This window comes from Ahaetulla prasina, chromosome 8 (genome assembly GCF_028640845.1).
Source record: "Ahaetulla prasina isolate Xishuangbanna chromosome 8, ASM2864084v1, whole genome shotgun sequence".
NCBI classification, from domain to species: domain Eukaryota; kingdom Metazoa; phylum Chordata; class Lepidosauria; order Squamata; family Colubridae; genus Ahaetulla; species Ahaetulla prasina.
Window position 1 is genome coordinate 76243892 of NC_080546.1, and position 72089 is coordinate 76315980.

Genomic DNA, 72089 nt, shown 5'->3' on the forward strand with positions numbered 1-72089 from the left:
ATTTTGAATAGTTCGGAGAACGGGTAAGTAAGACCTTTGACTGGCCCCACCCCCATTATTCTCTGCCTCCCAAGTCCCTTCCCCTACCACGCCCACCAAGCCACGCCCACCAAGCCACGCCCACCAAGCCACACCATGCCCACCAAGCCACACCATGCCCACCAAGCCTAAAATGACTAGATTTCAGTGATGGCAGAGCGGGACACTATTGACGGGGGGGGCTGTGCATGCACGCTGAGTCTTGCCACCTGCCTGAAGGACGAGGAGCGGCTGCTGCTTCTCCACTCTTCCAGGCAGGCTCAGCTCTCATCTCGGCTCTTCCAGGCAGACTCGCCTCTCCTCGGCTCTCCTCTCGGCTCTTCTCTTCCTCTCGGGTGAAGTCAAGGGACGTCTCTCCTCCCTCTCGCGCCCCCCTTCTCTGCCACTCCCCCTTCTCCGCCTCCTCCTCTTGCGTTGCTGCCTCCCATTTTCAGAATGGGAGTGAAACAAAAAAAAATCGGGACTTTTTGGAATTGCCGCGGGACGCGGGACAAATTATTAAAAAGCGGGACTGTCCCGCCAAAAGCGGGATGTCTGGTCACTATAACCAAGCCACGCCCACAGAACTAGTAGTAAAAAAAATTGAATCCCACCACTGTCTCTGAGCTTGGTTGCAAAGAAACAAAGAACCTCCAAAACCATCCCCGCCAATACTGACAGGGCAAGACACTAGAATATAAATGGACATCAAACTCCACTCCTTATTAGCACTGATGATGTTACCTAGTTGGGTAATGAAACATCTGCAAGAAAACCACCAAGCTCAGAGAACACCAAGGATCCCGCATTTCAGCCCTAAAGTACATATATTCTCCTTTGTCAGTTGAATCAAAGTCTTATTCTTTTCAATATTTCTCAACTTTATTGCTCCCTTCTGGGTTGCATTATCATTATCATCCTCTTAACTTTACTGCAGTCATTAACCAGAAGAAAAGAACTGGCATTCAAACATTCAAAATATCCAAAACTAAATTGGAAAATTCAGGGTGGTTAAGGAAAGTACTTTCTGACTAACATTTTGGCTAAAAGACCATCTCAAATCAGAATATGTTAAAAGGTTTATTCAGACGACACATGTACAACAAGACATAATTTAAATTTGCAATCTGGATAGTATGAACATGGAATAGCACTATAAAATACGAATGCTACACAAATACATATGTATATTCATATACATTCTCTCCACCCCTCTCTCTCACACACACCCTCAGACCACAGGTTGGTTTCAGCAGGTTCTGGCCAATTCTAGAGAACTGGTAGCAGAAATTTTGAGTAGTTCGGAGAACGGGTAATAAAAATCTGACTGGCCCCACCCCCATCTATTCTCTGCCTCCCAAGACCCAGCTGATTGGGAGGAAATGGGGATTTTGTAGTAACCTTCCCCTGGATTGGGAGGGAATAGAAATTTTACAGTATCCTTCCCCTGGATTGGGGAGGGAATGGAAATTTTACAGTATCCTTCCCCTGGAGTGGGGAGGAAATGGAAATTTTACAGTATCCTTTTCCTGGAGTGGGGTGGGAATGGAGATTTTACAGTATCCTTCCCCTGGAGTGGAGAGGGAATGGAGATTTTACAGTATCCTTCTCCAGGATTGGGAAGGGAAGGGAAATTTTATAGTATCCTTCCCCTGGAGTGGAGAGGGAATGGAGATTTTACAGTATCCTTCTCCAGGATTGGGAAGGGAAGGGAAATTTTACAGTATCCTTCCCCTGGATTGGGGAGGGAATGGAAATGTTATAGTATCCTTCCCCTGGAGTGGGGAGTGAATGGAAATTTTACGGTATCCTTCCTCTGGATTGGGGAGAGAATGGAAATGTTATAGTATCCTTCTCTGGACTGAGGAGGGAATGGAGATTTTACAGTATCCTTCCCCTGCCACGCCCACCAAGCCACGCCCACCAAGCCTGTAGAACTGGTAGTAAAAAATTTTGAAACCCACCACAGACACAGACATGTATTACTGATAAGTTAATAAATAAAATCATCTTGTCTCCCTGTCAAACCAGAGAAAAATGAAGTATATTAGCTGATACAGCATGTTCACTCAAAGCCCCTGGTTAATGCAGACCCTAAGCCAGGCGTCTCCAACCTTAGTAACTTTAAGGTTTGTGGACTTCAAGTCCCAAAGGTTTGTGGACTTCAATTCTCAGCCAGGAAAGCTGCTGAGGAACTCTGGGAGTTGAAGTCCACAAGCCTTAAAGTGACTAAGGTTGGAGTCCCCTGCCCTAAGCCATTTGTGCATATCCATATCCATATCCAGGCAGGTTGAAATGCTCTTTTTTTTTCTTTGTCTGGTTTTGCATTATGACAATTTCATATGTTGCAAGATCAAAATCTGAATCAGAGATATATTTTTCTGACTTTTCATACTCATGCTTGAGCCCATCTCCAGGGAACTTCTCTCTACTCGAATATGTGCTTTGGGCTTTTCTGTGAGTCATGTTTATCTGGTGCCTTCCTATTGGTTGATTGGTGTGTTGATGGCTGGTGATTGGCTGCTTTTAGGAGCCGAGCCAAGCCCTCGGCTCCTAAGTACTTGATAAGCTGTTAGTAAAACAGCACACATGTTAACTGACAAGGGGCCCATTTCCCAGGCTTCAACCATTTCCCTGGCTAACTTTGTGTTGTGGTCTGTCAGCAGCCTGTGGAGCTGGCAACCGAGTCAGACAGTGATGAGGCTGAGGAAGAACATGGGCCAGTCCTGGAGGCTGGGGAAGGCCCGGATGAGGGCTCTGTGTCGGAGGCAGAGATGGGGCCAGGGCCATCGGGGAGTGAGGTGAGGACTCCAGAGCCTCCAGAGGCTGACAGTAGTGAGGCAGAGGAACAGGAGGAGCCTGCTCCTAATGCATGCATGAGAAGAGCTGCCAGAAGGCAAGAGCAGCTCAAGCAAAGAGAACGACTCGGGAGTAGGGCCAAGAGATGATTGGCCCCTTTTATAAGGCTTAAAAGACCAGGAATGGCATTTGGGCTCTTTGCCGGAAAACGAAGTTGATAGCTTTGGCTTGTTGCATTTGCTTCATATCGGTGTCTTCTGAACTTTTGCCAAGAAAGGCCTTTGGCAGTTCGCCTAATTGGACCAAGGTTGTGATAGGACTGAGGAATTGTGTTGGGAGGAATTTGCTTTAATTTAGTTGGACTACGCTGAAAATGAGTTAATTCTCAGCTGTTCTAATAAAGTTTGTTTGTTTTTACACTGACTGAGTTTCCTACTACCTACTTGGGCCTGGGTCACCACACTTTGAACCTGCATGGCCAACAATCTTAGTAGCTGCAAAATTGAATGTGTGTCCTTGTTCATTGCAAAGTGAGGCTACCAATGAGTTCGGATCTTCTCATCTGACAGTTCGCTTGTGTTCTTGAAATCTGGTGGTTAGCTTCCTCCCTGTCTGTCTTACATAGTCACAGGGGCAATCTATGCAGGGGATCCAGTATCTCCCACCTCCAAGCAATGCATTTACAATACATAATTTGTCCTCCTATGTTTTTTTTTTTTTTTGTTTACATTTATACCCCGCCCTTCTCCGAAGACTCAGGGTGGCTTACAATGTATAAGGCAATAGTCTCATTCTATTTGTATATTTTTTTACAAAGTCAACTTATTGCCCCCCCAACAATCTGGGTCCTCATTTTACCTACCTTATAAAGGGTGGAAGGCTGAGTCAACCTTGGGCCGGGCTCGAACCTGCAGTAATTGCAGGCTTTGTGTTCTAATAACAGGCTTCTCTATTGCCTGAGCTATCCCTGCCCTACATTTTTAATGTAGGGCAGGGTGTGCCATGTTGTTTCTTGGTGTACCTTCTTTCTTCCTGTCTCTCCTTTGTATTTTGCACAGGCATCTTGTAATAAATGCTTGTGGGTACCTATTCTGCTTGAATTATTGATGTAGATACCTTTTCTCCAGTTGTTTAGCTTGCTGGTCCTACAGTGGGTTCTCATCTGCCATATAGTTTTCTGACGCAGCTCTTTTTGTCTGACAGTGGATGATTACTGTTGAAAGAAACAATGTGTGGATTGTTGGTGGCCTTGAGATAAACTGTCATTTTTAGGCTTTCATCCTCCTGCCTGTTGACAAGCACATAATAAAAATGTTCATTGTCTAGCCGTTTCTTCCTCCATTGTGAATTATATGTCTGGGAAGATGGAGTTCAGTAGGCCATGAGAGTCTTTCAGTGCATTTCTTTTGATGATGACAAACGTGTTGTCCACATAGTGGCACCAAAATGTGTGCAGTTTTGAAATGCACAGTGTTTTAGTTCAGGGGTCACCAACCTTTCAGACCTCAGGGACCACTAAATTCATAATTTTAAATCCCGCAGATCACTAATATGATCTGCCTAATGACTGGCCTGATGGGTGTGGCTAGGTGGTCATGTGACTGGGTGGATATGGCCAACTCCTTGCCTCCCTGCCTGGGCTCCTTAGGGCCCCAACAGGAAGCCGTTGCTGGAGCTAAGCAGCCACCATGAGAAAGAGTTGGCAAAACAGCTCAGTTCAAATTGGATCTGATGGAGAAGAAGGCTCAGCAGAAGCACCTCACTGAGGACTACGAGCATAGGATTTCCAAGCAGAGAGAAGACCTGCGGGAGTGCAAGGCCAGGTACCAGCACCTGGAGGCTGAGCGGGCTGAGGAGGTCAGCCAGTTCCAGGCCATGATGCAGTCCCACTGGAACAAGGCCCTCTGGATCTTTGTCACCAGTGGCACTTCCTTCCAGACTTTGCCCAAAACCCCTCACCAGCAGGCCGAAGCAGACCCCAAGTCAGAATTTCTGCCCCAAAAGAGATCAAAGGGGGAGACTCTCTGCAGCAACACAAGCGTTCATTGCATGTATCCATCCCAAGAGCCGTAGTTTGAGGACCCCTGATTTAGTGCAATATTAGAAATGCAAATAATTTTTCTGTGGATCACCAAAATTTTCTTGCCGACCACCAGTGGTCCATGGACCACGAGTTGGTACCACTGTTCTAGTTCACGCAGGACAGTTTCTACAATGGTTCCTGATATTGGGGAATCCCATGGGCGTCACTTTCATTTGCTCCTATGTTTGTTTCAGGTCTTATTTGAGGAACCTGAAGAAGAACTTGGCCACCTACTCTTCAGCTGATGAATAGTTTGAAATAATGCTTCATTTCACTATACAGGTAGTCATTTCCTGCAATTCTGGGTGAAATGCTTCCAGGTTGGGCAAGACTGAAGGTGCCCACCTTAGAGCCATCTTGGGAGGTACAGAAGAAATATTGTAGGCAATGCCAACAGGGTTTCATCAGCACTACTTATTATGAGGAGAAGGTTGCTAAACAAGATCAGAGCACCAAAGAATAACAGCAGTTGTAACGTTCCAAAGTGGATTTTTTTTCATTTTGTCCGTTTGTCCATTGAATGAGGACTAATTATATTTTCTCTATATTTGTAAGAATATTTGAGTACACCTGGAAGTCTTATCTTACCATGCCATACGGATACTTATTCTTCTAAAACAGGAGTCAAGTACACTCATGGAACCTGGATTAATCACCCAAAAGAGTTGAGGAAAAGTTAAAATGGAAGTATAGTTCATTTAACATTATATCAATTGAAAAATTCCTCTGCCTTAAAAGAACAACTCTTTAAAAGCAAAATAATCAAAGTCATCTCTTGTCACTTTAGCAAGTTTTATATCTGGATGCTGATAATTTTTCAGAAGCACTGCCAGACTCCTTTGGAGATCAATGCCAATGAAATATTTTGTTTATGTTATAACCTCTATTTCCCCTAGAATTTGAGAGCTTTAATGCCAATAGTGCTTACATCAAATTCTATTGATCAGGTTGCAAATTAAATGGCAAACAAAAGCAAGTGTACTGTTTTGTCAAAACAGTTTCTGTGGGGAGCCAAATTCTTTATTAAACAAGAAGTAAAAGGATGGTTTCATTTACAGGATGTCTTTCAACCCAAGAAATAATTTTAACCAGATAGATCTACCTGATGAGAGTTACAAAGGCTAATAAAAGTGAAATACCGTATTGAATTTTTCCCCCCTGTTGTGAAGAATGAAGGAGACCCTCTCTTTGTTGTGATAAGGAAGAAGCACATTTAAATGATTGACCATATTACAAAAGCCAAGCGCTAAAAGTTTAGATAAGATTGTTGAAATTTGGCCATTCTGTGGAGACTGAAATCCACTAGAGGGAAATAGACAAAGTGCCCCACTTCTTCCTAGAAGAGAAGAGAAGAGAACATTTTGATAACCTGGCTATTCTTCAATGGTGTGAAGACGAGAGTTGAAATCTGCAAAGGACTGAGGATTGCAGTGGTTTGAGGGCCATAAGGGCAAGGACATATACTGTATTTTTTGGAATATAAGATGCACTTTTTTCCCCTCCTAAAAGAGGGTGAAAATTTGGGTGCGTCTTATACAGCGAATGTAGCCAAAAATGTGAGGCACGGAGCTGGCGATGGTCTGTGGCAATCCCTGCAGCCTGGAACAGCTGATTGCGGGTATTCCGGGAGGCTGATCCCCCCACCAATCAGCTGCTTGTGCTGAACCAGGCTGCAATATGTGCTGAAGCTGACCTGTCTGTTTGTTAGTTGCTGCAAGGACTGTCAGAATTTTCAGCAGCAATCACATCCAGAAAGCACACACAAGTAACTGATTCAGCAGGATTCAATGACTTCTCTTTATATAATATATAACACATAACGTAAAATAGACATTATACCAAAAGCAGGTTTTCCAATGTGGCAGCAAATACAAGCAAATCACAAGCAGAGGAGAGGAGTTTCTGTTCCAGTTTTCAGCAGAAGACTAGTTTAACTAGTTCAGCACAGACTCAGAGCTGCTGCAGAGCTGCTGCAGAGCTGCTGCAGAGCTGCTGCAGAGATGCAGAGCTAAGCCACGGCCAGGCTCCCTGCTATCTCCTTCCTTGTTGCTCACCACAGCAAATACTGTTTCAGTTTCCAAACAGCCCTCAACTCTCTCACATACTGACAGGATGCTAGCCAGACAAATGGATGCTGGTAGGCAGAGGCAATTTTTTTTTCTTATTTTCCTCCCCAAAAACTAAGGTGCATCTTATACTCCAAAAAAATAAGAGTACATGGGTTCACCTAGGATTTTCTTATTTTATTAGGCTAACTTGGATCAGATTGCTGATAGCTTGATCTTTTACTTGTTTGGGTTTTTTAAAAAAATTATTTTTGGAAGGGGCAGTAGGGCAAGGAAATTTTAGAGCACGTATTGCAGCTTTTGTATTTCTTCTGCCATCAAACAGCAGAGTAATATGCCAAGATTTTGCCTCTGCAGCCTGAAATTCAACAATGGGTTTGGATGAAGTTTGGGTATCTAGGAAAGGGATTTGATGCACTGGGCATAGGTTGTACTGGCATCAGATTACCCCAAAATATGTCTTGCTGGAGGAATATTTGGCAGGTGACTTTGGCTATTAATGACCTTATAGGAAGTTGATAGAATTTATTCATGTTTTATCATATTATGTGGGTTGGGAAATGGCTCTACAATTCTTGAGTTGACATCTCCTATAGCTCCTTGATAACCATAGTTCAATTTGCCAAGTTGCCCTATATCAAATAACAAAATCAAAATAAGACTATTTAAAGCTCTGTCTAATAAGATTGTTAATCATACCTTCTGTGATGACCCAGGGCGCAACACAAAGGCAACACAGCCAGAGAACCAATATGAGTCCCTTTATTATCACCAACTGTGCCTCCAATGTCTCTTTCAACTCTCCGCCCTGGAGAGAGCTCTTCCATCAACCTGTAATAGTCTTTTGCTGGCAATACTTCAATCCCAACATTGAAAGCAGAAAACTTCTAACAAAAAATCCAAATGCAAGATAAGGTAATTAATCTGGCAGGGCAAGCAAAATAAGGAATTCCACAGGTAAAGTAGCACAGCAATAAATCAAGCCAGTTTGGAGGATGCTAGGATTCAAAGAAACACCAGATAAACTCAGTGTTTGTTCCTGACAAACGCCCCTCCCATTTGCTTTTTCTTTTAAACTCCAGCAGCTGCTGTGCCTTGTAAAGAGGATTGGGTCCCTTTCCTCCCTCGTAAGCCACATAACTCACATTGCTCTCTTCTCTGTTCCTCCCTGCGCTGCCCAGGATGAGGAGAGGTGTGGGCCTTAGTCTTCATCTGAACCACTTTTCCCTTGTTCTACCTCTCCTCTGCTCTGCCCAGCCTGACTTTGCTCTTCCCCAGTTTTTCCCCACAGCCAATGGATCCAGAGTGACATGGAACATGACAGCTGGTGAATCTGGTGAAGCAGGCAGAAGCCCTTGGAAGCAGACGGTTTCATTATTAATAGAAATGCATGAGTTCCATTTGTATTATTGCCATAAACATTATCATATTACACATTGATCAGCAGAATACATACAGTCTAGGGCCGTGATGGCGAACCTGAGCATGTGTGCCCGAGGTGGCACGGCAGAGCCATCTTTCCAGGCATGCGAGCTGTCACCCAACTCACCTGCAGCTGCGCATGCACGCACGCCCCAGCTGGTGTATAGTCCTCCAGTGCGCATGCACGCAATTCAGGGGATCCAGCTGCTCATCGTAGCTCTCCTGCGCATGCATGCACATTTGTGCGTGCATGCGAGAGTACATTCGTGCAGTGCGCACATGCATTGTGCATGCAACAAACGTGCGCATGCGTGGATGATGCAATTGTGCTTGCAACGCATGGGGGGAGCCGCATGAAACCTTCAAGCATGTGCAGATGGTGTGATTGTGCACGCAGCACATGGGGACGACATTTTTATTTATTTATTTATTTATTTATTTATTTATTTGCATTTATATCCCGCCTTCTCCGAAGACTCAGGCGGCTTACACTATGTTAAGCAATAGTCTTCATCTGAACCACTTTTCCTTGTTCTACCTCTCCTCTGCTCTGCCCAGCCTGACTTTGCTCTTCCCAGTTTTTCCCACAGCCAATGGATCCAGAGTGACATGGAACATGACAGCTGGTGAATCTGGTGAAGCAGGCAGAAGCCCTTGGAAGCAGACGGTTTCATTATTAATAGAAATGCATGAGTTCCATTTGTATATTGTATACAAAGTCAACTTATTGCCCCCAACAATCTGGGTCCTCATTTTACCTACCTTATAAAGGATGGAAGGCTGAGTCAACCTTGGGCCTGGTGGGACTTGAACCTGCAGTAATTGCAAGCAGCTGTGTTAATAATAGACTGTCTTAGCAGTCTGCGCCACCAGAGGCCTCTCTTCTCTGTTCCTCCCTGCACTGCCTAGGATGAGGAGAGGTGTGGGCCTTGGTCTTCATCTGAACCACTTTTCCCTTGTTCTACCTCTCCACTGCTCTGCCCAGCCTGACTTTGCTCTTCCCCAGTTTTTCCCCACAGCCAATGGATCCACTCTCTGACTCTCTGTCAGCCTTTCCTCTTGCCCTTCGGATTTAGACTCTGAAAGGGGCATGACACCTTCAGACAGTTGACTATCCATGATTGAAAGTATGGCACATGCACTATATGAGTGATGTTTCTTCAATCATAGGCATTTTAGATACTAACACTAGTATGTAGTGGTGCTGAAGTCTGCCTTTCAGTTTTGCAAAACATTTTATTTTCTTTTTTTTTTTTTTTTTTTATTCAAAAAGTTTTACAAAATTTTTCCCCTTTCCCCCTCCTCCCCTCCCTTCGCAACCCCTCCCCGACTTCCGGAACGAGCACAAGGTATAGTTAAAATAAAACAAACATATGCTAAAAAGTTTTCGTCCCAACAATTATACCCTACAATCATCAATTCCTAACTTCCCCAAAAATCAAAATAATACATCATAATCATTCAAAACAGTCTGATAACTCTTAGTCTGATATCTCGTTGAATATAGTCAATCCATTTTTCCATTCCTTTAAGTATCTTTCTTGCGTATTGTCTTTCAAAAGGCTGATATCTTAGCCATCTCAGCCAAATTGGCAACTTTCAATATCCATTCTTGTATTGTTGGTACTTCTTTTTCTTCCAATATTGTCCTATTAGTAATCTTGCTGCAGTTATTAGATTTAAAATCAATTTAGTCTCAATTACTGTACAATCCGTAATAATTCCCAACAAGAAAAATTGCGGCAGGAACTTTATCTTCTTTTTCAGAACATTTTGTAAAATCCACCAAATTTTTATCCAAAAGGCCTTTATGTCCTTACAAGTCCACCAAATGTGAAAATATGTAGCGTCATCACAATTACATCTCCAACATTTTGCTTGCATTTCTGGATACATATAATTTTTTAGGATCTAGATGCCATCTATAAAACATTTTATAAAAATTTTCCCTCAGATTCTGTGCCTGCGTGAATTTAACATTTCTAACCCAAATTTTTCCCCACGTTTCCAATAATATTGGCTCCTGAAAATTTTGTGCCCACTTTATCATACAGTCCTTTACCAAGTCCCTTTCAGAATCTATTTCAAGTAACACATTATACAATCTCTTTATATGCTCCTGAGACTGATTTCTAATTTGCTTTACCAAATTTTCCCTCGTTCTGCTCTATACCAATTTTCTGATCTCCTTCCATCTAGCATGTAATTGCTCATATTGAAACCAAGTATAATTTTTCCCTTCCTCTCTTAATACTTGCAGAGATTTTAACTGCAAATTACCTCTTTCAGTATACAAAAGATCTTTATATGTAATCATTTCCTGATTCTGTTCTATGTTTATATTTTCTACTGTATGTCTAGGACTTGCCCATATAGGAACCTTATAATTTAGTTTATAAGAGTATTTTTCCAAACACGCAGAAGGGCATTTCTTAGCACATGATTTTTAAAGGCCTTATCCACTTTTTGTCATAAATTAAATATGCATGCCATCCATATAACAAATCATAACCTTCTATATTCAAAATTCTGTCCTCTGTTAAATTAAACCAATCACTTATTGCAGAGAGCAGCTGCTTCATAATATAATTTAAAATTAGGCATTTTAAACCTCCCTTTCCGAGAATCTTGAATTATTTTCATTTTAACCCTAGCTTTTTACCTTCCCATATAAATTTGTTAATTCCTTCTGCCATTCCTCAAGATTCTTATCTTTCTTAATTATTGGTATCATCTGAAAGAGGAATAAAAATCTAGGTAAAACATTCATTTTAATAGCAGCAATTCTCCCAGCAAAGATAATTGCAATTTTTCCAAACAATCAACTCCTTCTGAACTTTTTGCCATAAAACCTCATAGTTATTCTTATACAATTTCACATTTGATGACGTAATATAAACCCTAAATACTTAACCTTCTTTACAATTTCAAATCCTGTTACTTCCTCTAGTTTTTCTTTCTGTTGTCTGGCCATATTTTTATTATCACTTTTGTCTTTTCTGATTTACCTTAAACCCTGAGACATTCCCATATTGATCAATTATTTCCAACAAAGATTTACTAGAATTTATAGGGTTTGTTAAAGTAATCACCAAATCATCTGCAAAAGCTCTTAACTTATATTCATACTGTCTAACTCTAATTCCCTCTATCTCCTTTACTTCTCGTATTTTATCCAATAATGGTTCTAGAGTTAAAATAAACAATAATGGTGATAAAGGACATCCCTGTCTTGTTCCTTCGCAATCTTAAAAGGTTCTGTTAAGCTACCATTGATTATAATCTGTGCTGTTTGCTCTCCATAAATTGCCCTAATTATTCTTAAAAAACCATCTCCAAATTGCATCTTTTCTATTAATTTAAATAAAAAATCCCAATGCAATCGATCAAAAGCTTTCTCTGCATCGAGAAAAATAAATGCTGCTGGAATAAAATTTTTCTTTTCTAAGTACTCCAGTAAATTAACAATCTGCCTAACATTATTCCTCATCTGTCTCCCTTTTATAAATCCAGATTGATCATTATGAATTCTTAGCTGCAGAATCAACATTAATCTATTAGCTATTATTTTAACAAAATCTTATAATCATTATTTAAAAGTGAGATTGGCCTATAATTCCCAGGTTTAGAACAATCCTGTTCCTCTTTTGGTATCAATGAAATAAAGAGGTTCTCCATGAGAATTCCCCTCCTAGTTGTATCTGATTAAATAATTCCTTAAGTGGACCTAACATCTCATCCTGTAAATTCCTATAATAACTAACTGTAAGCCCATCCATTACCAGGAGTTTTCCCCATTTTAATTGTTTAATTACCAAAATAATTTCTTCCGAGGTTATAGGCGATTCAATTCATCCGTTTGTTCTAAAGTTAAATTTTTAACCTTATATTCCTTCAAATATTATCAATATCCCTATTCAATATATTATCTTTAAGATATAAATTTGTATAATATTCTAAAAAGCTTTTTAATTTTATCCTGTTGATATCTCTCTTTACCTTTGTATTCTATTTTTCTATAGTACGTTGTTTTTGTCTTTTCCTTAAAGTGTATGCTAACCACCTACCAGGTCTATTTGCGTTACAAAAAGTATTATGTTTGGCATATTGTATATTTGTTGCCACCTGATCAGCCATTATCATATTAAATTGATTCTGTAGTAACTTTATTACATCTTTAAGTTTTTGATCATGTGGGTTATGTATTAATAATTGTTGTTTCTTATAAATTTCCTCTTCTAAATACCTACGCTGTCTTTGTTGCTTATTTCTCTGTCTATTATTAAGATATATTAATACACCTCTCATAAAAGCTTTACTGCAGTCCCAAACCATTTCTATCGATGTTTCATTATTCAAATTATAATCAAAAAATTCTTTCATCTGCTTTTTACATTGATTTACATTATCCTGATATCTAAACAAATTTTCATTTAATCTCCAAGTTCTTCTACCCTCTTTTCCATATTGCAATTCCATCCAAACAGGACTATGATCAGACAAACATCTTGGAAATATCTTAGTTTTCTTCACCCTAAAAAGCAAATCATTAGAAATTAAAATAAAATCAATACGTGAGAAGGATTGATGCCTATCAGAGAAAAAAGTATAGTCTCTTTCCTCCAAATTACGCAGTCTCCATACATCTCTTAACTCAAAATCTTCTATCATATCAAAAAAGGATTTAGGCAGCTTTGCATGTGCAGGTATCTTCTTGGAAGAAATTCTCTTGTCCTTTCGTGTATCTATTACTCCATTCCAATCTCCCAATATAATACGATTTATAATCCCATAGATCAACTTATCATATAACATTCTATAAAATTTTTCTTGTTGCTGATTGGGTGCATATATACCAAGCAAGAGAGTCCTTTTGTTTCTATTGTAAGTTCAATAGCAATATATCTTCCATAAATATCTGCCTCTATTAACTTGGCTGGTATATCTTTTCTCAAATAAACCACTATGCCATGTTTTTCTCCAAAGCTGAAGCAACAAAATGTTTACCTAACTTTGAGTTTATTAGGTACTTTTGATCTGATAATTTAATATCGTTTCTTGTAAGCAAATAACATCATTTTAAATTGTTTCAAATAATGAAATATTTTCTTCTCTTCTGAGCTGAGTTCAAACCATTGACATTCCAAGTCAAGATTTTATTTGCCATTACTGGGCTGCTGAAGCCTTTGGGCAATCAACTGAAGATCGTCCTCCCGTATCTTCGGCCGTGCTCCTCCCACCGCTTCTGTAGCAGAGTCCTGAACTTTACTTTGAGTTTGTTGCTCCTTTTCTTTACGCTTAAGGGCTCCCCTCGTCAGTCTTTGTTCTTGTGGTTGTTCCTCTGATGGTAACATCACTGGAATCACCTCAGCTTCCACACCCATTTGAGTCTCTTGAATTCTTTTTCTATTATTTCTATTTCAAATTTCAGCACTGTAGAAAGAAAATCTTTGGCCTTAAGCACTGTGTCAATCGATATCTTCTTCCTGATAATACACTGTCAAGCCAACTGGAACCTCCCATCTAAATTGAATCTGGTATTTCTTAAGTTCTTGTGTAAAAATGTAAAGTCTTTTCTATCCCTTAACATCTTGGGAGGGATCTCTTTCAAAACCTTCAACTCCTGTTCCCCTATTTTCAAGTTTTTCTGAAAAGCAACTTGCAAAATTTGATTCCTCACTGTTCTTTTCAAAAAATAAACCACGATGTCTCTAGGAAGTTTCTTTTGCCTAGCAATCCAAGAATTAACTCTATAAATTTTGTCAATTTGATAAGCAACCTCTTGTGGATCAAGTTCAATAAATTCAGCCAGAGCTTCTGATAAAATTTTTTTTAAATCTTCCCCTTTGTCTTCATTCAAACCTCTAATTCTCAGAGCTCCTTCCATCATTCTATACTGCATCACCACCACTTGATCTTCATTTTTATCCAATTTGATTTGCATTCCCCCCATTCTATTTTCTATTTGTTGATTTGACTGAACAATTTCTTGCACCTCCTCCTCCACCACCTCCAGTCTTTTTGCCAAACCTTGAAAAGCCATTAAGATATCTTCTCTTATTTTTTTATTATTCTCTTTTATTTCTTCTCTTATTTTCTCATTATTATCCATAATCTCCTTAAACCTTTCTTCAGACACTCTCCCTTGCTCTTTAATCAGATCTTCTAAAGCTGGTTCAGAACCCCTTCTGCCCCCAGTCTTAGGTGGTTTAGTAGCCATTTCAGTTTTAAAATTCACAAAATATAAGTCTAGAAACTTCTCTTCTCCCCTTTAAGTATAGGAGAGCTCAGTTCACTTCATTAAAATCCACACATAACATTTCTTATCTTCTTAGTTGCACAGACTGTTTAAAATCCATTCGTCATTTTCACTCCCGTTCAGGCGCCATCTTAGAGTCAATTAGAACAAAGAAAAAAAATTTTTTTTTCTCTTTTTTAGAAAGTAGAAGTCAGGAAATCAAAAATACTTGCAATCCAATAATCGTCCGCTTGCACTCATTCCGTCTGCTTAAAGAGATCCATAAAGATAAGACAATTAGCAGAGATGGACACCTTCTTCTTTTCCTGCTTTTGCAGACACGCACTGAAGTCGGAGATGGCAGAAATATTTATGGGACCCATCGACCCTTCGAAGCTCTGCTTAATTAAAACAAAGCCTCTGGGGAGGTCTACCAACATTCCTGCGCTCTTATCTTTCCTCTTTCATCCAGAGAAAAAGATTAAAGCCGGCTTTTCCTGGCTTTTACGATGTTCAGTGCGGAGCCCCTTTAATTAGGGCTCAGCGAAGAGGTGGAGCCACCCGGAAGCCCAAACATTTTATTTTCCATTATGACAGTATACACAGCAAACAAGATAAATATGCTGGATTTCGTATCACAGATCACTAGTCGAACACTTCCCAAGCGTTTAGGACTGCGAGATGTATCGGCGAATTATGCGAGCAGATCCCAGTAAGGTGGCCTTCTGCAGCTGACCAATGGTGATCTTGTCAGTGCCAATTGTTTTTAAGTACTTGCCTAGGTCTTTAGGCACAGCTCCCAGTATGCCGAGTACCACTGGAACCACCTGCACTGGTTTATGCGAGAGTCTCTGCATCATCATCATCATCATCATCATCATCATCATCATCATCATCATCATCATCATCATCATCATCATCATCATTATTATTATTATTATTATTATTATTATTATTATTATTATTATTATTATTATTAAAAAACCTATATTCTCACAGACATTGAAAATTTCTTTACAATATTCCTAGATGGAGTTTTTAAACTAATTTCACAGGAGGAAAATAGCAAGAATTGCGTCTGCTATTATAATCCTTGGCTACACAAGATGACATTTTTTAACAGAGTGACATGGAACATGACAGCTGGTGAATCTGGTGAAGCAGGCAGAAGCCCTTGGAAACAGACGGTTTCATTATTAATAGAAATGCATGAGTTCCATTTGTATTATTGCCATAAACATTATCATATTACACATTGATCAGCAGAATACATACAGTCTAGGGCCGTGATGGCGAACCTGAGCATGTGTGCCCGAGGTGGCACCGCAGAGCCATCTTTCCAGGCATGCGAGCTGTCACCCAACTCACCTGCAGCTGCGCATGCACGCACGCCCCAGCTGGTGTATAGTCCTCCAGTGCGCATGCACGCAATTCAGGGGATCCAGCTGCTCATCGTAGCTCTCCTGCGCATGCATGCACATTTGTGCGTGCATGCGAGAGTACATTCGTGCAGTGCGCACATGCATTGTGCATGCAACAAACGTGCGCATGCGCAGATGATGCAATTGTGCTTGCAACGCATGGGGGGAGCCGCATGAAACCTTCAAGCATGTGCAGATGGTGTGATTGTGCACGCAGCACATGGGGGACGCACATTTTTATTTATTTTTATTTGATTTGATTTTTATACCGCCCTTCTCCCGAAGGACTCAGGGCGGTGTACAGGCAACAATAAAATACAAACACCACAATATACAATTTAAAATATAAATAGAATTTAAAATTTAAAATTTAAAATTTAAAATTTAAAATTTAAAATTTAAAATTTAAAATTTAAAATTTAAAATTTAAAATTTAAAATTTAAAATTTAAAATTTAAAATTTAAGATTTAAAATGTAAAATTTAAAATTTAGGCCAGCCCTGCGCGAATAAAAAGGTATGTCTTCAGTTCGCGGCGGAAAGTCCGAAGGTCAGGAAAGCCGTGTGCATGCACAGATGGTGCAGTTGCACGTGCAGCACACGAGGGTGGAGCTGCACATTAGCGCGGGTAGCACGCACGCGAAGCACACAAAGCACGTATCTGTTCAGTACTCAGTGGGTAAATGGTTTGCCACTAGGGAATAGTTACTGGAATGGCTTAAAACAGAGCTTTGCCAAGAATGGTATTCTTGATGGCCAAGAAACATACATGAATGTTATGTCTGTAGGTATCTCTCATGATTATTTCAGTCTTACTGGTGTTCTGTGCTTGCATTAAATTCCACGGAAAAAAACATCTTCCTGGGTTTCTTAACAGAGCTGCCATTGTCACCACTGAAATGGGTGATGGTTGATAAAGAAATTTTCGCTTCCCACTAATTTGGTTGATAATTTCAAAATTCTACAGAAAAGCTCTGTTTCTACAGCTGATTTTATCAATTATTTGTGACTCTATCACCCTCGATTGGCCTAACAGCTTCCAATTAAGTTGCTTCCCAGCCTATGATAATTTACCTCAGCTGACAATTCTTACCAGATGTCCCTGATTATCATCCTTATCTCCATGTGCAATTTAGTTGCTAATTGTTTTTAAAATGCATTTTTTCCTGCCTTAATATAGAACAATTCGTTAGGAGAAAAAGAAAATACAAATTTTATAAGAAATGCATCCAAAACAAAAGAAAAAAATATGTCACTTGTTCAACTAGCAAAAGAGGTCAATACGGCAATTTTTTTTTTTTACCAAAAACCGTCTTAATTATTAAAGCATTTATATGGTATATCATAACATAAATATTAATATTTAAAAGGTACTGAGTGATAAGCATTCAACAGATGGTCTCATATAAATTATTCTTGCCATTAAGATACTGATCAGCTAATTTGAGTTCTCCATTATTTAAGAATTTCTAATATATTTAACACCGGGGGTTGAGTCATATAAGAAGTTCTCTAAGTCAAGTGAGATTGATATTTTTGTAAGGGCTGACTAGTTTTATTTTTTTACTTTATTTAATTAAGTGAAAGTCAGCTAAATTGCATTTTCTATCTTCACTCCACAGACTAGCCGTATTAAGTATAAAGCTGTCACTGATATAATATGAGTGTATGATTTTAATCTCTCCTAAATAAATTGGATATTTATATATTTTATGGCAATCTTAGTTGCTAGCACACAAGAGTTGTTTCAAAAGCACAATTTAGCCATACGTTTAGATGTTCCATTTGCAAACATTTTAATAAGAACATTGATCATGCTGAAAGTTGAATCTAGAGAGTTGTAATGCCAGAGGAGAGGTGATAGCTGTGCATTTTTATTTCCAGGAGATATTTCATTAATTCACCCCTCTCATAAACAATATTATGAAGAATTGTGTGTCTTAAGGCAAGTTTTTCAATCTGGTATAAAAATGAACTGAAATGATACGAAAAAATGCATTCTACACCCAATAGCATGTACCTATGAATTTAGCCTATTTGAATATACATTCTGTTATAATACATCAATAAAGGTACATTTTCCTTTACAGTAGTGGCCAAAATTATGGAAACCTTTTGGGAAAAGTGTATTTTTGAGGTTTGATGGCTAATAACATCACTTTTGGGGGGGAAAGTTTCAAGATAACCATATTCCACTGCTAGAATGGCCTGGGAATAGCCCAGACCTTAACCCAATTGAAAATCCATGGAGCCGACTAAAGAAACTTGTTAGTCAGAAGTGACCTAGCAATAAAACCCAGTTAATAGAAGCAATCATTCAATCTTGGTTTCACATTATAAAAGATTTGGTTCACTCCATGGGAAGACATTGTAAGGCCATAATTCATGCTAAAGGTTACCCAACTATTAACTGACATGGTGATAATTTTTGTATATCTCGTTTTTTCTATGTGTTTCACTTTTCTTCTTTATACTGTAACTGCTATTCTAATAGCAGATCCTTCAGAAAAGTTATTGCATTACATTCTTGATTAAATTATCTTTCATTGATATATAATTTTATGGTACTACTCCAAAAAAAGTGGTGTTATTAACCAGTTTTAGAAAATACACTTTTCCCAAAAGGTTTCCATAATTTTGGCCACTACTATATTTATATGATTTCTGTACGTATACATCCCTACAAGTGACTAGAAATCGTATTATTTAAAAGAATATACCTTACCACAGCGGAAAAAACTGTGACCCTGAGATTCTAGCGCAGCAGACTGGGTGCTAATTATTTCCAGATAAATTCAAAATCCTGATTCTTCTCATTATACTGTTGGACATGGACTAAACCAGATGTGGGTTTCAGCAGGTTCTGACCAGTTTTGGAGAACTGGTAGCGGAAATTTTGAGTAGTTTGGAGAACCGGTAGTAAAGATTCTGACTGGCCCCATTACCATCTATTCTCTGCCTCCTGAGTCCCAGCTGATTGGAAGGAAATGGGGATTTTGCAGTATCCTTCCCCTGGATTGGGGAAGAAATGGAGATTTTACAATATCCTTTCCCTGCCACACCCATCAAGCCACACCCACCAAGCCATGCCACGCCCACCAAGCCTCACCCACAGAACCGATAGTAAAAAATTTTGAAACCCATCAGTGGATTAAACATACTCTAGATACTCTATCTTCCAGTTGCCTTTCATATCCGTTAAGTTGTATACATGGCCAATACGAATATTCTATATTTTGTAATGATGCCTCTTTATTTATTATGATGGTCATAAGTAGTAGAGGCCAGCCAGTTAAGAACATATAAGAAAGTATTTGAATAAAGTATTGCTGAAATAACAACAATTTCTGAGATTTTTGTTTGTTTAACTTTCAACAACAATAAATACAGTAAATGCCAGGAAGATTTATTGAGTATTTGAAAATTAAATATTGTAGGATAAGTGCAATACAGAGTGAAGACAAGATACCATATTTTTCGGAGTATAAGACGCACTGGAGTATAAGACGCATCTTATTTTTTGGGAAGGAAAATAATAAAAAAGCTGATTGACAGGTGGATCAGCCTCCCAGAATACCCCCCAATCAGCTGTTCCCAGAGGTGAATTTTATCAACAGAATCCTTGGTTGTGAGCTCTGTGCCTTATTTTTTTTTTATTTTTTTTGCTTTTTTTTTCTACCTCTGAAAGCCTCCGAAACAGCTTCAGAAAAAAAGCCTCTGAAGTTCTGTTTGGGGCTTCTATTCTATTCTATTCTATTCTATTCTATTCTATTCTATTCTATTCTATTCTATTCTATTCTATTCTATTCTATTCTATTCTATTCTATTCTATTCTATTCTATTCTATTCTATTCTATTCTATTCTATTCTATTCTATTCTATTCTATTCTATTCTATTCTATTCTATTCTATTCTATTCTATTCTATTCTATTCTATTCTATTCTATTCTATTCTATTCTATTCTATTCTATTCTATTCTATTCTATTCTATTCTATTCTATTCTATTCTATTCTATTCTATTCTATTCTATTCTATTCTATTCTATTCTATTCTATTCTATTCTATTCTATTCTATTCTATTCTATTCTATTCTATTCTATTCTATTCTATTCTATTCTATTCTATTCTATTCTATTCTATTCTATTCTATTCTATTCTATTCTATTCTATTCTATTCTATTCTATTCTATTCTATTCTATTCTATTCTATTCTATTCTATTCTATTCTATTCTATTCTATTCTATTCTATTCTATTCTATTCTATTCTATTCTATTCTATTCTATTCTATTCTATTCTATTCTATTCTATTCTATTCTATTCTATTCTATTCTATTCTATTCTATTCTATTCTATTCTATTCTATTCTATTCTATTCTATTCTATTCTATTCTATTCTATTCTATTCTATTCTATTCTATTCTATTCTATTCTATTCTATTCTATTCTATTCTATTCTATTCTATTCTATTCTATTCTATTCTATTCTATTCTATTCTATTCTATTCTATTCTATTCTATTCTATTCTATTCTATTCTATTCTATTCTATTCTATTCTATTCTATTCTATTCTATTCTATTCTATTCTATTCTATTCTATTCTATTCTATTCTATTCTATTCTATTCTATTCTATTCTATTCTATTCTATTCTATTCTATTCTATTCTATTCTATTCTATTCTATTCTATTCTATTCTATTCTATTCTATTCTATTCTATTCTATTCTATTCTATTCTATTCTATTCTATTCTATTCTATTCTATTCTATTCTATTCTATTCTATTCTATTCTATTCTATTCTATTCTATTCTATTCTATTCTATTCTATTCTATTCTATTCTATTCTATTCTATTCTATTCTATTCTATTCTATTCTATTCTATTCTATTCTATTCTATTCTATTCTATTCTATTCTATTCTATTCTATTCTATTCTATTCTATTCTATTCTATTCTATTCTATTCTATTCTATTCTATTCTATTCTATTCTATTCTATTCTATTCTATTCTATTCTATTCTATTCTATTCTATTCTATTCTATTCTATTCTATTCTATTCTATTCTATTCTATTCTATTCTATTCTATTCTATTCTATTCTATTCTATTCTATTCTATTCTATTCTATTCTATTCTATTCTATTCTATTCTATTCTATTCTATTCTATTCTATTCTATTCTATTCTATTCTATTCTATTCTATTCTATTCTATTCTATTCTATTCTATTCTATTCTATTCTATTCTATTCTATTCTATTCTATTCTATTCTATTCTATTCTATTCTATTCTATTCTATTCTATTCTATTCTATTCTATTCTATTCTATTCTATTCTATTCTATTCTATTCTATTCTATTCTATTCTATTCTATTCTATTCTATTCTATTCTATTCTATTCTATTCTATTCTATTCTATTCTATTCTATTCTATTCTATTCTATTCTATTCTATTCTATTCTATTCTATTCTATTCTATTCTATTCTATTCTATTCTATTCTATTCTATTCTATTCTATTCTATTCTATTCTATTCTATTCTATTCTATTCTATTCTATTCTATTCTATTCTATTCTATTCTATTCTATTCTATTCTATTCTATTCTATTCTATTCTATTCTATTCTATTCTATTCTATTCTATTCTATTCTATTCTATTCTATTCTATTCTATTCTATTCTATTCTATTCTATTCTATTCTATTCTATTCTATTCTATTCTATTCTATTCTATTCTATTCTATTCTATTCTATTCTATTCTATTCTATTCTATTCTATTCTATTCTATTCTATTCTATTCTATTCTATTCTATTCTATTCTATTCTATTCTATTCTATTCTATTCTATTCTATTCTATTCTATTCTATTCTATTCTATTCTATTCTATTCTATTCTATTCTATTCTATTCTATTCTATTAAGTAAGCTATCAACGAAAAATAAAATCCCGTTGCAATTCAATATTATATTACTATTGTTCATCAAATAAAAACATCAACATTTCATTCATAGGAAACCATTCTAGTTACAGATAATGACTCTTAGGATGTTAAATTAAACAAATAAATGCATATTTCAGACTTTTTGATTTAATCCTATGCTGTTTATATAAATTCCAGAAAACCTATGTACCTTAGTAAAATTAAAAGCGCATCCATCCATCCTTCCATCCATCCATCCACTTTCTAAGGTCACTCTTGACGGTTTACAAGATGGTAAAAACAAATAACTCTCATGTTATATATGAAAATTATATAAGAAAAATTAAAACTTTCACTCAATTCATTATCTTCTTATACAGATGTTTATTTTGATATGATATAAACTGCAACAAAGTGCATAAAAGCATAAATCTAAGGCAGATGCTGCTTTTATATCCCTACGTATTTTTCAATATTAATATAAATATATTTTTGAATTTATTTAAGATCAGCATATATTCCTGAAATTATACAACTTTTAATGAAAAGAGATCCCCCAAAATTGACAGCATTTTCCAATTCATCAAAACCTAATGTGGGTTTGATTGTAATACAGAAGCGTGCAAATGTTTTGATTAAGCATTAATGTTGATTAGGCATTACTCATTCATTCTGTCTCTCTCTCTCTTTCTCTTTCATTGTTTTTTTTTAAAAAAAAGGAAACAATTGTCCTTGTCCAAGTGACACTGCAACAAACATTATGACAAATAATTGCACTTACTGTCTCTCATATTCATATGAATCATTTCAGCTATACATGTCTAAAATAATATAATACAATATAACTATATATATATTATAATATAATATATATAATATAACATATAAATGTCTAGTTCATTTCAGCTATAGATGTTTAATTGGTTGAACTGGCTCCTAATTAATAATAAACTGGCTCAAATATTATCATAAAAAATGACAAAAATATAAGATACTCAATTTGGTATTAAGTTAGTTTTAATTAGGGACATGTCAAAATATTGTCCATGGGGGGAAAGTGAGAATTGAAGTAGATGGTCTGTGGAGCCATACAACTCAAATGTGTTTCATGAGTTGTCTATCCATGCAGCCGTAGTGCTATTCTTTATTGCCCAACAGAATAGAATAGAGAGCATTTCACTGAGGCAGCCTTCGTCGGCGCCATCTTGAAGGGAATATTATTGATGCCTTCCTGTTTGGCTTCAATAGAATAGAATAGAATAGAATAGAATTTTATTGGCCAAGTGTGATTGGACACACAAGGAATTTGTCTTGATGCAGATGCTCTCAGTGTACATAAAAGAAAAGATACGTTCATCAAGGTACAACATTTACAACACAATTGATGGTCAATATATCAATATAAATCATAAGGATTGCCAGCAACAAGTTATAGTCATACAGCCATAGGTGGAAAGAGATTGTTGGTGTGAACTATGAAACGATTAATAGTAGTGCAGATTCAGTAAATAGTCTGACGGTGTTGAGGGAATTATTTGTTTAGCAGAGTGATGGCCTTTGGGGAAAAACTGTTCTTGTGTCTAGTTGTTCTGGTGTGCAATGCTCTATAGCGTCCTTTTGAGGGTAGGAGTTGAAACAGTTTATGTCCAGGATGCGAGGGATCTGCAAATATTTTCACGGCCCTCTTCTTGGTTCGTGCAGTATACAGGTCCTCAATGGAAGGCAGGTTGGTAGCAATTATTTTTTCTGCAGTTCTAATTATCCTCTGAAGTCTGTGTTTTTCTTGTTGGGTTGCAGAACCGAACCAGACAGTTATAGAGGTGCAACTGTACCATAGATTCTAGAAGTAGCGTGTCAGAAATTACAAAAGCTTTGAAGGAAATCAAGTTACTTGTTGACTCTATCTCTTATTTTGAATGGAGATGATTTGCTACTTTTGATCAATAGGTCTTCTCACTCTTAAAAAGTGTGTGGTGTCCAGTTTTACAGATATCAGTCTGCAATGTTAGCATCTGTGTTTTGATTAATGCAACTGCTTTCATACAAAATTTTCATGCTGACTTAAGGATTCCTTTGGAGCAAATTATCTAACTGATATCTAAATTATCAAACACCAGTATGTCTATTAGAACATAGAATAATAGAGTTGGAAGGGCCTTCCGTGGTCTTCTAGTCCACTCCCCTGCTTAGCAGAAGACCCTATACCATTTCAGACAAATAGTTATCCAGTCTCTTTTTGAAAGCCTCCAGTGATCGAGCACCCACAATTTCTTGAAGGCATTGTTTGATTGTTCTCACCATTAGGAAAATTCTCCTTAGTTCTAGGTTGCTTCTCTTCTTGGCTAGTTTCCAAGTTTCTCATCTAGCCTTCTGGTACTTTGGAAAATAATGCGACCTTCTCATCTTTGTAGGAGCCCCTCAAATATTGGAACAGTGATATCATATCCCCACCCAAAGTCCTTCTTTTCATTAGAGCAGACATACTTAATTCCAGTAACTGTTCTTTATTTTTTATATATATATATATATTTTCTGAGGTTTTCGTGGGTGTTTGTATGTAGGTCTTTGGTTATTCGGGTTTTCTCCCACGTAAAATTGGAAGTGTCTTGGCGACGTTTCAACAAAGTCTCATTTGTCATCTTCAGGCTGGTGTTTTGAGCTTCGTGCTTCTAGGAGCAATTTGACATTCATACCTTTAATTTTGAGTAACAGGTGGGCTGTTTCTTTCGAACAGGGGTTCTGGCTGGGGAATTCTGGGAGTTGAAGTCCGCCAGGCTTAAAGTTGCCACTGTTTTATTTTTAGTTATTTAGTTATTTTGTCATAACAGTATATATAAGCATTAACATGAAATAACTATATAATATATAAGCATATATATGAGCATAAGTATGTAATAACTATATTAATTGGATATAATGAAAGGAAACAATAGGACAGGAACGATAGGCACGTTTTGTGCTCTTATGCACGCCCCTTATAGACCTCTTAGGAATGGGGTGCGGTCAATAGTAGAGAGTTTTTGGTTAAAGATTTTGGGATCTTTACTTTAGAAGACCTCTGCTTTAGAATAGTGTTCAACTTGATTGTTTTAATATTTTGGACATTGTGTCATCTATGTCATTGTGTCTTCTGGGTTCCTAGTTCAGAAAGGCAGGGGTTAGGGAAGGTCACTAGAAAGCTGAAACAGTTCCTTTCAAAATCTTCACTGAATCAGGAGAAATGGAACTGAAGGTGAGAGGGCAGTATCACCATTTCAATTTAACTTTCCATTTCAAAGGGCTTTTCAAATGCAAAATAAGAAAGAGGAAAAAGCTAACATCGAAGTCACCAGTAATAAAAGCCAAGATAAAGAATAAAGTAATTGCTTTTCAGCAAAGCTTAAAGCAAAACAATAGCAGAGAAATACTACAGCTTAGAAAATTATTTGCCATTTCAGTGATTCATTTCAACTCTGTAATGGGTTTTATTTCTTTGCTTTTCCAATGATACATTCATTACATGGCCAATTTAGAGTAAAGTTAGCCACCCCATTCTGTATAAATCTATAGCGAAGTCGCTTTTCATCTCATCATGCTAACTCCATCAGCATGATATCTGGCAAATGCAGAGGATATTAATGTGGCAGAACAATAAAAAACAGACAATACTTGTGTGCTATGTGTTATTGAGGAAAAAAAATTAGTTTATTAACTAATAACAAGAGTTCCCTACATAATATATTTGGCTGGTGTCCGGTCTCCTTTGAGACACAATTGAAGGACCACAATTGATTAATCTGATCTAGGTTCAGATCAAGTGATTAAAGAAAGAAGACTTTAATATAAAGTGACCAGATTTCAGCGATGGCAAAGCGGGACACCACTGATGGGGGGGGGGCTGCGCATGCGCGCTGAGTCTTGCCACCTGCCTGAAGGAGGAGGAGCGGCTGCTGCTTCTCCGCTCTTCCTGGCAGGCTTGGCTCTCCTCTCGGTTCTTCCAGGCAGGCTCGGCTCTCCTCAGCTCTCCTTTCGGCTCTTCTCTTCCTCTCGGGTGAAGTCAAGCGGCGTCTCTCCTCCCTCTCGTGCCCCCTTCTCCGCCTCCTCCTCTTGCGTTGCCGCCTCCCATTTTCAGAATGGGAGTGAAACAAAAAAAAATCGGGACTTTTTGGAATTGCCGCGAGACGCGGGACAAATTATTAAAAAGTGGGACTGTCCCGCCAAAAGCGGGACATCTGGTCACTATACTTTAATAGGCCTGTCTGATGAATGCTGAAAGAAGGTGTATGTATGTATGTATGTATGTATGTATATATGTATATATGTCAACTCTGAATCAAACCTGGCTGAAGCCATCTTTGCTGGTTAATAGTTGCTTCGCCATAAATTGAACTCCTCTATCTGAGATGATACGTTGAGGTACCTCATGGACACGATAGTATTAAATATTAAGAGGACTTACAGACCGCCAGTTCAAACAGACCTCTCCTTTATTCACGAACAACAGGAAGGGAAAAATACACGGCTCTAACGGAGCTATAATACACAGAACTGAACTGAATAACCGCTGACAGACTTCAGCACCCTGGCTAGCTAGCTGTCAAAACGCCAGCCAATAGGAACTCCCTCGGTTTCCCGCTCTTTCGGTTGCCGGCGCTTCAAACACTCTGATTGGTCGTGAGTCATCCTGGCTGCAACCGGTCGTAGGTGCGAGGACACAACACCCCTCACCCCTCGGATCGCGCAGTCATAGTCAGCTAAGTAAGCTGGCTGACGACGGCTACGATTGGAACGTCTGAGTACAACCTGCGGCGGAGGAGAGGAAGGCACTTGACTGTCCTTGTCTTGAACGGACGTCTCCGCCAATGGACAGCGCCCATTTGCAGCCGGCCGGAAGTATCGTCAGGTAGGACTTCCGATATTGTGTCTTTCTGGATTGCTGGGAGCTCCGGTGAAGTGCTTTGAGATGCATATTCTGCTTGTGGTGCCAAATTGGGCGCCGGGTCATCACTATTGGCTGGGATACCCTGGGAACAAAAGGGTCAGTTGCGAGGTCTGCAGGTGTCTGTCTCAGAAACTCTGTCGGCCGGGGAAAACCGTCTTGTTGAGGCCTCACTGTTGATTGGTTTTCCCCATCGGTGGCCAGGCGACGCCTTAGTTGATTAATGTGGCGTCTCCAGATGCGGCCGTCTGCCAGTTGGACCCTATAAGAATACGGCCCAGATAAGTGAACCACGTTCCCAGGTATCCACTTCTCCGTTCCCCCAAAACACTGTGCATATACTGGATCCCCCAGGGTAAACTGCCTAGTCTGGCCCCCCAGTCCTGGAACCCGTTCAGGCGTATAAGAGGGGTGTAGCCTATCCAGTATGGTTCTAAGACGGCGGCCCATCAGTAATTCTGCGGGAGTCTGGTTTGTCAGTTGGCATGGGGTAGTGTGTTGGGCCAGCAAATACTGATTGACTTTCTGCTGCCAATCAGAAGTGCCCAATCGTCCCAACGCTTCCTTTGCTGACCGTACGGCTCGTTCTGCAAGGCCGTTTCCAGCCGGGTGGAACGGCGCCACGGGAGCATGTCTGATGCCCAAACTCGCTAAATACACTTGAAATGCTGCCGCAGAAAATTGGGGCCCATTATCCGTTACCATAACATCTGGCAGCCCATGGGTAGTGAACAGTTTGTCTAATATTCTAATAACGGACTCAGCCGTGGTGGAGGTCATTAGGAACAACTCCACCCACTTAGAGTAAGCATCCACTATAATGATAAACGTCCGTCCTTGGAAGGGGCCAGCGAGATCTACGTGGATCCTTGCCCATGGCCCTCTGGGTGTCTCCCAGTCTTGGACCGGTGCCCCAGGGGGCGCCGCCCGGGACAACTGACAAGTGTGACATCGACCTACCCATGTCTCTATTTCCTGGTCTAATTTTGGCCACCACACGTAGCTTCGTCCCAGGGCCTTCATGCGTCCTATCCCCGGGTGAGCTGCATGTAGGCACGTTAGTATTTGTGGCCTTAGGGACACTGGAACTACGACCCGGCTACCCCATAATAAACAACCGGCTTGGGTAGACAGCTCGTTCCGCCTGCGACTGTATGGTAGGTATTCTGGTTGCACCTCTCGATCCGGCCAACCCCTGCGAACCCAATCCAAGACTTGCGCCACCACGGAGTCCTTCCTCGACTCCCTGCAGATATCTCGTGCAGAGAGCGGGCAGCCGGACTCTTCTATCAGGAGAACGGGCCAGGACGGGGCCGGGTCAGAAATTGAGATGGGCAAGGGACAACGACTCAGTGCGTCAGCATGGCTAATATCCCTTCCTGGTCTATGTAATAGCCGATACGAATAGGCTGCCAGGAACTCAATCCAGCGTGACATTCGGGGGGACAAAATTTGGGGAGATGGCCTGTCACCGGCCAGCAACCCCAAAAGGGGCTTATGGTCTGTGATCAGCAAAAAAAAACGACCATACAGGTAATCATGGAAACGCTTGATACCCGCTACTATTGCAAGCGCCTCTCTATCCAGCTGACTGTAGTTGCGTTCAGCTGAGGAAAGGGTGCGTGAGTAAAATGCCAAAGGAGCTTCTCTTCCGTTTGGAAGAATATGACTAAGGACAGCCCCAACGCCGCAGGGCGAGGCGTCACAGGTTAACGACAAAGGTAGGCGCTCATCGTATTGTACTAACACGGCGGATGAAGTGAGGAGCTGTTTGACAGCAGCAAAAGATGCTGCTGCATTCCGGTCCCAGACCCAAGGTGCCTCAGCGTCTAACAGGCGGTGGAGTGGCTCTGCGATGGTGGCCTTATGGGGCAAAAATATCGCGTAGAAATTTAGAAGCCCCAAGAATGATTGGAGTTCTGCCTTATTAGATGGCGTAGGGGCATTCTGGATTGCTGCTATTTTGGTGGCCGTGGGGTGGATGCCCTGAGCATCCACTAAAAACCCCAGGAATTCTACTTGGGGTACTCCTATTTTGCACTTGCCCTTTTTTAGTTTTAATCCGGCTCTTCGGAAACGGACTAATACTTCCCTTACTTTGGTGACCAATTCGGGCATGTCAATAGCCGAAATCAATACGTCATCAAAGTAAGGGACGACCCCTGGAATCCCCTGGAGCAAGCGTTCCATGAGACTCTGGAAGATTCCTGGGGCGACACTAACTCCGAATTGGAGTCGTGTGCATTTGAAAGCACCCCGGTGCGTGACGATAGTCTGCGCTAATGCAGTCTCATCATCCACCGGAAGCTGTTGATACGCTTGGGCCATATCTAATTTGGCAAACACACGGCCCCGCCCCAGGGAGTGTAAGAGGTGTTGGACCACCGGCAGTGGATAAGGATTATGCTGAAGAGCTTTGTTGATCGTTCCCTTATAGTCCGCACAGATCCTCACGGATCCGTCGGGCTTAAGGGGAATTACGATAGGTGTTTCCCATTTTGAGTGGTCTATTGGAACCAATACCCCTTGCTCTATCAATTTATCCAGCTGTTCATCCACCTTGGGCCTCAAGGCCAAAGGAACTCGCCTCGGTTTGAGGCGAATGGGTGTAACCTGTGGGTCTAAACTTAGGGAAATAGGAGATCCTTTGTATTTACCCAGATGTTCGTCAAAAACATCAGCGAACTCTATAGCCAATTGGGAAGACCCCTCCCGGCTGGTGTAGTGGATCCCGGTAACATTCAGATCTAGGGCAGCAAACCAATCTAACCCCAAAAGGCAGGGTAGGTCACTCTTAACAACAATAAGGGGCAGTCGGCCATCAAAGTTACGATATGATACCCTGAAGGTACCAACTCCCATCGTTGGAATTGCCCCCCCTTGATAGTCACGTAAGATGACAGAGCAGGGTTGCAACCCGGTCTTGGAGACATTTGGCAAAATGCGTTTCAACGTGGTCCAGGAGATAAGCGAACGGGATGACCCTGTATCCACTTCCATGGTGCACGGTGCTCCCTCTAGACGAACGGAGATGTACAATTTATTAGCTGGACCTACGGAAAAGCGTAGTTAACGAAGACTTCCTCCTCACAATGGGCCACAGCGGAAGAATTCCCTCGGCGTGGAGTTTGTGGCCGGAATCCTCCCCGCGGCTTGGCCGGTTGGCGGGCAGGTCCTTGGGTTGGCATGGTGGCCCTGCAGACCCTGGCCAGGTGACCGCGTCTCCCGCAGCGACGGCAAACGGCCGTCCTGAATCTACAGTCATCCCTGGCATGGTCGCCGCCGCAACCTAGGCATTGGGAGGTCGGGTAATAAGTCATGGGGCCGCTCTGCCGTCTAGGTGTCATGTTAAGGCGACGGACATCCTCGTCATCCTCTGGGAACCCGTCTGGAACGGAGTCCCCATAATTCACAAACAGTGGCTGTCCACTGCTTGCCGGTCTCATTTGGGCACGCTGGAGCTCAGCGGAAGACCTCTCTGCCATCTCAGCTGCTTCTGCCTCTTCTACAGCAGACTTGAGGGTTAAATCCCTTCGCGCCAGTAAACGGCGCTGGAGCTTTAAGTCCTTGAGGCCGTATACAAATTGATCCAGTAACATGTTCTCGAGGGCCTCAAAACCGCAGTGGAGAGCGGCAGCTCGCAGCGAAGCGACAAAGTTGGTGACAGTCTGTCCCTCCGTTTGCACGCAGCGACGAAAGGCATGTCGCTGGGCAATTTGGCACGGCGCTGGGGCGTAATGTGCCCGCAGTTTCTCTATTAAAGTGTCCCAGGAGAGATCGGATACCAGTTGTGGAAAAGCAAGGGTACGTGCCATTGAGAAAACGTCGCTGCCGCAAGAACTCAAAAAATATCCAAGCTTCCTGGCCGGGGGAAGGTCAGATAAATTGTTAGCAAGGAGAAAACATCCGAAACGTTCAACATACACGTCCCACAATTCAGCTGATGGGACGAATGGCGAAAAAATCGGCAAATTGTTCGCCATGAGGAAGCTGTGAGGTGACAGATCCTAACGTGAATGGCACAATAAACCAATTTCGAGCGGCAAAAAAACTCGGGTTGGCGTTCCCAAACCCTCGTCGCCAGTATTAAATATTAAGAGGACTTACAGACCGCCAGTTCAAACAGACCTCTCCTTTATTCACGAACAACAGGAAGGGAAAAATACACGGCTCTAACGGAGCTATAATACACAGAACTGAACTGAATAACCGCTGACAGACTTCAGCACCCTGGCTAGCTAGCTGTCAAAACGCCAGCCAATAGGAACTCCCTCGGTTTCCCGCTCTTTCGGTTGCCGGCGCTTCAAACACTCTGATTGGTCGTGAGTCATCCTGGCTGCAACCGGTCGTAGGTGCGAGGACACAACAGATAGATATTCCCGATGAATAGTTTCCATGCTGATGGGATTCCCCTGCATGGCATGAAATGGGCCTGTTTCAAAAATAATCGATGACAGTCCATATGACCGTGTGCCCGTTGCTCTCAGGCAGGTTCACTATAAAGTCCATGGCAATCTCCTCCCATGGACAGATAGTTTTTTTTCCCTTTATGCTAGGCCTGCCCTGACAGGCTCAGAGAACGTCAGCATTGGTCTGCCTTCCAATGCTGCTTTTATCCTGTGCTCCACCACCCCCAATCACCCAGTGGCCACACCCCCTCATCATCCAACATCCATCTTCACTGGCCAGGATCCGACCAGTCCAATGCCCATGCAGATTTTCTCAGCAGCAGCCTGGACCATCTTCGTTTGTAATGGCCTTGGTTGTAATGGGATAGCTATTTCAACGCCATCTGCATCAGCTACAAGGCGGTGGCTTGGCTTTCACCAGGAATCAGCTATGAGGCACAGAAGACTCCTGTCTTCTGTGGTTGCTGGCTGCTGCACCCACCGCTGCTCCTGCCATCGCCCCCATCGCATTGCAACCCACCAGGTCTGGTGAGCCTGTGGACTGGGCTTGACAGTGGCATTTATTATAAGCAAGAAAATTGCTAGAGCAGTGGAATACTTCTTAATTGTCAGTGAGAGTATTATGACCATCAGAATTATTGCCAAGCCCTTCAACATCTCAGTTGTGAAAGTCTATGACCCAATGATTGCTGCAACAGAGCTTGAAACAGAAGACCAAGAAACAATGCAACAACAAAAAATATTGTTGGTGGCTTTAATGTGAAAATTACCAAACAAGTGGGGACAGGCATCGCTGGTTGTTTTGGATTAGGTAAGAGGAATAATACAGGCGATCGTTACATAAAATTATTTGGGGGAAATGTAAGAGTTCCAATATATGGGGGTGATGATGCAAAATAAAACAATCTGTATAATTTATAAAGGCCAGCATTATGAATGAATCTTGGAAGGTTTCCCCCCCCCCCCGTTATAACTATGCCAAGTATATTTTAATCATTATGATTGATGTGAAGAGTGCTCCTAAGAGGAACTAGAGAAGGATACTGGGAATATATGACAATACTTCCAACAAGTCATCCAAGGTGTGAATGTCATTCCAGGGGCCCAACTAGAGCAAGCAGACACCTACTGTATTTTTTGGAGTATAAGACACACCTTTTTTTCCCCCAAAAAAGAGGGTAAAAATCTGGGTGTGTCTTATACTCCGAATGTAGCTCCACCCAGCTTCTCAAACCAAGGTTTCAGATGCTGAAAAAAACATCAGAAAGGAAGCTTCAGAAAAGAAGCCCCCAAACAGAGCTTCAGAGGCTTTTTTTCTAACACTGTTTTAGAGGCTTTCCTCCCCAAAAACTAAGGTGCGTCTTATACTCCAGAAAATACGGTATATTGGGCAACAGAAAGATTGCAGAGACATGCAATCACTTAAGACATTGGTATTAATTCATTCTGCGCTGGAGAAGTCGGTGGCAAACCACCTCTGTATTTTTATCAACAAAGGCACATGGATAGAAAGAATAAAATGATTGATGACAGAGTGCAGATGATGAGTCTCTCTACTTGGATGGTACTCAACATACTACTGAAAAAAGCTGAAGACTTTTCAGAATACTAGTGATGTTTATGACACGGGTAGATAAAAGTTTTGGCACAGATAGTATTTGATGTTGTCATGCAGACAAAAAAAATCGGAAGCTCTAAAACCCATGGGAATATGGAAAGTAAGAAATAGGAACATAAAAGAACAGTAGCTGAAAGATGAAAGTTTTGCAGGCTGACTACCTAGGCAACAGCAAATTGAAATGAATTGAATTCAACAATTTCAGTCAGAAAACCATACTGTTTGCTACATGTAAAGGCACTGCTGGTATAGCAAGATTATAGAACATTACTTGAATACTGTAAATAACCAAATAATGTCAGTTGGACTTTCTGGACCCCTCTTTAATATGATCCAGTTTTATACTTCAACCACAGTTGCAGAAGAAAAATAGTTTAATGGTCAAGTTCAATTAAGATTAAATTTGAAAAAAAAAATGAACATAGTTTTAAAACTTGAAGAAAAAAACCAATAACTTATGCTTTGCTACTGATGCTACTCTGATCTCTGAAAATGCAAATGATTTTTTTAGAAGGTCTAGTAATGAAAGTCAAGGAGCACACTGAAAAATAAAAATGGGACTATGATTAAATGTAAAGATGACCAAACTAATGATGACTGCTACAGAAACCAGCCTGAGAAATGTCAGTGAAGAGACTGAATTCTGAAAGGAGATGGAATCTAAGTGCTGGTGGAGGATCAAATGTGAGAGGTCTATCATTAGTAACTTTAAAAACACTATGTAAAGTGTTTGGTATGAATAAAATAATATTGAACTGAACTTTAGAGATACAATTTAAATCTCTTGTTTAACCTTGAAACTCACCATAGATTAATCTGAACCATTTACTGTTATTACTGAAAGTTGGCAAACTCATAGTGTTAAGTCTGGGCAATGATGAGACAGGAGACCACGTGAATGACAACAGCTCTTTGGTTTATTGTAAGAACCCAGCAAAAGCACTAGGCAAACCTCTCTCTTTATATAATATTTTGGCTGAGGCACCAGCCAATCAGGAACGTGTATTTTCCCGCCCAAATTTCCCTCCAATATTCAAATACATTACACACAGAGTTGTCAAAATGGAAAAACCTCTAAAAGAACAGCACACCAAAGTCCAAAAACAGTGACAGCAATGTTACTCCATCGTGTTAATTAACACAGTATTTGGTTTTAGACTCTTCTGATTCACGTAGGGATGTGTGGAAGGCACTTGTCTGTATCCATGACAGTGTCACATTTAGTCAATTCCTCATCATTCTGTGAATTCCAGAAGAGAAAAGAAAAATCAAGTACAATGTATTTGTATTTTGCATATTAGAATTGTCCTGATATTTCTGTATTACGTTCATCCTTCACACTGTCCATTCCAGTTTATAAACAAAGCTTATTCATGTGCACTGGTCAGAGGGGAAGAAAGTAGTTGTTGTTTTTTCTTCACATCCTTTCATATGATATCTCTGGAGATTGAAGGCAGAGGAGATTATTTTCTTGCAGCATTATAACTAGAAGTTAACTCATATAAGTGTGCATTGTGCAGAATATACCAAGGTGATGCATTGTCCCAGCTGCTGTTCTGCATAGGCTTAAACTCCCTCAGCCGGATAATCACAGGATGGATACAAGTACAAGAATGCAACTACCATCAGCCACCTCTTGTATATGGATGAATTCACGTTGCATGCTACAAATAGAAAAGTAAAATAAGAAACTTAATTTTATGTTTGCATGGAAATACGTCCAAAGAGTTTTAATAGTTACATACTAATATTGTTGATTGTAAGTGAAAATCCATTTATTAAATTATAATGCGGAAAAATGAAAGACATCTTGTAAAAACAAAAATGATTACATATTTAATTAAAACATGAGATTATTGTTTCAGTAAAATATTGTTTCAAAGCACATCTTATAACTGAATAAAAAGAATTACTGTGTGTCACAAAGAGAGAACAAAGACACACACACCATACATAAACTACTGAAATTTAAGAAATGTCTATGTCAAATGAATTTCATTTCGACTGAATGAGTTAAAGTTATATGACTAGTTAGATGCAGCATTAGTCCCACCTCACTTAAAAACATTATTTGTTCCTTTCTATATGCTACATAGCGATTAAAATTATTCAACCACTGATTTATTGGACATTATGAAGCCGCACAGTGATGGGTATATTATATGAAAGCTGAATGAAAAGCAATGCCTCAAATGATATAAACCACCAACAGATGGCAGTGTTGATATGTTTGAGGATCTGACATATTCTTTAGCATCTGTTCTTTAGTTTTAGTTGATAGGAAGTTGCTACCAGAAAAAGTGGTGGTGCTATTTTTTTGTGAAGCCTTCATTCAGTATTTGTCAGTGTGCTTTGATCAACTCACCATGATTAAATTTCTGACTGCTGAAGAGTCCATCCAATTGAAATTCATGGCTGAATGCAGGTTGTTTATGGTGATAGCTATTGACGTGGCAAATATGTATTACTGGGCTGAAATGTGTAGACACTGAAGTAGGAAATGCTGATCTGTACAATCAATAATCATATGGATGACCTGTAACAGCAAATGCTGATTTTTCATGCAAGACTTAATAATTAATTATAACATAATTAATTAACTAATGATAATTAAGGGTAATTGTCAAACCACTCAAGGAGAAATTGTTGTCAAGCTTAGTATTTCACAAGAATATTTAGGTCGTATCATTGATGGAAGGCTGTTATAAGATGGAACCCTTGCATCAGTAGCGGGTTTCACTTACCTTTGCTACTGGCTTGCAAATTTGAGCGTGCATGTCTGCACTCTCGTTTCACTTGCACGTGCCACATCTGTGCATGTGTAGAGCATCTGTTGTGACATCTGGGCAAGTGGGTGGAGCCATCTGCTGCCGCTACCAGTTCGGATGAACCGGGTAGAACCGGTAGAAACCCACCACTGCCTTGCATGGTGATGGCAAAGTAAAAGATTCAAGTGTTGGATTTTGTTAACAATTATCGACATACTACAGGAATTAAAGAGAAATTTCTTCACAGAATTGTTACTATCAGTGAAAAAATGTGCCCATCATTATGATTCAGAAAAGGAACGCTACCCAGTGGAATATTTTCATTAAGTTTCATCTGTAGAAAAAGGTAGCAGAACTCAAGCTTCTGTTGCAAAACATATTATTAAGTGTTGTACCTTAGAATTCTTGATGAAGTATCTTTTCTTTTATGTACACTGAGAGCATATGCACCAAGAAAAATTCCTTGTGTGTCCAATCACACTTGGCCAATAAAAAAATTCTATACTCTATTCTATATAATTCTATATGTTTGTAGTTTTTTTATGACTGCAGATGAGTCATGAGTTTTTCATGAGTCACATGAGTGTTTCTGAATGACCTCAGAGAACTGCATTGCAACACTAATTGCAAATCTGAAACAGTGGCTAAACAGAGTTTGAAAGCACAAGAAGGACATTGACTGCAATATGGTAACCCAGGATTTCATATCTCATGAGGTCTCTAAGAGGTAATTGCCACATTGGATGTCACCATACAGTCCAGGTTTTGTGCCATACATCTTCCACCTTTGAAGGAATGTGTTTCCATGGCCATTGACTGGACACAAATGAAGAAGTGGATATTATTGTCAAGACAAAGCTGAAGAGGAAAAAAAAGTGGAGTTTTGTGATGGCTTGAAGAAGCTTGCCCATCATGGGTAGAAATGTGCACAGGATCAGGGGTCTCCAACCTTGGTCCCTTTAAGACTTGTGGACTTCAACTCCCAGAGTTCCTCGGGACTCTGGGAGTTGAAGTCCACAAGTCTTAAAGGGACCAAATTGGAGACCCCTGTACTGGATGGTAGTTTTTATAAGGAAAAAAAAATACAAATTACAAAAGAGCTCATTTTAATAATTCTTAAAATTTCTTATGTCACTTATTAAAATATCTTTATTTACACTGAATTTATGAAGACATTACATTTTATTCAGCTGTCAGGTATGATATAGATATTATCTAGAGTGCAGTGAAACTTCGAGAAGACTATATCTATTAATGTGCCAAAACCTTCCTATTTTCATTCTCTATGAACTCACTGCTTGGAAAGCTCATTTGTAGACACGTATACAATTCTTCTCTAACAGCTAGGTGCTGACAGCAGAGAAGCAAACAGAAATACACACACTCCTGAAGAACGGGGCGGTGGGGGGGGGAGATTTCTAGACTTTTAGCATAGACAGCCAAGAGTTATATTCTGGCATATATTCTGGCATGTTTGAATCAGTTTTTTAAGGGTTGTTTTAATTATTGAGTATGTTTGGTTGTATTTTATTTGCCTGTTCACCGCCCTGAGTCCTTCGGGAGAAGGGCGGTATACAAATTAAAACATCATCATTATTATTATTATTATTATTATTATTATTATTATTATTATTATTATTATTATTATTATTATTATTATTATTATTATTATTATTATTATTCAAAACACAATAAAAATACAATGAGGTATAACATCTTTTCAAGTTGATAATACGTACAGTCTTTTTGGTAATGGAATGGGACCAGGGGTGGGATTCAGCTGGTTCAGGCCGGTTCAGGTGAACCGGTTGTTAAATTGCTTGCTGGCCCCACCCCTCCCTACCTTGCCCCTTCCAGGAGTCCCCAAGCACCCCATTTTGGTTCCCAGGTAAGTGCAAGGAGCCCTACTAGGCCCAAAATGGGATGCAGGGAGGTTTGGCACCACCCCGCCGGCCCATTTTTGCTCCCAGGAGGCTGCAGGGAGACTGAGTGCTGCCTGTCAAAACACCCCTGGCTATGCACACTCAGCTGATCATTAGGGCAGAGACCCGGTTGTTAAATTATTTGAATCCCACCACTGACTGTAACCTCTAACAAAAGCTCCTACTGAATTCAGTTTCCAACTATACTATTTGTGGGACTAAAAAATAAGAATAGACTAAGAAATAGGAACGGAATAGTTCCTAGCCCTTACAGTATATACATTCTCCCTCCTATTTAAGACAACATGGCTTACTGAAAGCCAGTGTATTTAAGAAAGTGATAGAATAGAATAGAATAGAATAGAATAGAATAGAATAGAATAGAATAGAATAGAATAGAATAGAATAGAATAGAATAGAATAGAATAGAATAGAATTTTTTATTGGCCAAGTGTCACTGGACACACAAGGAATTTGTCTTGGTGCAAATGCTCTCAGTGTACATAAAAGAAAAGATACCTTCATCAAGGTATAACATTTACAACACTTAACGATAGTCATAGGCTACAAATAAGCAATCAGATTCAGAAATAGATTCTGAAAGGGACTTGGTAAAGGACTGTATGATAAAGTGGGCACAAAATTTTCAGGAGCCAATATTATTGGAAACTTGGGAAAAAATTTGGGTTAGAAATGTTAAATTCACGCAGGCACAGAATCTGAGGGAAAATTTTTATAAAATGTTTTATAGATGGCACTTAGATCCTAAGAAATTATCGTGTATGTACCCAGATATGCAAGCAAAATGTTGGAGATGTAATTGTGATGATGCTACATATTTTCATATTTGGTGGACTTGTAAGGATATAAAGGCCTTTTGGATAAAAATTTGGTGGATTTTACAAAATGTTTTGAAAAAGAAGATAAAGTTCCTGCGGCAATTTTTTTTGGGAATTATTACGGACTGTACAGTAATTGAGACTAAATTGATTTTAAATTTAATAACAGCAGCAAGATTACTAATATGACAATACTGGAAGAAAAAAGAAGTACCTACAATAGAAGAATGGATATTGAAAGTTGCCAATTTGGCTGAGATGGCAAAGATATCAGCCTTTTTGAAAGATAACACGCAAGAAAGATACTTAAAGGAATGGAAAAAATGGATTGACTATATTCAAAGTAGATATCAGACTAAGAGTTATCAGACTGTTTTTGAATGATTATGATGTATTATTTTTTATTGTTTTCGGGGGAAGTTAGGAATTGATGATTGTAGGGGTATAATTAAGTTGGGACGAAAATTTTTTAGCATATGTTTGTTTTATTTTTAACTATACCTTGTGCTCGTTCCGGGAAGTCGGGGGGGAGGGTTGTGAAGGGAGGGGAGGGAGGGGAAAGGGGAAAAATTTTCTGTAAAACTTTTTGAATTAAAAAAAAAAAAGATAAATTCACAAATACACCAAACGCAAAAAAACAAAAAAAACAAAAAACAAATAAGCAATCAGGAACAATCAATATCAATATAAATCGTAAGGATTACCAGCAACAAAGTTACAGTCATACAGTCATAAGTGGAAAGAGATTGATGATGGGAACGATGAGAAGATTAAAAGTAGTACAGATTTAGTAAATTGTTTGACAATGTGTAGGGAATTATTTGTTTAGCAGAGTGATGGCCTTCGGGGAAAAACTGTTCTCGTGTCTTGTTATTCTGGTGTGCAGTGCTCTATAGTGTCGTTTTGAGGGTAGGAGTTGAAACAGTTTACGTCCAGGATGTGAGGGGGTCTGTAAATATTTTCACAGCCCACTTTTTGATTCGTGCAGTATACAGGTACTCAGTGGAAGGCAGGTTGATAGCCTTCTACATGTAATAATAACACACTAAAAGCCTATTTAGAAGTAAATCAAGAAAAAAATGCCTGCTTAAAGAATAACTCAGCAATACTGCAGGCTAACAAAACTGCTGAAAGAATTGAGAAAAGCTTTTCAAAATAAAGTCTGCCTACGTTTTATGTTAATGATCATTTGGTTACTTCTCTTGCATACTTGTAAATAGTAAATTAGTTCTGAAGAAACTTTAGCTCAGCAAACTGCCTTGGAATCTCAGTGCCTTGATTAACCGTTTCATATTCCCCTGGGGAAATTACTTTTTAAGTGTCTGTCTGACAATGCAAATTCTTAAACTCCACAGCTGTCAACTTCCTGGTAATATTTTCTATTTACATTTACCTGAAAATAAGTTTCCTGTGCACTTGGGTGTAATACGCCCAAGCAATTTTTCATTTACCTACTTTCAGATTACATGTACTGTAGATTTAGGATGCAATCTGTTTATCTGTTTATCTTCTTCGAATAAACATTTATCAGGTTGTACTATTAGGTTCATAGAGTTAGGATGGTATTCATATTCATAGGGTTAGGATGGTATTCATGAAAATATTTACAGATCACTCACATCCAGGACATAAACTGTTTCAACTCCTACCCTCAAAACGACGCTATAGAGCACTGCACACCAGAACAGTTTTTTCCCGAAGGCCATCACTCTGCTAAACAAATAATTCCCTCAACACTGTCAAATTATTTACTAAATCTGCACTACTATTAATCTTCTCATAGTTCCATCACCAATCTCTTTTCACTTATGACTGTAACTTTGTTGCTGGCAGTCCTTATGATTTATATTGATATATTGACCATCAATTGTGTTGTAAATGTTGTACCTTGATGAATGTATCTTTTCTTTTATGTACACTGAGAACATATGCACCAAGACAAATTCCTTGTGTGTCCAATCACACTTGGCCAATAAAAATTCTATTCTATTCTATTCTATTCTATTCTATTCTATTCTATTCTATTCTATTCTATTCTATTCTATTCTATTCTATTTCACATGCTTTAATGTTATCTATTAATATTAATAGTCTACTAAGCGTTATATAAATTAAATATGCTATTTAATTGTCTACCAACTTCAAGATTTTGGGATTTATTTCCTTTTTTTTTTTTTTGGCAACATTTCCATGACCTGTTAAGATGCCAGACTTCACAACGTATTTTATTCAAATACACTTTGACTTATGACCATAATTGAGCCCAGAACAGAGGTGAATTTCATCAAGTTCTGACCAGTTCTGGAGAACCGATAGCGGAAATTTTGAGTAGTTTGGAGAACTGGTAGTAAAAATTCTGACTGGCCCTGCCCCCATCTATTCTCTGCCTCCGAAGTCCCAGCTGATTATGAGGAAATGGGGATTTTGGAGTATCCTTCCCCTGCCACGCCCACCAAGCCACGCCCACAGAACCAGTAGTAAAAAATATTGAAACCCACCACTGGCTGAGAATATATGTTGCTGTGAGAAATTTGTTAAATGAGTTTTGCCCCATTTTATGACTTTTCTTGCCAGTCATAAAGAAATTTGTCAGATGAAACACTGCAGTTATTAAATTATAACTATGCTGTTAAGTGAATTTGCCTTCCCTGTTTATTTAATCTATTTATTTATTTAATCAAATTTTTATACCGCCCTTCTCCCGAAGGACTCAGGGCAGTTCACAGCCAACTAAAACCACAATAATAAATATAATAAAACAATAATTAAAAAACCTATCAAATATGGCCAATTTAAAATATATATAAAACAATAAAACCCGGTTAAAATTTAAAACCCCAATAATAACATATAAAATTCTAAAATCCTATGCCAGTCCTGCTCGAAGAAATAGGTACGTCTTCAGCTCGCGGCGAAAGGTCCGAAGGTCGGGAAGTTGACGAAGTCCCGGGAGAAGTTCATTCCAGAGGATAGGAGCCCCCACTGAGAAGGCCCTTCCCCTGGGGGTCGCCAGCCAGCATTGCTTGGCCGACGGCACCCTGAGGAGTCCCTCTCTGTGAGAGTGCACGGGTCGGTGAGAGGCAAACGGAAGCAGCAGGCGGTCCCGTAAATAACCCGGTCCTAAGCCATGGAGCGTTTTAAAGGTGGTAACCAATACCTTGAAGTGCACCCGATAGACCACAGGCAGCCAGTGCAGCTTGCGCAGGAGCGGCCCCCTCTATCACCCGCACAGCTGCATTCTGGACTAACTGGAGTCTCCGGGTGCTCTTCAAGGGGAGCCCCATGTAGAGAGCATTGCAGTAGTCCAAGCGAGATGTAACAAGGGCATGAGTGACCGTGAATAAGGCATCCAGGTAAAGAAAGGGGTGAAACTGGCGAATCAGGTGAACCTGATGAAAAGCCCTCCTGGAGACGGTCATCAAATGGTCTTCAAAAGTCAACCATCCATCCAGGAGGATGCCTAAGTTGCGCACCCTCTCCATCGGGGCAAATGACTCACCCGCAACAGTCAGCCGCAGCTGCAGCTGATTGTACCGGGGTGCCGGCATCCACAGCCACTCCGTCTTGGAGGGGTTGAGCCTGAGCCTGTTTCTCCCCATCCAGACCTGTATGGCTTCCAAAGACTGGGACAGCACTTCGACAGCTTCATTGGGGTGGCCTGGGGTGGAAAAGTACAGCTGCGTATCATTAGCGTACAGTTGGTAACTCACCCCAAAACTACTGATGATCTCACCCAGCAGCTTCATATAGATGTTGAACAGGAGAGGTGAGAGAATTGACCCCTGCGGCACCCCACACGAGGTGCCTCACAGTCGATCTCTGCCCCCCTGCCAACACTGTCTGCGACCGGTCAGAGAAATAGTAGGAGAACCACTGATAAACGGTGTCTCCCACTCCCAAACTCCCCAACCGGTGCAGCAGGATACCATGGTCAATGGTATCAAAAGCCGCTGAGAGGTCTAACAGGACCAGGGCAGAGGAATAACCCCTGTCCCGAGCCCTCCAGAGATCATCAAGTTGTTGACTTCGCTCCCTCTTTGAGATAGATGGGTGCTCTAGGAATGTGACAAATAAATAAAATTAATTAATTAATTAATACTAAATAAGTAACCTCACTGTTTTCCAGCAATATTTATTGAACTTAGGAGAACTGTACTCCTTTCTGTTATCAATAGAATTCTTTGTAATTGCCATTCATTCATTCTCACTGTAGCTTGGGTCGTATAAAATCTTGTCATATTACATAATTTCAAGAAAAAGATTGAAATCTGGATCCTTTTGCACTGAGAGCATAAAAGATTCCAGCAGGATTCTTCTTCAAGATTTACTCTCTGGAAAAAAGTTCAAAAATATCAGTATACTGTATCTTCTCTATTGCACTTTTTTTCAGGTTGCCATAATTTATCTTTCATATAATTTAAGATTTACACTTAATATACCATTATTTAATAAGATTGATAGCATTTTTTCCAACAGGTTTATTTAATAATCTATTTCTAAATCATAAATAATGTATTTTTATTTAAATGCAGGAATGTCAAATGAAATAAGTTCTTTACAAGATCTTTATATATTTCAATTCTATGAATATCAACTTACAATGTGCCCATCTCTGCAGGAATGTCAAATGAAATAAGTACTTTACAAGATCTTTATATATTTCAATTCTATGAATATCAACTTACAATGTGCCCATCTCAATTAAATGAGACATGGTTTCAATCCCATATATGTATAGATTTCAACATGTATCAATGTAAATGTACACATGAGAAGAATAATTCCCCAAGAAAATGTGTTTAGAACAGATGAAATCACTTAGAAAAACAATTTTCAATGTGTAAAAAATAAGTATATAATTCCTATGATAGTCACTGTCACTGTTAGTTTCTGAACATCTTATTGGGAAACAGAACAAATCCACCCATTTTTAATGCACTTTATTTTTAAAAAAATCTTTATGTTTTTTTAAAAAGAATGCTATTCAAAATATATTATTACATACAAAGTATTCCTAGACTTTTTCTTCCATTTTATACAATAATACAAATTGCCCTAGAACTTTAAAAAAAATGCAACTCATTAAATTTTCATTTTTGATGAATAATTTTCTCTCTCACAGTTTTTACAATACAAATGCTCAGAAGTAAGTTATCTTTTAAACAGAAGTACTTCTTTTTTCATACAACTTTCAATAGCATATTTTAAAATACTTTTTTTTCCCTTTGATTTTTGAAATCTTGTTTTTGAAGATTTTTGATGAATGAAAAAGTCCTTTGAACATCAGGTTCTGTAATGTATCTTTAAATATTTTGGCGGGAAACAAGCACGTTGCTGATTGGTTGAAGCCGCCGGTTAAACTGTATATAAGGAGAGGTTTTTCCCCAGCCCGGTTGCTGGGTTCACCATATAGTAAAGAGCTGTTGTCACTACCCTGGTCTCCTGCCTCGTTATTGCCCGAATCTAACATTGGCGACGAGGATGGGATATCGAGGTTAAGAGCACCAGGAACGAGCTGAACGCACGAAAGAACCGAACCCAGCAAAGCTCAGGGCAGAATCGCAGCGATGGCCAGCTACACTCCGCCCGCGCCGTTTGACCCATCCAGGGAGAAATGGGGAACGTACATGACCCGTTTCGAGAGCTTCCTGGAGGCAAATGAGCTGCAAGGAGTTCCAGACAACCGAAAAAGGGCATATTTCCTGAGCCACTGCGGTCCCGAGGTCATCGACATCGCGGAAGCCCTGGCAGAGCCAACGGCGGTACAATCGGTATCGTGGCAAACTCTGCAAAATCTATTGAAGAACCATTTCGCGCCAACACCGTCCCGCACGCACGGCGTTTTGAATTTGGAGAGCGCAGCAAGAGGCGAATCCATCAGCGAGTACATGGCCGCCCTGAGGAAAGCCTCCAAAGATTGTGGGTACCGAGACTTGGACGAGGAGCTACTAGAGCAACTCATCCGTGGGGTCAGAGACATGCGTTTGCGGAGGCGGCTGCTATCAAAAAGCAAACTAACGCTGGCAAACGCTCTGGACGAAGCCAGAGCTCATGGGATGTCCACCCAAGCGGAGGAAACCCTACAAAGCCACTCGCCAAGGGCGGCGAAAAGCAACCCCGGTCCACAACGAAGAAATCCAGACCGAATCAGACGGCGAGGATGAGGAAGGAGTTTGCCTCACCGAGAGAAGGGGCAAAGAAGACCGGGATGAATGCGGAAGTTGCGGAGGGCAACACCAGCGCCAACGATGCAAGTTCAAGGACGCTACATGTCGGCGGTGCGAGAAGAAGGGGCACCTGGCTCAAGTCTGTCGAGCACCCCAACCTTCCCGCCGAAAATTCAAATCGACCAATCAGAGCGCAGGATCGGCAAGGCAACCCACGATGGGTCAAAACAAAAAGGGCGCGAATTCAAATCGAACGACCGTGGTGATAGGCCGTGCAGCAACCCGGGTGGAGAAGAAAATCTTCACCAAACCCAAAATAGAAGGAGTGTCGTGCCGACTAGAAGTGGACACCGGGTCAGCGATCACAATCATGTCCTGGGACACTTTTGCAAAAGCTTTGCCAAAAACCGCCAAACGGAAACTGCAAACACAACGGCTACGGGTGCACGACTACCAAGGGAATCGCATCCCTGTTCGAGGGACCACCTCCGTCCGCGTCGAGTACGGACCACACAAGAAGACCCTGCCCATCACGATAGTCAAGGGGACCCTGCCAAGTCTGTTGGGACTAGACTGGTTCCGCATTGGGCATGGGAGTGACTGGCATCTACAGAAGTGACTTTAACCTAAAAGACTCACTCATGAACGAGTTCGAAGATGTCTTCAAGGACTGCCTGGGCAAGTACAAGGGGACCCCTATTTCCTTCAATTTAGACCCCCAGGTAGCCCCCATTTGGTTAAAGGCAAGGAGAGTCCCTTTTGCCCTTAAACCCAAGATTGACAAGGAGATAGACAAGCTCATCAATCAGGGGATTCTGGTGCCAGTCGATCACGCAAAGTGGGAGACGCCAATCGTCACCCCAGTGAAACCAGATGGGCCAGTTAGAATCTGCGCTGACTACAAGGCAACGTTAAACAAAGCCTTGCAAAAAAGCGCTTACCCGGTCCCCGTGGTGCAACACTTGCTGCACTCGCTGGGGCAAGGCAACGCTTTGCAAAGTTAGACTTGGCTCAAGCCTATCAACAACTGCCCAGACGCCAACACAGCCAAGCCCAGACGATTGTGACTCACAGAGGTGCTTTCAAGTGTACCCGTTACAGTTTGGGGTGAGTGTGGCACCTGGCTATTCCAAAATTTAATGGAGCGACTTCTGCAAGGGCTCCCAGGGTAGTCCCTATTTCGATGATGTATTGATATCAGCGAAAATTTAGAAGAATTGGGGAGCGTTGAGAAAAGTTCTGGGCATTTTCCGTCAGCCGGTCTAAAGGTTAAAGTGAACAAATGCCAGATAGGGGTAGAATCCGTAGAGTTCTTGGGCTACAGAATAGACAAGAGGAATTCACCCCACTGAAAGCAAGGTCAAGGCAATAAGAAAGGCTCCAGCGCCCAAAAACAAAACAGAGCTACAGGCATTCCTGGGTCTAGTGAATTTTACGGTCTTTTAAAAAATAAGGCAACTGCTGCTGAGCCGCTACATAAGTTACTGGGAAAGAATACTGTTTGGTCTTGGGGAAAGTCGGAAGCTAGGGCTTTCAAGCAGTAAAAACCTACTCGAGCGATAGCTTACTGATCCAGTATCATAGCTCATTGCCATTATTATTGGTTTGCGATGCCTCCCTTACGGGTGGGGCTGTGCTCAGCCACAGACTTCCAAATGGCACAGAAGCCCCAATAGCCTTCTACTCCAGAACGATGTCCTCGACAGAGAGGAACTATAGCCAGTTGGATAAGGAAGCGCTAGCCATTGTGTCAGGGGTAAAAAGTTTCACGAACACGTTTTTTGGTAGAGACTTTGAAATTGTTACAGACCATAGACCACTGTTAGGATACTGGCTGGCGATCGCCCAACGCCTGTGGCACTTTCGCCACGATTGACCCGATGGACTATCTTCTTAGCCGCCTACCTACAAACTGCAGCATCCCGGAAAAGAGTTGGGGCATGCGGACGCTTAAGCAGATGCCCACTACCAGGGCGATCAAGACCCCACTCCGGGACGCCCATCCTGCTAATTGACTCTCTGGACTCTGGCCCAGTCACGCCTAAGGAGGTGGCTCGGCATCATACCGGGACATTATTTTGAGGACTGTACCGGTTGGGTACAAGAGGGTGGCCCAGCTACCGGGCGAGCTTTTAAAGAATTTGTAAAAAACGTGGGGAACTTTCGGCTCAAGGGGTGCCTGCTATGGGGGATAGAGTGGTGATCCCAGAGAAATTGAGGAAAAGGGTGTTGGATCTCTCCACGAGGGTCACCCAGGGATCGTTAGGATGAAGGGTCTAGCGAGAAGCTATGTGTGGTGGCCCTTAATGGACTCAGAAATTGCTGAAAGGGTAGGGAAATGCCAGGCCTGCCAGGAGTCCAGACCTCTACCCCAACGGCCCCGGTTCGAATGGGAAAGACCCCAAGGGCCCTGGTCTAGAATCCACATTGATTTTGCCGGCCCTTCCACGGCCAAACCTTCCTGGTAGTAGTCGATGCCTACTCCAAATGGCTGGAAATCATTCTCATGAGATCCATGACAGCCGAGGCCGTGATCTCAGTCCCACGGCACCTATTTGTAACCCATGGGTTGCCTGACACATTGTATCCGATAACGCCCGCAATTCACGGCAACACAGTTTGAGGAATACTTGGCAGAAGAGGGCATCCGCATGCCCTCTCGGCGCCTTTCCACCCTGCGACGAATGGCCTTGCAGAGCGCTCGTCCGAGCGCAAAAGAGGCATTGTCCAGACTCAAGCCAGGCGACTGGCAATCAAAATAGATATTTTCCTGGCCCAACACAGAACCCCTGTGTCACCAACCGCAGAAGCCCTGCCGAATTACTAATGGGCCGAAGCTCAGGTGCCCACTAGACCGTTTAATCCAAACTATACACCAGGAGGGTTACAAGGGGACTTGAAAAAACAAGAGGAATGGAAATAGGCGACCGGGTATGGGCACACAACTATGGTGAGGCCCGACCTGGGTAGCAGGAAAAATTCTAAACAAACAGGTCCAAAATCATACTTGGTAGAGTTAGAGGATGGCCGAGTATGGAGGCGACATATAGACCAATTGAAAACGACAGCAGAACAATCCGAGTCAGACGAAACAGGCCCTGACTATACAATGTTTGAACCACAGCTGACTCAAACCCGGAAAATCGCAGGACTTATCTGAATTCGGAGGTCCAGCGACGCCACAGGTTCCATTAGAAAACAGCAGGGACGACTGCAATAATCCAGGCGAGAGGTAACGAGAGCATGAGTGACCGTGCATAAGGCATCCCGATCAAGGAAGGGGCGCAACTGGCGAACCAGGCGAACCTGGTGAAAGGCTCTCCTGGAGACGGCCGTCAGATGATCTTCAAACGACAGCCGTGCATCCAGGAGAACACCCAAGTTGCGCATCCTTTCCTTGGGGCCAATAACCGCTTCTCAACAGCCAGCTGCGGCTGCAGCTGACTGTATCGGGTGCCGCATCCACAGCCACCCGCCTTGGAGGGATTGAGCTTGAGCCTGTTCCTCCCATCCAGACCCAGACGGCCTCCAAACACCGGGACAGCACTGACAGCTTCGCTGGGGTGGCCCGGGTGAAAAGTACAGCTGAGTGTCATCAGCGACAGCTGATATCTCACCCAAGCCACTGATGATCTCACCCAACGGTTTCATAGATGTTGAACAGGAGGCGAGAGAATTGACCCCTGCGGCACCCCACAAGTAAGGTGCCTCGCGGTCGACCTCTGCCCCCCTGTCAACACCGTCTGCGACCGGTCAGAGAGGTAGGAGGAGAACCACTGATAAACGGTGCCTCCCACTCCCAACCCCCCAACATAAACCAAATCTTTATGTTTTTTTAAAAAGAATGCTATTCAAAATATATTATTACATACAAAGTATTCCTAGACTTTTTCTTCCATTTTATACAATAATACAAATTGCCCTAGAACTTTAAAAAAAATGCAACTCATTAAATTTTCATTTTTGATGAATAATTTTCTCTCTCACAGTTTTTACAATACAAATGCTCAGAAGTAAGTTATCTTTTAAACAGAAGTACTTCTTTTTTCATACAACTTTCAATAGCATATTTTAAAATACTTTTTTCCCTTTGATTTTTGAAATCTTGTTTTTGAAGATTTTTGATGAATGAAAAAGTCCTTTGAACATCAGGTTCTCTTCATTCTGTAGCCCTAACTGAACCGAACAGCTGGTTTGCTCCCAGTGCATCCAATTCTTTTAAATCACTGCGTATAAAAAGGCATATAAAAATCAATGGGATCAAATAGCCTCTTACAGGGGTGAAATGTAAAATTTGTTATTACCGGTTCTGTGGGTGTGGCTTGGGCGGGTAATGTGACTGGGTGGGTGTGGCCAACTTTGTTTTTAACTTTTAAAAGCATTTTTTCGGCCGAAGGAAAAATGTTTTTAAAAGTAAAAAATAAAAAACCCTCTGATGATCGCGTGGCTCAGCTGGGCATGGGGGAGGGGGGCAAGGTTTTTTGCTACCGGTTCTCCGAATCACCCGCCGCCATCGCTACCAGATCAGGCGATCCAGTCCAAAACGGGAGCATTTCACCCAGGGCCTTTTACATGTTTTTGGAAGAAAATGCTTTTCTTCTGTGTCTCTCTACTTTAAAAAAAAAAACTGTTGGAAAATACAGGAGAATATATATGAGAGAATATATGGGCGAGAAAAAAAAGAAAGAAGGCTCTTAAATTTATTCACTTAGCTAAATATAATAAATCTGCAGCTGTTATTTTGAGGAAAGCAGTATGCATTTTCTAAAACTGCTTATTCAGTCTCTGAGATGATAGTAAACATTTCTAGGTTTTAGATTAATTTAGATTAGAATTTCCAATGTACATCTCGGTACCAAATTAAGTTCTTCAAACCAACTGAAATAACTCTGCATGCTTAGCTCTGCATATTACAAAGTCTTTCAGATGCATCTTCTCAGCACCAAATAGCTTGATTGCACAATTCAATCTGCTATTTAAAGATACACATATATACTACAGAATAGTCCTCAACTTGCAGCCATTTTCAATTAATTTTTAATTAATCATTCAAAACTAGGATGGTGCTAAAAGCGGGGGGGGGGACTTATGACAAGACTTGGCATTTAAGAGTCTTGACGTGTACCATGGTTGAATGATCCAAATTTGGGCACTTGGCAACTGTATTTCTGACAGTTACACCATTCCAGAATCACATGATCACAATTTGCAATCATCCCAGGCGCTTCTAAAAAGCAATCATAAATGTTTTCTGCTTGTTTGTCTTCCTTACTTTTTCCCTCAAATGAAGGAGGGAAAAGAAGGAAAAACGATTTATTACAGCTTGAGAGAAAAAAAATCCATCCCCAGCACTATTTGTTGGATTGGCTAATTATGAAACCAAATTAGGATCACTGACCACACTAATCAGAAGGCAACAGTCTCTATTTCCACTACATCGGCTTATTGATTTAAAGTTCCAATACAATTGCTCTTTCATCTTCTTTTCCATGTGCTCTGAAGAGGCAGTCAAGAAAAATCCACAATCACACTATTTTCTCAGTGAGTAAACAGGGAGAAATCTAGGGAGGCCCAGGGAGGTTATGAAGTAAGATAGTGCAGATCTTGTCAAGATCTTCACAGACTTGAACAATGGGCGCTATCTAACAAAATGAAATTCAACGATGAAAAAAGTAAGAGAAACAAAATGCACAGGGACAATATATGTGATACCTTGCTCAATAGCAGTAACTGTGAAAGGGATCTTGGAGTCCTAATGGACAACCATTTAAATATGAGAAAGCAGTGTGCAGCAGCTGCCAAAAAAGCCAACACAGTTCTGGGCTACATAAACAGAGGGATAGAATCAAGATCATGTGAAGTGTTAATACCACTTTATAATGCCTTGGTAAGGCCACACGTGGAATACAGCATTCAGTTTTGGTCACCATGATGTAAAAAAGATGTGGAGACTCTAGAAAGAATGCAGAGAAGAGCAACAAAGATGATTAGGGGACTGGAGGATAAAACCTATGAGGAACAGTTGCAGGAACTGGGTATGCCTAGTTTAAAGAAAAGAAGGACTAGGGGAGACATGATAGCAGTGTTCCAATATCTCAGGGGCTGCCACAAAGAAGAGGGAGTCAAGCTATTCTCCAAAGCACCTAAGGGCAGGACAAGAAGCAATGGGAAACTAATGAAGGAGAGAAGCAACTTAGAATTAAGGAGAAATTTCCTGACAGTTAGAACTATTAATCAGTGGAACAACTTTATTTATTTATTTTATTTATTATTTCAATTTCTATACCGCCCTTCTCCTGAAGGACTCAGGGTGGTTTACAGCCAGCTATGAACAACAAATATAAACATTAAAAACAAATTTAAAAGATTAATTTAAATAGGCTGAAAATTCTAAAAACTACTAAAAAACCCCATTAAAAAACTATTAGGCCAGTCCTGCACAATGAAATAAAAGAGTTGAAGACTCATGCCAGAAGGCCCGGAGGTCAGGGAGTTGGCGTATCCCTGGGGGTAGCTCGTTCCAGAGGGCTGGAGCCCCCACAGAGAAGGCCCTCCCCCTGGGGGTCGCCAGTCAACATTGTCTGGCCAACGGCACCCTGAGGAGACCTCTCTGTGGGAGCACACTGGTCGATGGGAGGCCACCAATAGCAGCAGGCGGTCCCGTAAGTAACCCGGTCCTAAGCCATGGAGCGCTTTAAAGGTGATAACCAACACCTTGAATTGCACCCGGTAGGCAACCGGAAGCCAGTGCAGCCTGCACAGGATAGGTGTTATATGGGAGCTTCTAGCCGCTCCCTCAATCACCCGCGCGGCCGCATTCTGGACCAGTTGAAGCCTCCGGGTACTCTTCAAGGGGAGCCCATGTAGAGAGCATTTCAGTAATCCAGGCGGGAAGTGATGAGGGCGTGAATGACTGTTCATAGGGAATCCCAGTCCAAGAAGGGACGTAACTGGTGTATCAGGCGAACCTGATAAAAAGCTCCTCTGGCGACGGCTGTCATATGTTCTTCTAACGACAGCCGTGCATCCAGAAGGATGCCTAGATTACGAACCCTCTCCGTGGGGGCCAAAGACTTGCCCCCCACAATCAGAGATGGCCTCAGCTGATTGTACTGGGATGCCGGCATCCACAGCCACTCGGTCTTGGCTGGGTTGAGCTGGAGCCTGTTTTTCCCCATCCAGACCCGTACAGCCTCCAGGCACTGGGACATCACTTCAACGGCTTCGCTGGGGTGGTTTGGGGTGGAAATGTACAGCTGTGTGTCGTCAGCGTACAGATGACACCTCACCCCAAAATCACGGATGATCACACCCAGCGGCTTCATATAGATGTTGAAAAAGAGGGGCGACCGACCCCTGTGGCACCCCACATAAGAGGCACCTCGCAGTCGATCTCTGCCCCCCCACCAACACCGTCTGCAATCGGTCGGAGAGGAAGGAGGAGAACCACCGAAAAACGGTGCCCCCCACTCCTAACCCCTCCAGCCGTCGCAGCAAGATACCATGGTCGATGGTATCAAAAGCCGCTGAGAGGTCTAATAGGACCAGGGCAGAGGAACAACCCCTGTCCCGGGCCCTCCAAAGATCATCAACCAGCGTGACCAATGCCGTCTCCGTGCTGTACCTAGGCCGGAAACCGGACTGGCATGGGTCTAGATAGACAGTTTCATCCAGGTACTGAGGAAGCTGATCCGCCACCACACTCTCAACAACCTTTGCCACAAAGCGAAGGTTGGAGACCAGACGATAATTTGCTAAAACAGTTGGGTCCAGGGAAGGCTTCTTGAGGAGGGGCCTCACCACCGCCTCTTTCAGGGCGGTAGGGAAGACACCCTCCCTCAAAGAAGCATTAACAATTTCCCGGAGCCAACCTCGTGTAACCTCCTGTGTGGCCAGCACCAACCAGCACCAACCAGCACCAACCAGGAGGGACACGGGTCCAATAAACATGTAGTTGCCTCACTTGCCTTCTGAGTTGTGAATGCTCCAACACTGGAAGTTTTTAAGAAGATGTTGGATAATCATTTGTCTGAAGTGGTGTAGGGTTTCCTGCCTAGGCAGGGAGTTGGACTAGAAGACCTCCAGGGTCCCTTCCAACTCTGTTATTCTATTAGTATAGGACAAGACAACAACAGCAGCAACAACAAAAAATCCCAGCTCAGAACAACAAATGGAGCATACTGTAGTTATTTAATCTCTTTCACTCCATGCCCTCATAGCATTTCTACATTTATAATATTTGGGTGGATATAATTTGGAACGAAAGGGCAGGCCACAAGATTACTCTTCCCTTATATTGCAGAACCAAAGCAAGGAAGCTGCTATGATATCTCAAGAGAATTTCAAATGAATAAATCATTCAAGTATGACTTTTTTTCATTAACCTGATTGTCACATACTGTATATACAATCACTGTGAACAGGGAGCTAACTTTCTGTTTCAGTACAAAGGCTGTCTCAGGTTGGTTCCACGTGTCCTTTCATATTGTAGATTCTTCCAAGGCTACAGTACAATAAAGGTTTATTTAAAAGCTGGAGGAGATGGAAGAATATGTTTTCTCAGACTGTGCTTGCTCTTCCTTAATAAAGCAAGAATTACCTTAATTTTTTTATGGCTTTAGAGAAAATAAGTCACAATATATTCTTAGATTGTATGATAGAAAAGATGACGCTTACTAAAGAAAATATGACTTTTTGTAGACTTTCTAGAGTAGTTCAATTTGGAATCCTTCCTCTAACTATCCTCTGAAGTCTGTGCCTTTCTTGTTGGGTTGCAGAACCAAACCAGACAGTTATAGAGGTGCAAATGACAGACTCAATAATTCCTCTGTAGAACTGAATCAGCAGCTCCTTGGGAAGTTTGAGCTTTCTGAATTGGCGCAGAAAGAACATTCTTTGTTGTCCCTTTTTGATGACTGAATTATAAGTATTTGCAACATCATGAGTCGGTAGTTTCCTCTTGCTACATGGTTGCTTGTTCACATGGGGGCTAAAGAAGCAGGATGTACTACTTAGATGGCAGTTTGTCTGCTGTCAAATCTCAACGCACACATATCAGTACGCTGTCAATACCTTTAACACTCAGCTGTGGAGTAAAGGTGCCAATTGATTAAGCATCATTAGATTTACATGGTTGTTAGTCTCTAAATTACACATACTCATCAGCCCACTTCTGTTCTGGTTCATTAAACTGAGCCAGTCACCACATTGCTCCCCTCTGGCTGGGTGTAATTGAGTCCCTGCCTTCTGGCAATGTGATAATGAAATTCATTGAATAAGTGACAAGTGGGTGGGAAGGAATCTATTTACACCTATCCAAAGGAGACTGACCCAATTAGCACTTAGTTTAAGGACAGATGTTCACTCCCACATGGTACATTCAGATGAATAAGGGGTTGCCTCCATTTTTCCCTGCTGACACTTATAAGGAAATATTTGGAAAACTGTAGCCAAGTATTTAAGTCCTTGATTTGTATTGTTTTGTCATTTTTTTAAAACTTAAAGAAAACTACAGAATGCTTTTAATATTATCATAGTAGCTATCAATAAGGAAATTATAACCAGCCCAAACCCTCAATAAATAATATTGTCTTTCTGTCAGAGAAATAAGCACTGAAGTTTATAACAACAGCAGAGAGCTCTAATATGTGAATGAATTTTAACGAAGAACAACGGATTTATATCCTTCTTGATCACACATAATGTTTTATTTTTAATGATTAAAAGTGGAATTCAGATATTGTTTTTGAAAGATGTTATTTTAGTAAAAGTAACAACTTAGCTAGGAAAATGCACGAAGAGATTTTTTTTTTAATTTACGACATTTCTTTACTAGAAAATTGATAAATACTCTATTAGTTGTTGTAATAAATGCATTAGGATTCCTGAAATATTTATGTACTGTAAAGGCTAATAGTTAGATACATGGTATTGTCCACTTTTTCATGCAGATCTTCTAAAGCTAAAAACATTTTTTTATTAAAAAGTTGAGGACAAAATTCTAGCATCAAAATTTTATGAAACTGATTGGAAAAAAGAACTTTACAATACACAATGACCCTCCGGTATTTGATACTACAAGATGTTGTGACAACAGCTGTTTCTTCATGTCTCCAAAAACTTATATATCATGCATCCCGGGCACCTTTTTTTATGATCATCTCCATTTAAAGGATTATAGGTTTTCCTGTAACAAGATAATTATCTGAAGACCTTAAAAACTATTGCTGTTGCAATATTTGCCCTGATGAAATTATGATCTGATGCAGTGGTGGGTTTCAAAAAATTTTACTGCCAGTTTTGTGGGTGTGGCTTGGTGGGTGTGGCATAGCTTGGTGGGCATGGCTTGGTGGGTGTGGCAGGGGAAGGTTACTGCAAAATCCCCATTTCCTCCCATCAGCTGGGACTTGGGAGGCAGAAAATAATGGGGGGGCGGGGCCAGTCAGAATTTTTACTACCAGTTCTCTGACCTAGTCAAAATTTCTGCTACCGGTTCTCCAGAACTGGTCAGAACCTGCTGAAACTCATCTCTGATCTGCTGCTAGGATTAGATCAGTTTCCTTGTCTTCTTCTTAAGGGTTGTAAATGTTGTACCTTGATGAACGTATCTTTTCTTTTATGTACACTGAGAGCATATGCACCAAGACAAATTCCTTGTGTGTCCAATAAAGGGAGAAAGATGCTGGAAACAAAATGGAGGCTGGAGACTGAGTTTGAAAAGAAGGTCCATTGACCCACCAGGGTTTGTGGTTCTGGGGCAGCTGTCCCCTAGCTACATGAGTGCCAGGATTTTTATACTGGTCCTGAAATGCTGCAGGGTGTTTGTGCAATGTTTGAAATGCCCTTAGGAAATTGTGCGATGTAGTGACCTCTGTGTCTTCTGCTAAATGGTAGTGAGTTAATCTTATTATGTCCTTAATGGTCATGTGCTGTTCTTAGAATTTGGGTAGAGGAGAATGTAAATTTTTAATCCCATCCCTGGAGGGGAAGGTCTTCTGAATAACCTTGCCCAATCTTTCTTAATGGGCACAAAATATCCGTTGGGGGCTATTAAGAACAACTGGGGGCTGCTTTCTGTCTTTAAGAGCATGTTTCTCCATTCCTCCCTTTGGGGAAATATAATATTTTGCCTTTTTAGTATTTCCCAAAAGATTTCATTCTTCTAGGAGTGGGGGCGGGGAAGCTCCCACATATTGATTATCAGTATGAAGTTGCTTCCTCTTGCTAGTTAGTTAATAATAGTCTCAAAAAGTGAAATTAATAGTTCAACTGGTTCATTCACACGTGTAAACCATCGTACTAGATTCAATCAGGGGTGGGTTCTACTTACCTTTACTACAGGTTCGCATTGTGCCCGTGCGCGTAGAAGCTTCTGCATATGTGCAGAAGAGTTTTTTTATATATATAAAATATTGGCAAATGTTTATTTATTTGTATCCCGGCTTTATTTTACAATTAATTCAAGGCAGCAAATATATCCCACACACCGTCGTCCTCCTATTTTCTCCATAACAACAATCCTGTGATGTAGATTGGGCTAAGAGAGAGGGATGCTCCAAAGTCACCAGCTAGCTGTCATGTCTAAGGCGGGACTAGAACTCAATGACTCCTAGTGATTGGCCCAAAGTCACCCAACTGGTTGTCATGCCTAAGGTGGGACTAGAACTCACCGACTCCTAGTGATTGGCCCAAAGTTACCCAACTAGCTGTCATGCCTAAGGCAGGACCAGAACTCACAACCTCAGGCTTTCTAGCTTCGTGTCTTAACCACTGGACCAAACTGCCTCTCATTACCCTCAATTCTCTTCACCCCTTCCAGTGTCTCAAACGCAAACCCACACAAACTCATTCCTGACTCGCTATCGTCTTCAAAAGGCTAACTTTGAAGCCAAGGGAGCGTTTTAAAATATTTCATGTTCGCAGAAGAATTTTGATGGCGTTTTGGTCAGTGGGTGGAGCTTCCTGCCAGTTTTACTACTGGTTCTATAGAACTGGTCCGAACCGGGGGCAACCCACCACTGAATTCAACCCTTGATTCCAATGTATTAATTCACTTTAGTTCAACAGGTTTTGCCATTATTAAACAGTATCTCTCAGACTTTAAGTGTATATATATATATATTTAAAAAAAACAGTATCAAAATAAGTAGCACAAAAATATGTCAGGCAGGCCCATTCATCAAACAGTGAAAAATACTGATTGCCTAAAATACAATTCACAGAGGAGGCTCCATTTTCTCTGCATGACTTTATGCTAATCATCTCCATTAAGGATAAAGTGATCTTTCTCTCTAAGTCAGTAACTTTGGATGTAGGCCTTGAGCTGAGTTATGTACCGTCCGAAGCATCTTAAATTTATAAATGATATGGTAAGCTTTCTGACTGCAGACTGAATAATGTTAGCAGAAATTGTTATTTTGAGACTTAGCAGAAATTGATATAATATCTCAAAAACTAATTTCTTATTTCTCAGAAAGTTTTCTCCCACCAACACAGCATATTTCTATTTTACTATTTTGTTCTAAGAGCAGTTTAAAATTTCTTTGAAATTTGTTTTGGTAGTATTTTGGGGATTGTTAAAATATTGGAAGATACGGATATATGTCTGCTTCTATCTGCATGCATGACTGTTTTGTATAAATTCCTCTATCTTTCTGAGCAATTCCTTTGGGATAATTTTTTTTACATCTTTAAAATATTTATATATCTTCCCTTGGAAATATTTACATATCTCAAGTGTTATTTTAATTGCAGACTGCTGGAGAGATGGGACAAAGATTTAGGGAGAGACAGGGCATGTCTTCTCACCCTAAACTATCCCATTTCTAATAAAAATGTAAAGTTATAAATTTCACTAATGAGAATTCCACCACGATATTCATATTTGAGAGCAATTATGTAAATAATCAACTTTCCCTCAAACTGAATAAATAAAAAATGTCTGAAGAACTATTTAGAGTTAGCATTAGGAACTAGCTACGGGCAACTTATTTTCTGATGCATACTCACCAATAGTTGTGATTCCTGGTGAACTTAGCTTAGGTTGTCACGGCAATGTCATGTGACGTATTGGGACTTTCTCCCCCCCTTCGCTAAACTGGGCATGGGCGTAGCCAGCATGTGACGCATCCAGTGCTCAGGCTACGAGATTGACAGCCCTGATTTAACTAGTTGTAGAAACAGAGATAGGTTGCATCAGAGCTATGATGTCTGTTCTTGTTGATATTAGGATTGATGCTAGGCTTTACGAGGATTGTGTGCTGTTATCCCTCAAGTGACCAGTCAGGCAGTAGAAGAAAGTTAGCCAGCTCAGATTCAGATTTGCAGAAACTGCCTCCAGCTTCTAAATGCATTATTTCTGCCCCTGTGTGGCACAGACTGAACATCAGCTTCCTAAGTTATAAAACCAAGTAATAAAACCTTACATTTGCTGAATACATTGTCGGGCTTCTCCTTCCTTCCAGCATCCTTGTAAGTATAATAACTTACAAGATCACAGACCTCTAAAAGTGATTTGTGTTCTAAGCTTTTAGCTATGTTTTTGATCATTGAACAAATCTGGGTTCTAACTGAGCATCCCCAGCTAAATGTTTTATAATCAGTCTGGACCCAGGCTCAGCGATGTAACTTACGAGCATGTCAAGATTCTTGACATTTGATATATGCAAGTAAGGATGATTTATACTGAATGCCTGAATCATAGATCAAGTCAAGCACTGATGAGAAACATTTGGCCCACAGGGAAGACTCATCTGAAGAGAAATATAAATCTAATATTGGTGAGACTGCAGGCCTGGAATACATGTGATGTTGACAATGTGGAAATATTAACTGGGAATACATGCAGAGTTTTATAAAATCTGGACTTGGTGAAGGAAAATCTTTATGTAGTTAGCTAAGGAGGGGGAAAGAAGGGAGAAGTTTTCGGATTTTTCCTATAAACTTATTAGTTTCTTTCTCTGCTTTTCCGTTGTTAAATATTAACTAGAGAAACTTATTCCTGTATATGTAAATTAATGCACTTTGCATTGGCTATTATAGTATAACATTTTTTTCTCAACTTGATATTCTGTCAGAGTATGAATATGTCAGCCAAGAGGGACAGTCTGGATAGTCATGGTAACAGGTCAGCCAATGGGGACTGTTTGGAAATGGAAACATAATATTTGTTTGTATGGGGCCGTAGGGACCGTCTGGAGTCTGGGCATGGCTTAGACTTGCTGAACTGCATATAAGAGTTGGTTTGGCCTCTGTAATGGTTGCTTCTGTACAATATTAGGCTCTATGTCTCTGTATCTAATCTGTAATGACTTGCTTCTATGAATATCGCTTTTGTGTTCCTGATTTTGTATGCTGATGTATGGTCTTGTATATAAAGAAAACTTATGTAGATGAATCCTGCAGAATTATTTAATTGTGTGTCTGATTGTGTGTGCTGCAACAAACTCTGACATGTCCTACGGCACCCAATGTTATATTAAAAAATTGCAACTTTGTTCCAATATTTCTGGAGAATACCAAATGTATATATATTCATTCATATATCTATCTCATTGCAATCAGTTTTGTTTAAAACTGCTTATAACATAGTAACTGTTAGAATTGTAAGAATTATATAGTGGGTATATTATAGAGTATATACCAGAATTATATCAATAGGTATATATCAGAAATAAGGAGATAGGTACTTGATTCAGTAGACCGATGCCAAGAACAATATTGGCCATTTTACCTTTTACCAGTTGCAAAGCATGTTTTAAAGCAACATTCTGGTTTTTCATCTGCTGTATTCAAAGACAATGCTTTTTGTTCCAAAATTTTGAAAAAAATGTCACAACAGCATATTCAGCCTTATGCTGACCATCGAAGATGTAAGGGGCCTCTGGTGGCTCAGCAGACTAAGTCTGTCTGTTATTAACACAGCTGCTTGCAATTACTGCAAGTTCAAGTCCTACCAGGCCCAAGGTTGACTCAGCCTTCCATCCTTTATAAGGTAGGTAAAATGAGGACCCAGATTGTTGGGGGCAATAAAAGTTGACTTTGTATATAATATACAAATGGATGAAGACTATTGCTTAACACTGTGTAAGCCGCCCTGAGTCTTCGGAGAAGGGCGGGATATAAATTCAAATAAAAAAAAAAACTGTTTCCATCAATAAGCAATTCTAATTCTGAATTTCGTAAAAACTTGTCTTGCAAATCTGGACTGCTGAAGCAAACTGTATCAAGAATGTGCATGCAATCATGAGGTAAATCATCAGGCAAATTGTCTACTTAAGCTGGATTTAGTTTATTCACAGTCACAAGTCTAACCTTTTCAGAAGGAGAAAAAATAGCTTGATAGTTTGCCAAAAGGTTGGCAATGTGCCAATGGCTTCCCTTAATTTGAGTCACTCTCACCTGGAAGTCTTTTCCAAAATCCAGCTTTTAGGACTTCTCAGTAAGAATGGTGATGGTGGCAGCTGCCCTCAGGGCAAGGTAAAATCCAGCAGGTTCTAACAGGTTCTGGAGAACCGGTAGCGGAAATTTTGAATAGTTCAGAGAACCAGCAAATACCACCTCTGGCTGGCCCCAGAGTGGGGTGGGAATGGAGATTTTGCAGTATCCTTCCCCTGCCACACCCACCAAGCCATGCCCACAGAACTGGTAGGGAAAAATTTTGGATTTCACCCCTGCCTCAGGGGAAAGTGGCAACTGTGTTTAATTGTTTAGAAAAATGTGACACAGGATCTTCAAAGTTTACTAATTTCTGACTCCATTTGCAATTCCATTTTGGTCATTTAGAAAAAAGGTAAAAGGGTTCCCCAAGGCTAGGCAAACACGAAGTGTTGACATTAATGCCTGTTTAAGTTTATGGAAAGCCTGTGCACACTGGGTAGTCCGCTTAAAAGAATCTCCTGTCATTTTCTCTTGTAGCTTCATAGAGGGGGGTTGACAAAACACTAAAATTTGGAATCTAAATGTGACAAAATACTGTCATCTCCCAAAAACTTCTTAGTGGATCAGTGGTGGTATTCAGCAGGTTCTATCCAGTTCAGGCAAATTGGTAGCAGCAGGAGACTCCACATGCCCACTCAGATGACTTCACATCCTGTTTTGAGCTCTGCGCATGCATGGAAGGTCCTGTGCATGCGCGGAGGTGGTGCATGTGCTCACATTTGCGAACAGTCAGGGCTATGGTTTTCCTGGTTGCAATGTATGGCTGTGAAGGCTGGATCATAAGAAAGGCTGAGCGCCAAAGAATTGAGGCCTTTGAACTCTGGTGCTGGAGAAGACTCCCGTCTTGGACTGCAAGGCGAACAAAAAAGTCAGTTCTAGAGGAGATCAACCCTGACTGCTCTTTAGAAGGCCAGATCCTGAAGATGAAACTCAAATACTTTGGCCAACTAATGAGAAAGAAGGACTCACTGGAGAAGAGCCTAATGCTGGGAACGACTGAGGGCAAAAGAAGAAGAGGACGACAGAGAACGAGGTGGCTGGATGGAGTCACTGAAGCAGTAGGCATGAGTTTAAATGGACTCCAGAGGATGGTAGAGGACAGGAAGACCTGGAGGAATGTTGTCCATGGGGTCGCGATGGATCGGACACAACTTCACAACTAACAACAACAACAAGAGAAAGTAAGTGAATACCACCCCTGTAGTGGATGATGGGTTTTATGGGGAACAATTCTGCTTCAATACCTTGAGCAGTCAATTGATGCTGTACATCAGAGATTTTAAATCCCAAGTATAAAACAGAAATTTCAACTAGTTGAGTTTTGTTTAAAGAAACTTTATAGCCACAGTCACACAGAAAATTTTAAAGATTGATATCTTAAAGACTGGTAGTATTTTATTCACATTCTGTCTCAGAAAGAATTCCTAACAATAAATCCATCAACATATTGCAACACAGCGCTATTTGTTCCTGAATGGAGGGGTCCATCTGACTAAGTCAGAGCCAAGAGCTTCACCAAAACTGGTTGGGCTATTTTGAAATCCTTGGGTAACACAGTCCAATGCAACTGAGTTTCCTGTACATGCTCATTGTCACACCACTAAAAAACAAAAATTAAAAAAAAATGCCTGGCTATCCTCTTGAAGAGAAATACAGAAGCAGCATTGGTGGGATTCAACCAGTTTGCACCAGTTTAGCTTATCTTTTAACTCAAAATAATGTCTCCCCGAAAGCAATGCTTGGATTCAGTCCAACATTATTGCATTTTTTAAAAAGTTAAAAGTTCCCGGCTTTCAGACATTTGTCTCTTTTTGGCTTATATTTGGCTTATTCGTTTAATGCACGCTTCTATGAATGAAGACAAACTGTACGTTAATATAATAAAATCCTTTCTGCAAATTAATTTTTCAGCAAGCAAATAAGGTTCCATGTACCAGCCTGATGTTAAAAATGGCTACCCACCAGCAGACCATTAAGTATAGCATCTTGTGTTTGCCAGCGAAACATGCTGTATAAAAATGATTGCCCTGGAAGCTATTGGTACATTTGAATGCAAACTATCAAACCATGAAAAATGAGGCATCCACTGGCTATAAAAATAAATTAGAAGGCCTTAGCTTGGCTGGCGATGCCATCTGAGCTCCACGGTTTATAACTATTTGTGATACCATTAACAGATGTCTTTGCTCATCTTGCGTGCTATGCTAGGGGAGTGCTGCATTCTGTTGCATAGGGAACAAGTCAAGCAACTTTGTTTTAAAAATATAGTAAAATCTGGCTTGATGTAGGGAGCCTGTGGGAAATTATACAATCATGTTACCTATGTACCTAATTTTCTTCATATAAAATCCTGATTCCCACTACACTTTTAGAGCTGTTTGAAATATTGTTTAACACCACCATTTCCATGATAATACACCAATAAATCTTAGAAATATAATACTTCATGTAAAAAAAATGAAATTTGCCATGAGAATCATAAATTTTCTTTTCTAAATTAAAATGGGAAGAAATGTAGGTTGATTGTACTCCTGCTTTTTACTATTGCATAAAAAAATTATGTAAGAATTGAGCTGCATAGACCACTTAAATGTACTGTACGTAGTTTTATGCCACAAAGGAACACGTTTGAAGAAACAGGAAGATACTCAAGGCGTGCTCTCCAAGAAGAAAAGTGGATATTATTGAGTATTCCATTCAAAAAGCAGAATACGGTTCTCCTTAGAACCTATTTAGCCACTTGGGTGGAATTCCTCAGCAATGTCTTTGGAATGCCATAAATTTTTCTCCCAGTAGTCAGAAAGTATTCAGAGGCTGACAGTATTGAGGCAGAGGAACAGGAGAAGCCTGTTCCTAATGGACACAAGAGAAGAGCTGCCAGAAGGCAACAGCAGCTCAAGCAAAGAGGACGACTCGGGAGTAGGGCCAAGAGATGATTGGCACCTCCCATAAGGCTTAAAAGACCAGCAATGGCTCTTGGGCTCTTTGCCGGAAAACAATGTTGATAGCTTTGTCTTGTTGCATTTGTTTCGTATTGGTGTCTTCTGAACTTTTGCAAGAAAGGCCTTTGGCAGTTTGTCTAATTGGACCAAGGTTGGTGATAAGGCTGAGGAATTATGTTGGGAGGAATTTGCTTTAATTTAGTTTGGACTACGCTAAGAATGAATTAATTCTCAGCTGTGCTAATAAAGTTTATTTGTTTTTACATTGACAGAGTTTCCTACTGCCTACTAGGCCTCGGTCACTACACCTATGCTCTTAGTGTACCTTTTTTAAAAAAATTAGTTGTTGGGAATTAACAATAATTTATTCTTTAACCATAACAGATTTCAAGCACATTTAATATCTTAGCCATATGATTCAACTTTTTGGACTCAAAACCTTTTCATTTGATATCCCCCATGTAAAATGATTGGATGTATATATAAGATGGGAGGCAAATAAAAGCCCCATCACCACCGTTTCCTAAAATGGTCAGCTCACATAGAAAGAAACCAAGCTAATAAATCAGAGTGTTAGAACAGTGTCCCCCAACCTTTTGGGCACCAGGGACCGATTCCGTGGAGAGATGTTTTTCCGCAGACCGAAGGGGGAATGGTTTTACACGCTGCCTGCATCTCGTGGATAGGGCTTTGCTTATTTGCATGGCCCAGTTGCTGGCATGCTGCAGACCAGTGCCGGTCCACAGAGCAGGGGTTGGGTTAGAACATTCTGGAATTGAATGACAGATATTACCCTAAGATCAGGGCTGCTATTCAGCAGGTTCTGACAGGTTCTGGAGAACCAGCAGCAGAAATTTTGAGTAGTTTGGAGAACTGGCAAGTACCACCTCTGGCTGGCCCCTGAGTGGGGTGGGAATGGAGATTTTGCAATAGTCTTCCCCCAGGAGCGGGGAGGGAATGGGGATTTTGCAGTATCCTTCCCCTGCCATGCCCACCAACCCACGCCCACAGAACCGGTAGTAAAAAAAATTGAATTCCACCACTACCTGGGATTCTTTGAGATCTGCCAGAATATTACACGCTGTTCCCCTGGTGTGATTTTGGTTGGTTGATCACTTTTGAGGAGGCTAACAAGGTTGAATTTCCTCCATTTGTACACAATCTGCCTGACTGGTAGAGTCCAAACTCTTGGAACTATCCATTACCCAGCCCATTAACCAGGTTGTTACAACACAGAAGACTAATGGGCACACAACTAGGACCACACCCATACAGGATGCTACGAAACAGCCAACTAATCTGCAAACATCAACTCCATCAACCAATCAAGATGTAACAACACAACCAACCAACCCGCTTACAGCAACAAAGCCAGCACTCCACACCTCCCACCAGTATTTATAGAGAGACGGCAGCTCCGGCCACGCTTTGCTTGCACAAGCACAAAGCCGAAAGCACCAGCCTGAAGATGACGAGTGGGACCTCGTCGAAATGTCACCGATACTCTCAACCTTACATGGGAAAAGGCCCGAATACGCCAAGACTTGCATACCTATTCCCGTGAAAATCTACGAAAACAAATATGTAGGTAGGTAGGTAGGTAGGTAGGTCTTAGGTTATTTGGGTTTTCTCCCGCATAAAATTGGAAGTGTCTTGGCCAGGACACTTCCAATTTTACGTGGGAGAAAACCCGAATAACCAAAGACCTACATACAAACACTCGTGAAAACCTCAGTGTGTATATGTGTGTGTGTGTGTGTGTGTGTGTGTGTGTATACATACATACATACATACACACATACATACACAGAAGCATGAAGCCGAAAGCACCAGCCTGAAGATGATGAGTGAGACCTTGTCGAAACATCGCCAAGATACTCAAGGGAAAAGACCTGAATATGCCAAGACACACACACACACACACACACACACACACACACACACGTGTGTGTGTATACATACATTATCTATCTATCTATCTATCTATCTATCTATCTATCTATCTATCTATCTATCTATCTATCTATCTATCTACATACATGCATACATACACACACACACACACACTGTTAGTGGAATTCAAATCCTGTCACTACTGGTTTGCTCGTGGGTGCACAACGCCCACACACATGCACAGAGATGTATGGGCAGGTGGGTGGAGCCTCCCGCAGCCGCTACTGCTTCTCCTGATTCGGGGCGAACCAGTAGCAACCCACCACACACACACAAACACACACACACAACATATCAATCTAGTACAGTTTGGGATTTTTGTCTTACTTGCGTTTTATGTCTTTTCTTACTTCTTAATCACCCAGGGGAAGCATATGGTTTGTAAGTCTTAATGGCTAATTGGAAAATATCCGTTATGAGAGCATACGGTGTGACTAGCATACAATGAACTAATTTATATGTGAAATTAGAAAACCACAGAAAGTCAACAGGTGGTTGCAGATATTCTTTGTAGAAAAATTACTTAAGCCACCTCTTCAATTGACTGAATTTACATTTCATCCGTTCTTCAAAGGGGTATTTTCCCTTGATAATAAAATTCAATGGGCAGAGTAAGAGTACTTTGAACAAGCTATTTATGGACCTCTGGGGCTGAACTCAGACTTGAACCCACTGTTGGACCTATTATTTCCCCATTTAACAAGATTTATTACATAATTCTTTAATATCAATTAAAAGGTAGACCCTCCTAGATTTGAGCTTGACTCCTAGTGACTATGGGGACACAATCTTGACAAAAAAAGTGGTTTGCTACTGCATTGTTCTAGGATTCTATTTCTTGTTCAGAAATTAGTTAGCTTAGCTCAACCTAGATCCTTGGTCAACCTAGTGAGCTTCAAACCTGCTTAGCTCCTGAATCCAGAAAAGATCAAGCAGAGGTTGTCATCTATTGAGTCATAAATATCTATAGCAAAGCCAGTTATAAGCATTTGACTGACAAGAGTACCTCGCAGGGACAACAGGACCTATATTCAGGAATGGGCTGCTAGGGGTTTGCAGGGGTTCAGGAGAACCTCTAACTAAGATTCTGTGCAGTTCAGAGAACCCCCAAATCCAACTCCTGGCTGGCCCCACCCACCCCACCCTGCCCCTCCCAGGAGTCCCCACGCAGCCTGTTTTGGATGCAGTTAAGTACAAGGCATGTGCGGATGCTCTAGCCGGCCTACTTGAAGTTCTGGAAGGCCCATTTCCAGCCTCCAGAGGGCGTCTGGAGCCTGAAGAGGCTGTTTTTACCCTCCTGGAGGCTCGAGAAAAACCTCTGGAGCCTGGGGAGGGCAAACTGCCCCCCACCATGGTGTAGAAGGCTGACTAGGCCATGCCCACCATGGCCACACCCACCCAGCAACTGGACAGAGAACCCCTTGCTAAAAATTTTGAAGCCCACCCCTGAATAAAATCAATCTTGTATTAAATTTTACTTTTAATTTGAGGTAATTTTTTAAATTTTAAACAGCTGATTGAACTAGTTGGTAATTAACAAGTAAAATAAATAATAAGTATAAATCTGGAGCTCCTGTTCTAAATCTCATCTTTGCCAGGAACACATTAAGTGATGTTTTAAGCAAGCTCACCCTCAATCTCCCCTTAGGCAAAGCATGTGATAAACAACTTCTGTGAAGCTGCTTAGCACATGAATGATTAGACCACTTTTGTTTTCTTTTTATATTATTGCAACCTTTTCTGCAAGAGAAGAAATGAGCCAATGCCATACATTTATTATACCTGATGCTAAAGAAAACACTCAGTGCCAAGATCTATTAACCTTGGGACACATTCATAGCTGCCAATGCCATCCTACATATGTATTTATTTAGCCTTATTGAGTGGTGAAGACTGCAGATTTATAAAAGAGGGGTACAGAATAGCTTTAGTACAATGCCATTCCAAAAAAATATTTCATACAAAATGCTATATCCCAGTTGATTCTATTTTAAAATGAATCAGAACTTAGCAATTAACTATTTCATGCTTAGCCAGCACAATAGTTTGAGAACATCTGATTTATGATAACTTTTACATCTCATGAATTCATGCCAGTTGCTGAATGAATGGCCATCATTCTTTTTTTGCATTAAAGCCTTGAATGCATAGGTGCCTTTTAAATAGGTTATAATATATCTGATGATAGTTGCAACTATATTTAGCCACTTAAAATGTTACCTGTTAATATAAGTACCCATGAAACTGAATAAATGTTTTCCTGTCTTCACACGGAATTGTAAGAAAATAAATTGGCATATCTTTCAAAAATGTTATTTCTCATGAAACTTTATGGAATCGACCTTAGGTTAGTCCCAGGGATGAATGCTACCGGTTCGCACCGGTTCAGGTGAACCAGTAGCGGTGGCGGGTGGTTCAGCAGTGCAAGGCTCCACCCACCAACCTGGACATCATTACTTCCTGTGCAGAGGGTCCAAAATAGCACATGACGCAAGTGACATGCACAGCGCGCACATTTCCGAACCAGCAGGGAAGGTAAGTAGATTTCACCCCTGGTTAGTTGTCATGATAATTCAGAAGAAACTAATGTGCACCCGACGTTGCAAGGTGTTCTGTGAATAGGAGTCTAAGAAAATGTACTATGGTGCAGTAGACTTGCAGGACAATAGCACTAGCAATAGCACTTAGACTTATATACCACTTCACAGTGCTTTATAACCCTCTCTAAACAGTTTACAGAGTCAGCATATTACCTCCAACAACCTGGGTCCTCATTTTATTAACCTTGGAAGGATGGAAGGCTGATTTAACCTTCAGACAGTTAGGATCGAACTGCTGGCAGTCGGGAAAATTAGCCTGTAATACTGAGTTCTAACCACTGCGCCACCACACAGTTATTAACAAAAATTAATAACAAAATAATAAAACAAAAACTTGTGATTTATATTCAATGACTCCATAAGATTAAATAAGAAAAGTAGTAGCCAGATATGGTGTTAAGGGTGAGAAGATACTGGAAGGATATGTTTCATTTCATTTCATACCAGAAATATAAACATGCACATGTTAATTTAAAAAGTAAAAATTTTCATGGTATTTCTCCTACAACAATCGAAGCTTCTTCTAGAATCCATCAGCTTTCTTTGGGATCAGATTCCACCACAATTATTTCTTTGCCTTAGTTTTGACCTAAATTTATTTCATTGGCAAGATAATAATAGGAAGCCGAATGTTAATTTTTTTTTCTGATTAGCACAGCTGCTTCCTATGCCAGGTATGAATGCTGTATTAAAAAGAAAGAAAGTTGCTGTTCATGGAATCATAAGGAAAATTCTACTGTGCACCTAATGGTGCTAAATAAAAATTATGTCCACTTGTTCTGAACTTTGAGATTAGGAACCTTGTGAATATCTTTGATAAAATGCAACTAGGGGTCAAATACTAAGAAGTGGTAGATCTCTAGATGTTATTCCATACTTGTTCTTCTGGTTTATTGACCATACCTGGCTCAAACTGTTGGGAGTTGGATTCCAATGATACCAAGAAGGTCACTGATTCTCTGATGTGAACTCTTCTAATGCTTATCTAGAATAAATTAAATACATAAATCGTTCTACGAAATTTCTCCCAGCAGATTCTGAACTTTGACAATGAAGAAAGGGGATTAATAGCAGTATATTTCATATTTGTGTTTCTCTGTTTGATGCTTTGATTATTTTATGGGTTTTTTTCCCCCAACAAAGGTTGGTCATCATGAATACATCATGAATATTTGCTGAAGCTAGTATTAAAAAAATGACCTTCAAATGCAATAAGTTTGGAAGCTATTATTTATCTCATTGTAAAACTGAAAGGCCTATTAAACCACTTCAAAACAGTGCGAATAGAGAAGCAAGCTTGCTCAATTTTTTTTGAAGCTTCCAAAGATCTTAAGAGTGAAAAATAGATAACAGAGATGTTATAATCTATCCGTTAACTTCTGTTGTTATTATTACTCCACAAGACAAACTGTCTGCTTGCAAGCAAGTACTGGCAGGACCATAAAATAAATAAAGCCTTAGAAAATGAAGAAGTGCTCTGGGACTTTAAATAAAAAGGACAAAAAAGTGTTGATCAGGGATGTCAAACTCACGTCATTCTGGTGGCATCACATGACATATCGTGACTCCCCCCCCCTTGCCAAATTGGCATTACTCAGGCCCGCAGGCAATGAATCTGACAACCCTGATCTAGATAGTGGACATGGCAGGAGTCTAAGAAGAGAAAGAACTGGAGTGGGAGGTGGAATCACAAAACAGAAAAATCCAATTAGAACAATTTGTGGCAAAAGAAAGTAGTAATAGATGCCTTGGATGGTATTCCAAAATACCTGAAGCACCATCAGCATTGACAAAATTACCATTAGTCAATTGCAAAAGGCAGATTAACCTTACATCCTGAAAATGGTACCTTTAACACCATCAAACAACAACATCTGCCTATCTCAGGTCCTTGGGAATAAAAATGCCTAATCCAGTCTAAACATCTGTCTGACTATGCGACCAACCACCACAATGCAATCTTAATTGCATTTTAGAAAGACTCCTGTTGACTGAAACCTACTAGGGACAAATGAATCCATCAAATTCTTCTACCTACATTAATTCATCTTTTAAAAAGAATAAAAATGTTGAACCTGTGTGCATGTCTCACAAAACATGTTCTCACAGAATAGATGCATCTTATCATGTGTACTTTATATTGTACACCTGCACAATTGTATATAGTGTATACAATATTTAGAATTAGAAAGAAGACTAAAATGAAGTACAGTTCAATACATTGTTTTAACAGGGCTGTGACAGCAGGTGAAGGATGCTGGAAGCTCTAGGACATCAAAGCTATTGTATAGGTTTGGGAAACATAAGTTTGGCAAATTCACATATAAATGCAAATCAATGCTTCCCAGTTCTAAAACCTAAAAAAAAAACCACCAAACACCTAAACATTATTTTAGAAAGTTTGTACATACTTTCAGTTCCTTGTACTAGAACAGCATTCATTAAGGTACAAATATTGAAAGGCCTGGGGTGGCTGTAAAGGAAGCTTTCTTCCTCAAGCCTTCTCCTCTTGTACGATAGTTTTTGTTCTCTCCATGTATCAGTAGCTGTAAAGTTATTTAACCACATATATGTTTGTATAGTTCACTGTATATAAAAACACTGTTAGTTTAAACTAAAAGGGCTCTGTATACTGTGTATACAGGGTTTATTGCATAATACTAGTTACGCTGCCTAAACTCTTACATAATCCTTCCTTGGTCATTAATTTGTATAGATCTCATATTCTGATGAAGGTATTAAAGGTGCAGATAGCATCTACATTACTCATTAGTTATGAAGAAAAAGAATAACTTCCAGAAGGGCAATGATAAAGCAAGGATAGCAAATACTTTACTAATCTTTTTCCACCTTGATGACTTGCCATATCTATCAATGTGCTTACTAGGAAAATTGATGGTGTAATTAAGTGGTAGGAAAGGCAAAATAACTGTTTCATTCTTAATCATAAAAGGATAATGCTCTACAATCTGCAAAATAGATCCCAAAGTGTTACCTTTTCCAAAAAGGTAATTGCTAGAACATTTGAGATGGCCTTGTGGGCAGCAAAACAGAATAAAAATTCTAAATCTTTCCTGCCATTTAGTGTTCTTCTGAAAATCTGCATTCCGTTTATTACTCCTCTAAACTAACACTATTTGAATTGCATAGATCAGGGGTCTTCAACCGTGGCAACTTTAAGCCTTGGCGGACTTCAACACCCAGAATTCCCCCAGCCAGCTTTGTTTAAAGGCTTAAAGTTGTCAAGTTTGGAGACCCCTGGCATAACTGTATTTTTTTTCAATATTTCAATCAAGTTTATTAACATCTTTATGATATTTCTTGTAAGCTATTTAAGAAAAACTATGATCCTGAAAAAATGCTATAAAATGGGTGGATGAATGGCTTTAAAACATTTTAATCGATTGCTTTACTTCTTTCATCGTTTTGTATTCATTTCAATTATTTCAGCATAAACGCATTTTCATAGTCCCATGAACAGAAATCAAGTGGAAAGTCCTAACCTATTTCTGCATGATAATCATGCTTAAAAATACAAACTATTGTATCTAGAAATTATCTGTATTATGCTGTAGAAGAATTGTAGGATTGGCGGGGCAGATACTAGTGGTTGAAGAGAGTAAAGGTAAGATTTTGACTGCACAGTGAAATTTGATGCCTTTTTTTTTTTTTTGCATATGAATATATTCATTAAATCCAATTGAAAACTAATCAGTGTTCTTTTCCACAAAACATTTTACTAAATTCTTGATTTTGCTACAATCCTTTTGTAAAACATAACATAACATGTCGGGGAGAAATAGTTTGTTGATACTAACATGCTTGCAAAACCATAGCCACGATGTTAATTTCATATAGAGTCAAAAATCCATTTTTCCAAAAGCATGCTAAGTTACTTCTAAATGATAACATAACATAACATAACATAACATAACATAACATAACATAACATAACATAACATAACATAACATAACATAACATAACATAACATAACATCAGAGTTGGAAGGGACCTTGGAGGCCTTCTAGTCCAACCCCCTGCCCAGGCAGGAAACCCTACACCATCTCAGTCAGATGGTTATCCAATATTTTCTTAAAAATTTCCAGTGTTGGAGCATTCACAACTTCTGAAGGCAAGTCGTTCCACTTATTAATTGTTCTAACTGTCAGGAAATTTCTCCTTAGTTCTAAGTTGCTTCTTTCCTTGATCAGTTTCCACCCATTGCTTCTTGTTCTACCCTCAGGTGCTCTGGAGAACAGCCCAACTCCCACTTCTCTGTGGCAGCCCCTGAGATATTGGAACACTGCTATCATGTCTCCCCTAGTCCTTCTTTTTGTTAAACTAGACATACCCAGTTCCTGCAACCGTTCTTCATATGTTTTATCCTCCAGTCCCCTAATCATCTTTGTTGCTCTTCTCTGCACTCTTTCTAGAGTCTCAACATCTTTATCATTCATTATCCCTTCTTATTCAGGTTCAGGTGTGTGCTTACCTATTCAAGGATCTATGAATAAGAAAATAGCTCCAAATGAACATATGATTG